We start from the raw sequence: 72,089 nt of genomic DNA, 5'->3' as shown, positions 1-72,089 counted from the left end.
AAATCACAAGTCTTTGGGATGCGGAAAGAAGCCAGAAAAAATGCACACTGTCATGGGGGGAGTGAGCAAACTCCACACAGACAGTACCTGAGGGCAAGATTGAACCCAGGTCTCTGACATGGTAATGCAGCAACTCCACACCCGTGCCACTGTTAAAGAATTATTACATGCCATTGTTAAAATATATTCTTTCTGTAATTTACTTTAAGTTGCCTGGGTGTTCATTGCCTTTATTTAAGGAATCAAGTAGAAAAACGATGACAATGCAACATGCTCTGAAAAACTGAGAAGAGCTATCGTAAACATTAATACAAATAAGAAAATAGTTACCATTCTGCATCACTCTTACCTTAGGGTCATCAGGCCACTGATTCAAACGATGCAATAGAATTTATTTTCAGCCTATATACACTACAATTCTGGCAGACATTCTGCTCTTTGAAGGATTTATCAAGGCGATAGCTGTTTACAGGGGTACATGTGTCACAGCAACCCTGTTTGAAGATGTTTTCAACTGGATCCTCTTTCAATTAACAGCCATAAGTAAAAACCAGATCATCTACTTCATAACAGGAAATAGATGGTTGGATGCCCAGTATTTTTTCAGACATTTCAAAATAAAGGCAAACATTATCAACACTAGGCTTGACTAAGATTATTCTATGGTTTGTATTTTTCAAAGTCGAAATTAAATAATAAAAAAGGAAAGGATAAATTATCAGGCAAAGAATTCTGATCTACTTTTCACTGCATGCTGCAGGCATTAAACTAATAGAGATAGCACAGTTGGTGGTTTTGTATCTCTGGTTTACATCTGGGTAAAAGAAGTAAAAGTCCAAGCTTGAATTGACTATCTAAAGTCTTGTAAAAGCCTGGTAGCACTTGTTAAAGAGGCCACATTGCATTTTAGTGATCTAATCTGGTGCATCTCTTCAGGCCAATTTATCTTTCTGAAGGTATGATCCTCAGAACTGTTTATTGTGCTTCAAGTGTGGTTTAATCAAAACTTTGTTGAGTTGTAATCTTTGAGTAAGAGTTCTCCAGAGGGTTGATTAGCACAAATAGGTTTTTATTCAAACTGGAGCACTTTACAGCATTAAAATAGACTACACTGATTACTATAAGTTAAACATCTTTCTCAATACAGTGGACATTTAAACAGATGAGCCAATTTTTAATGAAATATCTTAGAAATTTCAAGCAATTATGAAAAAATACTTGAGCTTTTCATCTTTCTTCTCATCTATCACTGGAACATCTGGATGTTCTGCTCAAGTACTTGTGGTACTACTTCAGCGAGAAGCTTCTGCTTCTTTTATTGCTGATTATTTGTGACATTTATTAGAAGTATGATGCTAATAGATGCTGTGTCTGTGCACAACTGCATCTCAATTAAATAAAAGCATGCACGGGAGCTGGCTTTAACATTGCAGAGAGAGAGAGAGAGAGAGAGAGAGAGAGAGGGGGGGGGAGAGAACAATGCACACGCACAGACAACACATCATTACATTCTGCCAAGAGGGGGTCATTGTTCTAAAAGAAATAGATCCATACATTACACTTCCTCCCCTTTTAGATTAATGCAACATAAAACTGTATATACACAAAACATTCAATTTCCTTTTCATAAACCCAAATTCCAAATAGGCATGCTTTCACAATAACAGACCATAACTAACTTCCCAGTTTTAAAGGTTCAGTCTTTTGGGAGGCACTCTATTTCCGACAGGATAGTGCCTCTGGACCCGGGGTGTGGCATCAGGTTTGGCAGGAGTCTTGTCAACGACAACGTTCTCGTCGTGCTTCTGAACCTGTGAAGTGGCATTGGGTTTGGTGGGTGTCTTGTCTAGGACAACGTTCTCAGTTTCTGATCTCACATTGCTGTCAGTGACATGATTATTATTGAGAGTTCAGTCAGCTGACTGTCTGGTTGGATGTAATCTGCTCAGGTGTGTTCTTAAGTTGAGCATCCAGTAGGTGGTCCACATGATATCTCCCTGTCTGATCTCCAACATCCACAACAACCAGGTGTCCAGCTGTCTTCTTAGTAATCACGCGCCAGGACTTCCTGTCTGTTCTTGAAGCTCTTTGCTGCTTCACTTGGCAACTGGCTGAACTGTGTATGATGTATGAGATCTTAGATTCCTGTTCATGAACAGCATTTCAGGTGTTTGATTTGTCATCGTATGAACAAGAGTTCCAATACACAAAAAGGAAATTGTCCACCTTGTGCTGTCGAGATATGTCCTCCTTGTCCATCACTTCAATGGACTTCTTGAAGGTTTGGATAAACCTTTCAGCTAACCCATTTGTTGCCGGGTGGTGAGAAGCTGACTTGAAATGTCTGATGCCATTTTTCTTCATGAACAGTTTGAATTCTTCTGATGTGTATTGTGGTCCTTTGTTACTTACAATATGTTCTGGTAAGCTGACACTGGCAAAGATAGCCCTCAAAGACAGTCCTTGCTGAGGTGGTTGACTTCATTGGTATGTCCTCCGGCCACTTTGAATGAACATCCACAGCAGTCAGGAACATGGAGTCCGTGAATGGCCCAGCAAGATCAATATGTACTCTTTGCCATGGTGATGACGACCACTCCCACAGGTGTAACAGTGCCTGTGGGGGTGTATTTTGGACTTTTTGTCATCCCAAACGGCTTTTGGCCAAGTTTTCAATCTTTTTATCTATTCCCAGCCACCACATGTATCTCCAGGCAATACTCCTCACCTTTACTGTACCCGGGTGTCCTTCATGTAGATTTTTTAACTCTCTGGTGTGCAGTTTAGAGGGAACCACAGCACATGATCCACACATCAGCAACCTTAGGCATACCGACAGTTGGTCTCGTCTCGCTGAGAACTGTGGAAACATAGGATTACCTTGCCTAGTGATTTCACAGACTTTAGACAATGTCAGGTGATTCCTTGTTTCCCTTTGTATTTCAGAATTTGTTACTGACAAATGGTCCACCAATGCAGTGTGGAACACCTCTGCTAGGTCACAATATGAAGACTTCTTTCTTCAGTTGCCAGTAGTGGAAGATGTCAAAGCCATCAGTGTTGCTGTGTTGTTTGCTTGAACTCTATGTCATAAGAGTGGGCTCCTAGGAATAGTGCCCAAAGTTGTGAACAGGTAGCAGTGAAATTCCTTTCCTGGGTTTGAAAATGGGCACAAGGGGCTGGTGATCTGTCACTAGTGTAAACTTTTGACTAGAGAGGTAGTGGTAGAACTTCTTTATTCCCCATAGTAGACTAAGGGCCTCTTGGTTGATCTGTGCATAATTGCATTCAGTGCACACCAGTGATCTTGAAGCAAATGTTCAGATCCATCTTTCATAACGTGTGACAAAACAGCTCCAGTGCCATAAGGGGATGCATTGCACATCAGTCTGATGGGCAGGAATGGGACATAACAGGTGAGCAGTTCATTGGACGTTATTAGTCTCGGTTTCTGGTGTCACGTTGCTGTCAGTGACATGATTGCTTAGTTTTGTGTTAAAGACTTTTCATTCAGTTGTGCTTTTTGTCTGCCTTGCACATTCTCTCTATCTGACCTTGTCTGTGATACTTTCTGCAGACTTTTTGTTTGAACCAACAGTCATTTGCATCATGGAAGAATTTACCACATCGATAAGATCTTTGACTTTTTGGACCATTCAGGGACATTTTGTGCATTTCACATTCTACCCTCCTTTCCTGCTGCATCCTTTGCTGCATTCTCTAATGATACTGCAATGATCCATGCCCGTTCTAAGGTTACTTCTCTTTTGGATAGTCGCCTTGTACTTTGACCATGCATGCCACATATAAGCCCGTCCTTTAATGCATCAGAAACTCCATCTCTAAAGTCCCAGTACTGGGAAAGTTTGCGCAGTTCTGCAATGTTTTCAGAAATGCTTTTTTTTTAATAGATATTTTTATTGAAGCAAAAAAAATCGTATTTTATAAACAGATACACATAAGAAAAGAAACAAACAAAAACAGACAAAATACTCCCTCCCACCACCACCCCCCGCCCCCCCCTCCACCCACAACCCTGGTATGGTAAAAATTTCTTCCTCATTTGCAATTGAAAAATAACAAAAATAAAATTCGATCAAGTAAGGTATGAGGTCCTAATATGTATTAATGAAGTACATATTACTACACTGTGGACACATGGCCAAGTGCTTAAGGCATTCGACTAGCGAGCTGCAGGTCGTGAGTTCGAGCCCCAGCTGAGGCAATATGTTGTGTCCTCGGGCAAGGCATTTAACCACACAGTGCTCTGCGGCGACACTGGTGCCAAGCTGTATTGGCCCTTGCCCTTCCCTTGGACAACATCGGTGTCATGGAGAGGGGAGACGTGCAGTATGGGCAACTGCCGGTCTTCCATACAACCTTCTAGGCGCAGATCCATGGTCTCGCAAGACTAACAGATGCCTTTATATTACTACACTAAGCAGATAGTAGAAGCACGGGAAGACGGGTAGCCATACTAATTCAGTAACCGAGGAGGTGTAATGATGGTAATAAGGCCAAAAAGGAGGCCCATATTATTTCATATGTTGCTGGTTTCCTCTTCACACTATACAAGATCTTTACAGGTTTACTACAGGATGTTAACTCATTTAACCACTGCCTGAGTGAGGGAAGAAATTCAGATTTCCAGTTTTGTAGGATACACTTTTTCCTGGCTGTAGCTGCGAGCAATATAAAGTATTTTTTATTGTAATTCACATTAAGACCTTGTATATCTCCCAAAATCCAGACCCTGGGATCAAATGAAATTTCGATTTTTATAATATCTGAGGTTATTCTAACAACCTATTTCCAAAAGTCTTCCAGATAAGAGCAATTCCAAAGCATATGAAGTAAGCCTCCGTCACAAGATTTACATCTCTGACAATTAGGAGAGGCGTTATGGTATATTTTGTGCAGTCTATGTGGAGTGTAGAGGTCCTGTTAAAAATATTAAACTGTATTTGTCTATGTTTAGTTGAAATTAATACAGTTTGAGACATTTGGAGGATATTACACCGATCAGTATCATTGTAATTGCATTCAAGATCTGATTCCCACTTATTTTTAATGTCACCCTTAGTATAGATTGGCAAGTTACTGTTTAAAATAATATAAATAGATGACATAAGACCCTTTGCAGTGTACAAGGCTTCACTAAGCAAGTGCTTTTCAAACGAGGTTTCTATTGGAATTTGTGGATAGTCTGTATAACTGTTATGGACCCAGTGTCTAATCTGAAAATATTTAAATAAATTATGATTTGGTAGATTAAATATACCAGACAATTGTTGAAAACTGGCAAAGTTATCTTCGCTATATAAATCTTCAGCTGTTTTTATACCACTACTAACCCAAATTTTTAGAATTCCGTCTGCAATCAGGTGGGGTATATTGGGGTTATTCCACAGAGGAGTTGTTCGAAGTAATGAGCTATTTATAGCAATAACTGCATGAGCTTCTTGCTATACTGCAAAAGAATTTAAAATTACAGGGTTCTTAGTAATATTTAAAAGTGCTTTCTTAGATGTTAGAAAAGGAAGAACTTTTAAGGGAACATTTTTTAATTGATGTTGTTCAATAGAAAGCCATCTAGTCTCATTGTTCTCAGAGTGCAACCAATACCTTTTGGATGGAATTGAGCTGCAAGGTAATAACATTTAAAATTACGAAGATTTAATCCTCCCTTGGCGTAAGGGGCCTGTAGGGTTGAGAGTTTGACTCTAGGGACTTTACCTTTCCATAAAAAGCTGGACATTGATTTGTTTAAATCATCAAATAGACTTTTGGGAATTTTAATTGGGACACATTGGAATAAATATAGACATTTGGGGAGTATATTCATTTTAATTAAGTTCACTCTTCCAATTAAAGATAATGGCAGCTCCCTCCATTTCTGTAGATCTAATTTAACCCCATTTAATAATTTAATGTAATTATCTTTAAGGATTTTGTCTGTGGATCTCCTAATTTCTATGCCTAAATATTTAAATCTATTCGAGCACCATTGCAAGGGTTTGACTAGGTTCTTAATGTTATTATCCTGTATATTAAAAGACATGACGTCACTTTTTGAAAGGTTTAATTTATATCCAGAAGCAGCACTGTATTGTTGGAAACATTGTAGAAGGGAGGGTAATGACTTTTCTGGATCAGGCAGGAAAACTAAGAGATCATCGGTGTAAAGGGCTAGTTTGTGTTCATTTGAGCCAAATTTAATGCCAATAATGGTGGGATTAGTATGAATAGCAATAGCCAGCGGCTCAATAGCTATTAAGAACAGCAGTGGAGCACTTGAACAACCTTGGCGGACTCCTCTGGATAGTGGGAAGGTACCCGACAGGACTCCATTAGTGAGAATTTGAGCTTTAGGACCAGCAAAAAATGTTTCAATGTATTGAATAAATCTCTCAGCAAGATTCATTGCTTTAAAAGTTTGCAAAAGGAAACCAGCTTCTATCCCGTCGAATGCCTTCTCTGCATCCATTGACATTATCAACATGGGATCATTTTGCATATGAGCCTTTTACATTATGTGGAAAAAGTCTCCGTACATTATCAGATCCATATCGATTTCTGACAAAACCTGTCTGATCAGCATTAATGATTTTAGGGATAATGTCATCTATTCTTAATGCAATTAATTTTGATAAAATCTTGTAATCTGAATTCAAAAGACTAAGGTGCTGATAAGAAGTACATTTTTGATGGTCCTTCTCAGGTTTTGGCAGTAATATTATCGTAGCCATTTCCAGAGAACTAGGCAAAGTTTTATTAATCAGTGCCTCCTTAAACATATTTGTTAAAGGGGTTGAAAGCTTATCCAAAGAGGCTTTGAAGTATTCAATTGGAAAGTCATCTGACCCTGGGGCTTTATTGTTCTGTAGAGACTTCATAGTGCCAAGAACCTCTTCTTCAGATATATCAGAATCGAGACAATCTTTATCCTTAAAGGATCTAACTTAGGCAGATTTAATAAGTTCAAGAAACGTGTTGCTTTAGTATTTTCTCTATCATGATCTGTCTTATATAATGCTTCATAAAACTTTCTGAATTCTTGATTTATGTCCTGTGGGTTAATGAGGGATCTGCCATCATCCGTAACAACAGATTGGATAAATCTATCGGTCTCTTTCTTTTTTATTTTCCAGGCAAGTAACTTACTAGTTTTATTTCCAAATTTGTAATAGTGGTACAGTAGTTAGTTCTGGCCATATCTACCTCAGCTTTACTTGTACATAAATTATTGTACTGAATCCGTTTTAAAATCAGTATATTAAGTATTTCTTCACTTATAGTAAAAGCGTCTTCACGTTCAAGATTTCTAATCTCTTCCTCTAGGGATACAAGAGTTTTCCTTTTCTCTCTTACCTTCTCTGTGCTACATGAAAGGATTTGTCCTCTCATATATGCTTTTAAAGCCTCCCATATGTTAGCGTAGGAAGAAGAATTTGAAATAGTTTCCATAAATAAATCAATGTGGCCGTTCATAAATCTGAGAAATTTGGGCTCATTAAGCATATATGTTTTAAATCTCCAACTATAAGATGATTACTGAGTAATATCCATCCTCCAAGTCATCTTCATTGGATTATGGTCAGAGAATATAGCTGGTAGGTAGGGGCATTCAATAACCCTAGATACCATACTTTGGGATATTAAAAACATATCAATTCTAGAATAGGAGCAGTGGACATTTGAAAAGAAGGAAAAGTCCTTTATATTTGGATTAAGTTGACGCCAAATATCACAAAACCCCAGATCCCTCCTGCCCTGATCCAGGACCGACGCTGCCCTTGAACGATTAAGGGATCTTGGTGTATATCGATCCATAGCTGGGTCTAAGACCAAATTAAAGTCCCCACCAACCAGACAGTGGTCTAATGCTGTCGTTAGTTTTAATACCAGATCATTTAAAAAAATGGGATCATCATGGTTGGGGCCATATACATTAATCAATGTGACCCTGTTCATATTTAGTTCACAATTAACTAAAAGAAGTCTACTGTTCCTGTCTTTTTCTGTTGATATTAATTTAAACCTCACGTTTTTATTGATGAGTATAGCTGCTCCTCTTGCTTTTGTGGTAAATGAAGAATAGTAAACATGTCCAACCCAATCCCTTTTTAACTTTATATGTTCCGTATCAGAAAGTTGAGTCTCTTGTATAAACATTATATCAATGGAATGTCTCTTTAAATATGTAAGAATTTTTTTCCTCTTAATTGGAGAATTAATCCCCCTTACATTCAAGGAGATTATTTTAAGTTGATTAGTCATGCCTTAAGGAAAAAAAATAATAGATACCTCAGAGCATAAAGATAGTGCAAGAACTGTAAGAATAAAAGTAACTAAGAAACAGAACCATACCATATCCCCGTATGAGACCCACCCGTTGATGCCCCCTAGACCAAACGTCCCCGGTGGGTAGGCTACTCTCTCTAAAAATGCAAGGGTTCTCAACAGTTACAGAAAAATATAATGAGCATTAAACCATATTAATTAAGAATTTTAGGTTCTACAGCCTCTAAACGAGTACAATCAAGGCCTAGCAGCATGCACATAATATCTGGCAAAGCAACTTGAACAGAACTCAGACTACAACATATCAAGATATTTAGTGAAAGGATCACTGCGAATCAAAAACATCTCAAGGCACAAGTGTGAGACGAAATGTCATCAAAAATTAAGGAGATGCACTTTCCACAATAGCCAGGTCGGAAAGTGTCCATATTGCGAAACTTACTCGTGACCTCATATCGGTCACAGCTGTACACCCAATAATCACTTAAGTGAAAGTCACTCCATGTATAGAGTGCTTAAGCATCACAGTAACCCGTCCATTGCGCATGGAGCGAGAGGACTATCAGTCATTATTGTCGATAACTTTCAAAAACTCCATTACTGCATCAGGAGTAACAAACCACTTGGTGACTCCCTTAAGCATAATCCGAAGTTTAGCTGGATAGTGCAGGGAATAATCAATGCCCCTTTCCCGTAGGGTCTTCTTAACTTCTTTGAAAGTGTCCTTAAGGCGTTGCAATCTAGGACTACAGTCGGGAAATATGTAAATCCTGTTATTTTCATAGTGAATCACTCTGTTTTACCTGGCCAGACACATAATCGTCTCCTTGTTCTTAAAACTGAGGAGTTTTGCGATTATAGGTCTCAGTCTCCGTGAGTCGTCACCACCGCTGGGGAATTTTCCCAGGCAGTGGGCTCTCTCTCAGGTGATGGGGGTACGAAAGTTTTCGACGCCAAAAATTTCTGGTGGGATTCGTTCCAAAAATCCAGCTGCGTTGCGACCTTCAGCTTTCTCAGGGAGATTCAGTATCCAAATATTGTTCCGCCTACTCCTGTTTTCCAGGTCTTCCACCTTGTCTTTCAACAATTGCACCACTTTCTCCAATTTCTCGACGTGCGTGGTGACTTCTATTATGTTGTTTTCATTGGCAGATACACGCCCCTCCATTTCCTTAACTTGGTCAGCTAGTGTTGATACCGCAGATTCTATTTTAATTAGCAAGGATTGGATGTTAATCATTTTAGTATCAATTTGTGTTGATAGTTCTTCCTTGCTTTCCCGAATGGCCATCATGACTGTCTCAGGGGAAAACTTCATCGTTGATGCAGCCAATTTCAATGAGTAACAGCATCAACCTGATGCTCATCAGCTTCCAAGTGCCATATCACTTGCAGTTTCACATCCATGCTAATGCTTTTCCTAGACATCTTAGATGTACTACCCTCACTGGTAGCTGCAGGCCATTTTTCAGACATTATGGGTGAAAAGTATGGAATCAGTTGGTGAGGGAACAAGAACGTTTACCCGTGCTGAAGAAGCAGGGCATGAATTGAATGTTTACTGCAATGACAGCCACTCTTGAGAAGTTTGAAGTATTGTTTAGAATGAACTTTTGTTATTTTTAAAATTTCAATAAGGAATTGAATAACTGCGTTGTAATGAATCAGTGCTATATGGGATCTGAGTGGACGTACTGACCTGTTGTCTGCGCATGTACTGTAGGTACAGCTCATGTGCATTGTTCTCTCTTTCTCTCTTTGCAATGTGAACACACCGGTTAAAACCATTTCCCGCATGTGTGTTTTTATTTAATCGATATATAGTTGTGCACAGACACAACAAGTTGATGATGAGTACCAACCTGAAAGTCAGAAATTTCACAAGCTGCACTGACAGTTACAGGACAAAACAGCCAGAGTTAAGTAGCGTGAGAAGGTCATCACGGACACTAACAAAGGTGTGAGCACGGCGTTGTACGCAGTGAAAGGCGCACTGAATTTAAAGTGAAAATAATGTGGCGATGGCTTCAGTTGGGAAAGTTGATGAATTTGATAGTGCTAATGAAGGCTGGGAGTCGTATTTCCAGCGGGTGGAACTGTATTGTAACAAGAACAATGTGGAGGAGCAAAATATCGCCACTACACTTTTGAGCTTAAGGGGCCCAAGAACGTACAGTCTCTTATGAAACTTAGTAACCCCTGCAAAACCAGCAAGCAAGATGTTTGATGAAATTATTACAATGTTACATAATCAACTGTTGGTAATAGCTGGGAGATTTAGATTTTATAAAAGGAAACAGTCAAAGGATAAAAGCATTTCTGAATAGAGGCATGCTAGCTTGAGCTCCCCAAGTGTGTCTCAATAGTTATCTTTATTTTGCTATGTTATTGTTAAAACCGCATTCCTAAAATTTCTAAAACAAATTTCACTTGCTAGTGGTGCATGGCAAGGTATGATCTTAGAAGTAAAAAGGATATTTTATTGTCAACTGAAGGAATAACCAGACCCTTGTATTTTATTAAGATGGCGGCCAACTCTGGAACAATGATCAGAACAATGACAAAAAATGCAGACAAGATAAAAGATTCTGCAAGTATGACCTCAAAGTTATCATCAAGGAAGGTAAATCGTTCAAGGAGCCATTTGCTTGAAAACATGGAAAATATGAGGGGTGACAGATAAGTTTGTGGCCTAAGGTAGAAGGAGTCAATTTTAGAAAATCTAGCACATTTATTTTTCAACAAAATCCCCTCCTACATTTACACATGTAGTCCAGCGGTCGTGGATCATACAGATCCCTTTGTAGAAGTTGGCATCTTGGACCTCCAGAAGTGGTCCACAGCAGGGGTGATTGATAAATTCATGGCCTAAGGTAGAAGGAGGTGAGTTATACAGCTCTCGTTACAAGCACGTGTAGTACAACTCTTTGACTGATTATGCAGAAAGTTTGAAGTTAATAACTCATCTCCTTCTACCTTAGGCCACAAACTTATCAATCACCCCTGCAGTGGTCCACTTTCTGGAGGTCCAAAACGCCGACTTCTACAAAGAAGCGATCTGTATGCTCCACAACCGCTGGACTAAGTGTGTAAATGTAGGAGGGGACTATGTTGAAAAATAAATGTGCCAGGTTTTCTAAACAACACACATAAAAGTTGCTGGTGAACGCAGCAGGCCAGGCAGCATCTCTAGGAAGAGGTGCAATCGACATTTCAGGCCGAGACCCTTCGTCAGGACTAACTGAAGGAAGAGTGAGTAAGGGATTTGAAAGTTGGAGGGGGAGGGGGAGATCCAAAATGATAGGAGAAGACAGGAGGGGGAGGGATAGAGCCGAGAGCTGGACAGGTGATAGGCAAAAGGGGATACGAGAGGATCATGGGACAGGAGGTCCAGGAAGAAAGACAAGGGGGGGGACCCAGAGGATGGGCAAGGGGTATATTCAGAGGGACAGAGGGAGAAAAAGGAGCGTGAGAGAAAGAATGTGTGTATAAAAATAAGTAACAGATGGGGTAACAAATGACCTTCAGGAGGAATACTGACGAATTGGACAATAAGCAAAAAGCATAATTGCAATGGGGTAGAATCAAAGACAGGGAAGAGCAGGGCCGTCAACAGGTTAATTAGAATTCACCCTTACATACCGTTCTTATTCTATACCTTCAGAGTATGGTCCAGGTCAATTTTGACCCGGCCCAAGAATCCCCTCATAACGAGTGTCTATACCAAATTTTGAACCACAGATCTATTTAGAATGTATAAATAGCCTATCTGACATTAATAAATGGGTGATTAATCCTTAATTAATGTTTCAGAGATCTAAAATCTATTTCAATAGATACGGGTCAAATTTGACCCGGAACAACCTCAATGTACATTAATCCTTAATTAATGTTTTAGAAATCTAATATCCATTTCAATAGATACGGGTCAAATCTGACCCGGAACAGCCTCGATGTACAAAAATTTGTAGCACCTGTACAAAAGTATAAAATTTTTAAATATTTTCATTTTTGCGCATTTTGGGTCACTTTAAGAAAAGTCATCAAATTTTGGCAAAAAAAACCTGGCATTTAGGGTGTTTTTACTGCTGTCAAATGTCAAAACGGGTCAAATTTGACCCGAACAGTATGTAAAGGTTAATATAGGGTTGGGAATATACAGTAGCTCAGGCAGTATGTGGAGAAAGAGAGCTAAAGTTTCATATCACTGATGCAGAACAAGTTGAAAAATGGACATGTTTTAAGGTGCAGGGAAGGGGAAGAGGTGGAAAGGGAATGCTTGTGAGAGGATGAAGGCTTAGAAAGACTGAATAATACAAATATTGCTGATATGAGTTAGTTAGGAGCTGACTTTACTGGAAGAGGTATAAATGAAGCGAAGTAATTGAGAACAGAGGAAAGAGAGAAAAAAATACAATGACAGAATAGTGACTAACAATGTAGCAATGGAAATTTAAATAAAAGGAAATTCTGGAAATAACCAGTAGGTGTGACAACATTTATGAAGACGGAACAACTGGGATAACATTACAGGTTGATAAATTCACATAAAAACTGGAAATTTTGACAATTGCAACTGGAAATACTGGTTAGAAATGAGTGAATTCTTTGTAAAGTTTTGTAGCCTGCAACGTGCTTAGATGTGATGCTGTAACTCATATTAGAAAAAACACACAAACCTAAAGACAGAAGAGGAGATTGGAAATGGGATGGAGAATGAAAGTAATAGCTGCCTAGCAGCTTAAGGTCACACTTGTTGTTCGAACGGAGTTGTTGTACAAATGTTTGTACAATATGATGGGTCGAACTGTGTATCTGTTCTCCGGTGAAAAGGAGACAACATTGTGAACACTGGATGCTTTTATTCTAAAATGGAAGAAGTAGAATTGAATTATTGCTTAATCTGGAACAAGCGTTAAGATAGCTGAAAGGTGGGAAAGGGTAAGGTGAATAGCCAGGAGGGGACTGGAGTTAGTAGAGATGGAACAGAGGCAGAGGCAGCAGCCCCTTTGGATTGCTGAAAGAGAAGGGGATAGGAAGATGTGTCTGCTTGTGGCATTGTGTAGAAGTTGCTGGGAGGTGCAGAAAATGAACCATTAAATTTTGTATGGAAAATACCATCAACAGGACTTCTGAGATATCTTCCCTTTCCCTTAACCATAGATTACCCTCCATGGTAGGGTTCTGTCAGAATCAGAATCAGGGTTAATATCACTGGCATATGTTGTGAAATTTGTTGTTATGCAGCAGCAATACATTCCTACACATAATAAAAACTGTAAATTATATTAAATATATATTATACTTCTTAATGCAATTTAATGCATATCCCTTTACTCTTTGAACATTCATGTACTTATCTAAGAACTTTGTTAGATGACTTTATCATACCTGCCTTCACCATCGCCCCTAGTAACAGATTCCAGATGCCACCAGTCTGTGTAAAAAAACTTGCATCACATATCTCCTTTGAACTTACTCCCTCACTTTAACTGCATGCCTTTTAGCATTAGATATAACAACCTTAGAGGAAAGATACTGGCTGTCCCCCCTAACTATGCCTTTCATAATCTTATAAGCTTCTACCTGGTCTTCCTTCGGGGTCCCCTGCTCCTGAGACAACACACAAGTTTGCCGTACAGAATTCTCAGTAATTCTCTTTATCTTCAATATGATGTCATAACCCGACACATTTTCCTCCTCCTTCCCTTTTATTATTCTATGGTGTTTTTACATTTCCAATGAGACCAAATGTGAGCTCGAGAAGCAGTATCACATCTTCCGTCATATCACATTGCTGGTCACAAGACTTGGTACCGAATTTAGCAATTTCAGATTGCCAGAATTGCAAGTCCTTGTGTGAAAATATCAGTAGGTAATGTTATATCAGTTATTCTCTCTCAATTATATCCCCAGTCTGTTCTTTAACCTCCACCAACACCCACTCCCCTTTTCACACAATAACGCTATGCAACCATACAAGTTATAATACCTGCTCTTTGCTCAGCATCCAGGGTCCTCCATACCCTTTTCGGCTGAATTAACAACCTACATGCTTTTTTTTCCCAAGTTCAATGTTCACCAGGTGGGATCTTCAGCAGCGTAAAAATCCGATTCAGATTAGGTGACCATTTTGCACAACTTTTCCATTCCGCTGAAAGGCTGATGTTGAATGTCTAATTACCTGTCACTTTGATTCTCCATCGTATTTAAAGATGAAAGATCAAATTTAATTTACCATATGCACATTGAAACATGCAGTGAAATACATCATTTGTGTCAAATCAAATCAGCGAGACTTGTACTGGGCAGCCTGCAAGTGCTGTTATGGTTCTGGTGCCAACACAGCTCACTAGCTCACTGACCCGAACCGTACAGCTTTGGGATGTCGGAGGAATTTCACACAGTCATGGGGAAAACATACAAACTCCTTACAGACAGCGAATTGAATCTCAGTTGCTGATTGCTGTAAAACAATGTGCTAACCACTCTACCACGGTGCCTCTCTGTCCTTGGGCCCCTTCACTCTCCCGTTAAGACCCATCATGAGGTTGAGGTACAGCATCTCATTCTGGATACATTATATTCCTCAGTACTCAATAATGAATTCAGTGATTTCAGAAAACCAACCTTTCCAGTTTGCGTCAGAACTTCACACTTTCCATCCATCTGTAATGTGACTCAGATGTATTTTTATTCTCCACAGATGCTGCTATTTCCATCAGCACACACAAAACGCTGAAGGACACAACAGGTTAGGCACCATCTGTGGAGTGAAGTAACAGTTGATGCTTTGGGAATGATTTCTACCATTCTCTTTCGATTTCAGATCTGCAACAACTATCGCTTTCTAAACCTCAAAGTTCCAGGGTCATTCTTTTTTTTTTCTTCTCCCCTTCCATTCTCATCCATCCTCTCATACATCTCCTCCACAGAGATGAGGTGCAGCTAACATCCTTCAATATCCCTCTCTCAATTGCATCAACGAAGGATGCATCATTCGGTCTTTCTTGCACTCCAGTCTATCACAGACATTCCTTCTGTTTCTTTCATCTCCCGTGCTTCTCTGCAACTTAACATGATTTTAAAACCTTTTTTTTTATTTTATGGAAGATAATTAATCTTAAGCACTTGGTCTATTTCTCTTTCCTCAGCATGACCTGCTGAATATTTCAAGTATATTTCTATTCCATACTTTGGCAGATTTCATAATTTTAGGTGTGTGGCTTTCATCAGAGTTGTTTCCAGTAATGCTAACGTGTCTTTTTTTTCCTGCACAGATGCTGACGTTCCCAGCATCTTCTGTTTGTGATTCAGAGTTTGGTGATTTTAAAATAGCACACATACATTTTTCCCTGTCAGTTCCATCCTGAACTATTTCCAGTTATAGTCAAGATCATCTTCTGTTTGCTTCCTAAAAGTGCACCTAGTTTACTTGCAGAAACAGAATTAAATGCAGTCAAAAAATTAGAGTATTGAAAAACAAGTATGTTCATTACTAAATATATATTTTAAGATTTTCACTGATTGCACTGGTTTTAAGAGCAAATTAATGAATTTATGTGTGCAATTTTGCCTATCAATATATTTTGAGAGATTCAAGAAGCAACAATAAAATAAACTTATCCCACCCACATAAACTCCAATTAGTCACCATTACCACACTCATTAATTGTTTATATCTTTGGGGCTTTAAGCAGGCTTCTCAAGGTAATGAGTAATCCAGATGCAATGTACTGGAAATGCTAGAAATCTGAAATAGAACAATTCATAGGAAGTACTCAACAGGTCAAGCAGCATCTGTGGAGGAAGAAACAAAGTTTCTGTTTTGATCAGCACTTGGAAAGGTTAGGACTGCTAAAATAGAAGTTCTAATACAGGAGAGATAAAATCAGGTTTAAAATGCAACAAAATAGCACAGGAGAGAGAAAGACATAAAGGAAAGATAACCAATCTTCATTCTATCACAGACCTTTTTTCTATTCCCTCCTTTCCTTCAAAACATTTGCCTGAACTACTTACTTCTAGTTAATAATTTAAAAAAAAGGATTTTTTGATGTAATTTCCTTACAATTTACTAAGAAATTGATGATTGTTGACCAACATAACAAGTAAATGGTTCCATATGGTTTAATTCTTGGGTAACTGTTATTCGGCAGTAGGGAAAATTGGATTAAATATATTCTAAACAGGTAACAATGGCTCATGAATTTTCTGACTTCATTACTATGCATTTATTCAAAAAACTCTCTTAACCTTCCATTTTGAGAAAGCTGCCCTTTCATTTTCAGATGGGAGCATAAATAATACAATTATATTCGATTTCAGAGTTATAAATTGTACATATTTGCTCCTGCCTACAAAAGTCTTATGGGGGGAAACAGAATTCACCCAGAGGCAATTTGGATTCAAAACATGTAAATTAATGCAATGGTTCTGGAAGTTAATACATAAAAAAATCTCCATATACAGAGAATGAAGTGTATAAAGTGACAAGAAGGCTTGGAATCAAATTTATACATCAACTCATGTTTTTTTTAGCAGTCCCACCACAAGTTTTATTCACGTTTCTGTATATTACTTCAATGACATTTGTTCCCAGAACTATGTCTCCAACTTCGTTCTTTTAGTTCTATTATAGCAATTTGGAGAAAATTGTTAGTGACTTAAATTATCATTGTAAAAATGTAATAATTTAACTCACGTAAATTCTTAGCTCGTTAAGATATATCTGAAGTGAGCTTTTAAGTTTCTGGACAGCAGCTGGGACCCAGATAACCATAACAAGTGATGAATTAATAAACACTGACATGTTTAAGATTCAAGTCAACTGTCCTACGAAGTAATCATGTATTTCTTTCCAGACACTGCTGATTCTACATTAATTATATGAAAACCAGTAACTCTTGCAATGGCCAAAGGGTGGTAATTTACTGATTAAAAATACAAAAATTTTCATATAATTTCTCAATGGAAGCTTTAAAAATGATAGTGATTGAAACCAATGAAGCTGTCATTGTAGTTTTCTTTTAAAGATTAGCTTTATTTGTCAGATGTGCTGTACATCAAAACATACTATACTGTGCAAAAGTCTTAGGCAGGCTAGATTTTTTTATATGGTTGCAGATGGCATGGCCATCGAACAACCTAACAGCTGATTTTCTTATAAAACTGCAAGACAGCGTTCCTAAAAGAACTGATGCAGACTTTTAAGGCAAAGGATGGTCACACCAAGTATTGACTTGATATCGTTTTTATTGTTTACTGCTCTTTATAGTAATTTTTTTGATACTTAGAAACTTTCCATTTCATTTTTTTGAAAGAATTTTCATCTGACAGAATTAGAAACATAGAAACATAGAAATCTACAGCACATTCCAGGCCCTTTGGCCTACAATTTTGTGCCGACCAAGTAGCCTATTCTAGAAACTGCCTAGAATTTCCCTACCACATAGCCCTCTATTTTTCCAAGCTCCATGTACCTATCTAAGAGTCTCTAAAAAGACCCTATTGTATACATCTCTACCATGTTAGCTGGCAGCGCATTCCACGCATCCACCACTCTCTGTGCGACAAACTTACCTCTGACATCCCCCTTGTACCTACTTCCAAGCACCTTAAAACTATGTCCCCTCGTGTCGGCCATTTCAGCTCTGGGAGAAAGCCTTTGGCTACCCACACGATCAATGCCTCTCATTATATTACATTCCTTTATAGGTGCCTAAGACTTTTGCACAGTGCTGTACAGTGAAATGTGTAATTTGTGTCAATATCCAACACAGCCTAAAGATGTGCTTGGGGACAGTCCGCAGGTATCACCATGCTTCCAGCACCAATACAGCATAACCACAGCTTACTAACTCTAACTCCTATGTATTTTGGAATGTGGGAGGAAACTGAAGCACCTGGAGGAAACCCACATGGTCACAGGGAGTTTCTGTGGTTTTAAATTGATAGAATTAGGCCATTTGGTCCTTTCAGTTTACTGTACTATTATCCCTCTCAACTCTATTCTCCTGCTTTCTTCCCTTTAACCTTTGACACCCATACTATTCAAGAATTTATCAACCTCTGCTTTAAACAGACATACCTCCACAAACATCTGTGGAAGAGAATTCCATGGATTCACCACCCACTGGCTAAAGAAATTCCTGATCATGATTCCTCATCTGTGTTCTAAAGGGACATCCTTCTATTGTGAGGCTGTGTCCTTTGGTCCTAGCCTCCCCAACTAATGGAAACATCCTCTCCATGCCCACTCTATGTAGGCCTTTCAATATTCGATGAGTTTTAATGAGATCCCTCCATTCTTCTTAACTCCAGCAAGTACAGGCTGAGCGCCATCAAACACTCCTCACACATTAGACGTTTTATATCATCTAGACTGAAACGTTATCACTTAGCCTCAAAAGAATGGGTTAGGAATTGCGACAGGAAAATTCAACGAAACATACTTTGATTGATTTCATCAAAAGAGTTCAACTTGGGCAGCTGCTGTGTGTTTTGTAGGTCTAACCGGGACAACATGCCCTTCAGGGAAGAGAACGTTACAGCCATACATGAAACTCCAATGCCACTAGTTCTATTTGGGCTATATTTTTATTTGTTTGTTTGTTTGTTTGTTTAGAGGGAACAGGAATGAACAATAAATGACACATTGATGGTATTGCCCACTTTATTCATTAACCCCTTATTTCATTAAACCTAAAATGAGAAACTTTCTAAAAGTGAATCAAATTTCTGCCCTGACACCTTCAGATCTATGCAGTTTTGTTCCAAAATGGTGCACCAATTGACTTACTTGCAATACTGAGGAGTATACTTTAGTAATTTCCCGACTTCAGTGATTAAAAAAAAGTCTCAGTGACCTTGAGCTTTTCCAGAGGAGAATGAAATCTGCTGGAAGCATCCATGTTATGCAAATCCATGGTTGTGTTTCAAGACCATTGATGTGTTAGAAACCTCCCTGGGGATCTTTTTATTTTTGCAGCAAGGAAGACTGAAGACCAAACAATGAAAATGGAATTAAAATTCTGTGTGAGGATAATGGTAAGATGGTTCTGTGCATGGCCCCTTCTCAACATTCCTTCCTGAAGATGTGAAGGCTGCTGATATTTGATGCTTCTGTGATTTCTATAATCCCTTGGCACTTCAGAGAGTTCAACTGACGTGCCCTACTTTTGAACTGTGTGGAGCATTCTATATAGATGCAGGTGGTTATAATTTCACAGCTACTTTATCATGCTATTTGCTAAATTCCATTACTTTTAATTCACAGAAAGGAATGTGTTAACCGTTACTCCCTCTTTACTAATTTTCAGCCTTGAGAGAGACAGTTCCTTCCAGGTACAGCTGTGTGACATCAGCAGTTAGATGTGTTTCACTAAAACATTGGCAGGATGTGGGTAAACCTGGCCTGCACAGAATTTCATACCCATTCCTAATGTCACGGTGTTGGTCTGGAGTAATAGATAGAACACATGAGGTAACACAAACAAAATGCTAGCGGAACTTAACAGGTCAGACAGCATCTGTAGAAAGCAATAAACAATTGACGTTTCAGGCCTTCTTAAGGACTCAACAGAATAATGATGATGGGTTACCTTGCCTCAAATCGTGCATGAAACAGATTGATTTTATTGTAGTTACTTATCTCTCTGGCCAATGTTCCTGATGCTACCCTTTTAAAAATTAATTAATCAAAGTTTTCAACCTGCCTCTGTAATCAGAATCAGGTTTATATGTGATGTGAAATTTGTTAACTTAGCAGCTGCAGTTCAATGCAATACATAATCTAGCAGAGAGAGAGAGAAAAAAATAAAACATAATAATTAATGAACAAGTAAATCAATTACGTATATTGAATAGATTATTTAAAAATGTGCATAAACAGAAATGCTGTATATTAAAAAAAAATGAGGTAGTGTCCAAAGCTTCAAAGTCCATTTAGGAATCAGATGGCAGAGGGGAAGAAGCTGTTCCTGAATTGCTGAGTGTGTGCCTTCAGGCTTCTGTACCTCCTACCTGCTGGTAACAGTGAGAAAAGGGCATGCCCTGGGTACTGGAGGTCTTTAATAATGGACGCTGTCTTTCCAAGACATGGTTTGAACATGTACAAAGCTCATTAGTATAGCTCTTTTGATAGTTCATCCAGTAATTTTGTTACTAAATCAGTATATAATCTATTTCTGTGGGAGTTTTGTACTGAAAGAAAATAAGTCAAACCTGAGAAATTGGAAGTACCCCGCACCTTTCTTCTTTGGTAAGTATTTGTCTCTGGTCTCATTTAATTAAGTAGTTCTTGTTCAATCATAGCATTTTATAAACACCTCCTTCTTCAAATAATGGTGCAGGACATCTTATTTCAGTAACTATTACATAAGCAAGAAACATGATCATAAATACTTTTAAAAGAGGTCCATCAGGACAAAAGAAATAGAAGCAAGAGTAGCTAATTTAGCCTTTTGTGCATGCTCCACTGTTCACTAACATCATGCCTCCTATGTTACCCTGATGCTGCTTTCCTACAGAGAGGATCCCAGTCACTGGCTTGCTGGGTGCACGGGTAAGTTCAATTGTACCAGCACTCACTATGTAGTAAAAGGAATGTGGCTGTGGTAGGTTTTCCCTTCCTAATCAGAGCTACGGTGGGACTTGCAATGGAGCATTTGAGACGTGGTATGGTGTAAATGGTGTACTCAGTGGATTAGTCTTCAGGCACAGACAGAAAGGAGATGGGTGGCTATCAGCAAGGGCAATAAGTGCAGGCAAGAATATTCTGTGGCCGTTCCCCTCTCAAGCAGGAAAAGCTTGTTGGATACTGTTGGGGAGGGGAGGCTGGGAGAAGCCACCTCTTGGAGGAAATCCACAGAAGAAGGCAGGTCTATGGCAGTACAGTTAGTTCTGATGCAGAGCAGGGGAGGGAAAAGTGCAGGCAAGCAGTTGAAATAGTGAATTTGAAGCATGGGAAACAGGCAGGAACGTGGTTGGTTGTGGGCAAGGTTCCAGAATGGTGTGTTGCCTCACTGGTACCAGGGACAGAATCAGCACAGAATTGGGACACAACATTCTGAAAAGGGTGGGAGAAGGACAGGAGGTTTTAGTAACAATGGCATTTGTAACATAAATAAAAGTGCAAAGTCAGTTGAAGGAGTTTGACAGAAAGTTAAATAACAGGACACCTAGGGTCACGGTCTCAGGATCATAACTTGCATGAAATTGTAGAGGTGTGGCTTAGTAAGTTTTCATATGACACAAAGTTTGGTAGAGTTGTGGTCAGTGAAGAAGTTTGTCAAAGGATACAGCGGGTTATACATAGATCATTACAGATATGGGTAGAAATTGGCAGATGGGGTTTAATCTGGGTAAGCATGAGGCATTGTACTTTGGAAGGACATATGTAAGGGGAAAGTATACAATTAATGACCGGACTCTTAACAGTGTTGTTATGCTGTGGGATCTTATAGTTCATGTCTATAGCCCCCTGAAAGTGACTGTACAACTAGGTAGGGTTGTAAAGAAGGTGCATGTCATCCTCACCTTTGTTAGTTGCATCATTGAGTGTAAGTGTCAGGATATCATGCTGAAGCTATAGAAATCTTTGGCTAGCCTGCACTTGGAATATCTTGTGCAATTCTGAATGCCCCATTATAGGCCTTATGTGGAGGCTTTGGAAAGGGTACAGAAGATTCTGCCTGATTGGAGGGTATGAGCTGTTGGGAGAGGATGGACAAAGTTGGGTTGTTTTCTCTGGAATGTCGGAGGCTGACAGGAGACCTGATAGAAATTTATGGAACAATGAATGGCATTGACAGGGTAGGCAGACAGAAATGTTTTCTTTGGGTTGAAGTGTCAAATATTTGAGGACATACATTAAAAGTGAGACAGGGCATGATTAAAGGAAATGAGTGTGTGGCATGTTATTACAAGGAGAGAGGTAGGTGCTGGAGTGGACTCTTGCCATTAGTGGTGAAAAAAAGATACAATAGTGGCATTTAAGGGGCTTTCAGATAGACACACCTTAATGGATAGCATTTATGACAGTTTAAAACCAGGGGATGAAAAAGGATAGTCATCATGGCTTTTTGCAGGGAAATCCTCCCTCATATGATTGAGTATTTTAAGGAAGTAACTAAGAAAATTATTGTAGGCCAGGCAACAGATGCGATGTAGATGGGCTTTGGTAAAGCTTTGCTGTGTGGTAGGCTACTTTAGAAGGTTGAAGCACTTGGCATTAAAGGTGAGCTGACTAATTTCTTTTCTGATTAGTAGTCTGCGACCAGTCATGTTCCACGGATCAGTGTTGTTTGTAAAATAGATTAACAGCTTGGAGGTATGATTGGTAATTATGGACATGCCACCAATGTTGGTTGTGTTGACATATCAAAGTAAGTTATCTACTGCTGTAGCAGGGTATAGATCAGGTGGAAAGGTGGGTGGAGCACAGAAAGGTGGAATGTACTCTTGACAAGTGTGAGGTAAATTGGTAAATCGGTTTATTATTATAATTGCCACATAAACCAATCTACTGTGAAAGCTTGTCTTGCACATTGTCCATATAGGTCACTTCATTTCACGGTGCATTGAGGTGGTCCAAGAGAAAAACTGAGTGCAGAACGAAGTGTTACAGTTGCAGAGAAAGTGCAGTAGACAGCTAGATAATAAAGTGCAAAGCCATAACAAGGAAGTCGAGAGTCCATTTAACCATATTAAGGATTGTTCCATCATCTTATAATAGCAGGATAGAAGCTGTCTTTAAGCCTGGTGGTACATGCTTTCAACCTTTTGTAGCTTCTGCCTGATGGGTGGGGTGGGGTGGGAGAAGAAGAGAGGATGTCTAGGGTGGGCGGGGTCTTTGATGGTGCTGGTGGCTTTACTGATGGTGGTGACATACTCATCTAAGTTGGCTGCTATGTCTTTGAACATTGGCCCATCTACCATCTCAAAGTAGTCATGTAGAAGCTCATCTATTTCTTTAGACCAACACTGCATGACTTCTAGTACTGGATACTCCTGCTTCGGCTTCTGTTTGTGTGGAGAGTTTGACCAGAATGTTGAAAGATTGGAAGAATTTAGTCTGGGGAGAAATTGGATAGGCTGGGCTCTTCTGTCAGGAAAGAAGGAGGTTGAATGTTGACCTAACAGAAGTATCAAAAATTATAGGGAAGCAGGAATAGGGCATATAGAAGCTTCTTTCCAGGCAAAGGCATCAAGAAAGAGATGAGACATGTTTAAGCTGAGAAAAAGGAGTTTTAAAAGGGATTTGTGGAGAAAGTTTTTTATACAGAGTTATTGATATCTGGAATTGCTGTTAGAAGTGGTGATAGAATCTGATGCATCCTTTACCTTTCAGAGACATTTAGAGAAGAAGTTTAATAGGAAAGGCACAGATGGATACAGGCCTAATGTGGGAAAATGGGATTTGTGTAGATTGGCAATAAGGTCAGTATGGACATGGTTGGCTCAAAGATTCGTTTCTGTGCTGTACAAACCTATAACTCTTTGAGACTGAAACCAACTGGAGCATTTCTAGTGCTTTCCTGCTGAGGGATTGAGCAAGAGTGGAACTTGGGGTTTCATATTTTGAATGGCCAAGCTGTTAACCAAATGCGAATCAAAAATAATCTGACTTGACAACTTTCTGCAAGAGTGAGTTGTCAAACACTTTTTTTTGTCACTTTTATTCCCCTGACCTCTTTGCTCTTCAACTCCCACACTGTTCCAGTGAAACTCAGCATAGACTCAAGGAACAGCACTCACCTTACACTATCACCCCATTAAAATCCTCCCACCCTTCTAGAAACCTAACTTTTTCTTCTCTCTTCCTCTCCTTCACTCTTTACAATTAATACCTTAAAGGCATCCGTTAGTCTTGCGAGACCATGGATCTGCGCCTGGAGAGTCCTCACTCTCCAGGGTGCAGGCCTGGGCAAGGCTGTATGGAAGACCAGCAGTTGCCGATGCTGCAAGTCTCCCCTCTCCACGCCACCAATGTTGTCCAAAGGAAGGGCATTAGGACCCATACAGCTTGGCACCAGTGACATCGCAGAGCAATGTGTGATTTAAGTGCCTTGCTCAAGGATACAACACGTTGCCCGGCTGGGACTCGAACTCATGACCTTCAGGTCGCTAGTCCAATGCCTTAACCACTTGGCCACGTGCACACACTCAGTTTAATACCTGCTAATCTTTAAATGTATGCCTGTTTTGATGAAGGGTCACCAATCTGAAACCCTGATTTGTTTCCCTTCCCTGACCTGCTGAATATTTTCAACAACTTCTGCTTTTCTTTCAGATTTTTAACATCCATGCCTTCTCATTTTTCTTCAAATAAGTCAACATGTAATGAAAAAATGTGAATCACAAAATGTGGTTGGGAAGTTGGTTGTAGCAGATCAATTAGCTATATATCGTAAAGATAAACATAGGAGATGCAGCATTTAATAGGCCACACCGGTCATCTAATCCTTGCTAATGTTTATGCCCCATCTTTCTTCTATTTGTTCTTAATATAATCTGTATTTTTTTCTTACTTAGTTGCACTGTAAGTGAATCTCTCTTATTTTTTTTTACAAGTCCCTCTGTAAATACATTCTGCATTCTCGTATTCCTAGTGTAAGAAAGTTCCTTGTAAAATAAAACCTGAAAGTGCATGAAACTCAGGCAACACCTATGGAAGGAGAAACAGAGATAATACTTCAGGTCAATAATCTTTCATCAGGGATTTCTACTGAACTTCCATTTGGATTTCTCAGTGATTTCTCCTGTTTTAGAAAATAGAACATTGAATGCTGCAACACAGTAAAGAGCCTTTGGGCCATGATGTTATGCCACCTTTTAACGTACTCCAAGGTCAAACCATTCCTTCCCTCTTATATGACCATCCATTTTTTTCGATCACCCATGTGCCTATCTAAGAGCTTCTTAATTGTCTCTAAGTACCCCACCATGCTCTGTGTTTAAGCTTCAGGTGAATCAACTTTCTCTGGACTCAGTCATGACAACAGGTATGCCAGTTTTTGTTGGGAAGCAAGCCTCCTTTCCCCAGATGATGTAACCCTTTACCTGAAAAATTTCCTGTCCGAAGATCAGCTGAAAAAAATCTAGCAGTTGAAAACATGGTGGCAGATGCAAAGGTAATCAGTCAATGGACTTCTCTTCCACCTTTTCCAGCCATCCCCAATATTTCACTCCGCATATCTAACTGTCTTCAGATGCATCTATCTCTTCCTCACATATTGATGCAATCATGAAGAAGGCACACTAGCAGCTATACGTCAATATGAATCTGAGGAGATTTGCGATGTCACCAAAGATCCAGCAAATACGACAGATGTACTGTGGAGAGAATTCTAGCTGGTTGCACCACTGCCTGGTTTAAGAGGTTCCAATGCACAGGATCGGAAGAGACTGCAGAGGGTCGTAGACTCAGCCATCTCCATCGTGGTCATAAGACCCTTCGCCATCAAGGACATCTACAAAAGGTGGTTCCTCAGGTAGACACCAACCATCATTAAGGACCCTCATCATCAGGGACATGCCCTCTTCTTGTTGCTACCATCAAGGAGGAGGTACAGGAGCCTGAAGATGCACACTCAACATTGTAGGAACAGCTTCCTCCACCATCAGATTTTTCACAGTCCATGAGCTCATGAATACCACCACACTGTTCCTCTTTCACATTATTTATGTATGATATTTTATTAATCTATTTACTTTATTTCTATATATACAGAGAATAAAGTGTAAAAAGTTACAAGAAGGCTCAGGATCAAATTGAATTTATACATGAACTGAAGACAATTTTTAGCAGTCCCACCATAAGCTTTATACACATTTTTGCATATTCCTTTAATGGCATTGGGCCTCAGAACTTATTCTAGCATATCTATAATAAACTGTGCTGAGATATTCATGACAGATCTTAACAATATTTGGCAGGAAAAACATCATTTTTTTTGCAAGCGGAACATTCTTTTCTATGTTATAATATTGGAATTACTGAATAAATATTTAAATTTATAGTTCTCTCTGTAAAGTCTTCTCTGATTCTTATTTATTCAAACTTTCACCCTGATTAATTCCATTTAGACTTGTTGCATTACAATAAAGGATGTTTTCATCAGCTACAAAATATTTTGCTAGCTGAGCAGCTGCATAGACATCAATTGAATTAGAACTTCCTATGCTAATATGTTTCGAATCAACAAGCTTGTTTGCAAGCGCATGGAGCTTTAGTTGGATAAAAGCATCTTCAAAGTAGCATGCTGTTCCTGAAAGAGGCACGATTTGTTAATAAGAGCAAATGTGTGAAGCAGGGCAAAGCTGCCTATTGCTCAATCATCCAGTTTTATAAAACAGTTTGATACAAAATACCGTGACTCATTCGGCAAAAGGAATGGTTCAAACATATTTATGTCAACTGATTTCGAAGGATTGTGATCTAAAATGAACGCATATTCCTGGTTCAATGCACAGACACTCCCACCTGAAGTACATTCCCAGTTGAAGTGTACCAGTCACTTGACGTTGCTGTTGTTCCAATTTATTGATAATGATTTGATGCTCCAGCCAACTGCTAATAGAACAATTAGGAGACAGAAATTGATAATCACAAGCTACTAAATCCATCCATTGAAACAGTAAAGAATTAGTGTATCAAGAAGTCTTATTTTCTTAGTAGAAATGCAATTAACTGAGCCTTGGACCAATTGTAGCATTCTTGGATTAGAAAGTTGTTTAATGTCAGCACTTGAATGCGTAATCCAGTCAGATGCTTCAGTGCAGTATTGACGAATGCGGTCTATGGATAGTCTTCCAGGGGGAGGTTAAACTGAACCTAGTTTTGATGTTCAGGTGCATGCACAGTTGAAGTCAGAAGTTTACATATACCTTAGCCAAATACATTTAAACTCAGTTTTTTTACAATTCCTGACATTTAATCCTAGAAATCATTCCCTGTCTTAGATCAGTTAGGATCACTACTTTATCTCAAGAATGTGAAATGTCAGAATAATGGTAGAGAGAACGATTTATTTCAGCTTTTACTTCTTTCATTACTTTCCCAGTGGGTCAGAAGTTTACATACACTTTGATGGTATTTGGTAGCATTGCCTTTAAATTGTTTAACTTGGGTCAAACGTTTTGGATAGCCTTCCACAAGCTTCTCACAGTGGGTTGCCGGAATTTTGTTCCATTCCTCCAGACAGAACAGGTGTAACTGAGTCAGGTTTGTAGGCCTCCTTGCTTGTACACACTTTTTTAGTCTGCCCACAAATTTTCTATTGGACTGAGGTCAGAAAATAATGTCAAGTCTGGTTCATCCTTGGGAGCAATTTCCAAACGCCCGAAGGTACCACGTTCATCTGTACAAACAATAGTATGCAAGTATAAACACCATGGGACCACGCAGCCATCATACCGCTCAGGAAGGAGAAGCATTTTGCCTCCTAGAGATGAACGTACTTTGGTGCAAGAAGTGCAAATCAATCCCAGAACAACAGCAAAGGACCTTGTGAAGATGCCGGAGGAGATAGATAGACAAATATCTATATCCACAGTAAAACAAGTCCTATATTGACATAACCTGAAAGGCTGCTCAGCAAGGAAGAAGCCACTGCTCCAAAACCGCCATAAAAGAGCCAGACTACAGTTTGCAAGTGCACATGGGGACAAAGATCTTACTTTTTGGAGAAGTGTCCTCAGGTCTGATGAAACAAAAATTGAACTGTTTGGCCATAATGACCATCATTATGTTTGGAGCAAAAAGGGTGAGGCTTGCAAGTCGAAGAACACCATTCCAACCGTGAAGCATGGGGGTGGCAGCATCATGTTGTGGGGGTGCTTTGCCGCAGGAGGGACTGGTGCATTTCACAAAATAGATGGCATCATGAGGAAGGAAAATTATGTGGATATATTGAAGCAACATCTCAAGACCTCAGCCAGGAAGTTAAAGCTCGGTCGCAAATGGGTCTTCCAAATGGACAATGACCCCAAACATACCTCCAAAGTTGTGGCAAAGTTGCTTAAGGACAACAAAGTCAAGGTATTGGAGTGGCCATCGCAAAGCCCTGACCTCAATCCAATAGAAAATTTGTGGGCACTATCTTGCCTAGTGATTTCATAAACTTTATACTTATACTTTATTGTCGCCAAACAATTGATACTAGAATGTACAATCATCATAGCAATATTTGATTCTGCGCTTCCCGCTCCCTGGATTACAAATCGATAGTAAATATTAAAAATTTAAATTATAAATCATAAATAGAAAATAGTAAAATGGAAAGTAAGGTAGTGCAATAAAACCGAGATGCAGGTCCGGGTATTTGGAGGTACGGCCCAGATCCGGGTCAGGATCCGTCCAGCAGTCTTATCACAGTTGGAAAGAAGCTGTTCCCAAATCTGGCCATACGAGTCTTCAAGCTCCTGAACCTTCTCCCGGAGGGAAGAGGGATGAAAAGTGTGTAGGCTGGGTGGATCGTGTCCTTGATTATCCTGGCAGCACTGCTCCGACAGCGTGCAGTGTAAAGTGAGTCCAAGGATGGAAGATTGGTTTGTGTGATGTGCTGCACCGTGTTCACGATCTTCTGCAGCTTCTTTCGGTCTTGGACAGGACACTTCCATACCAGGTTGTGATGCACCCTAGAAGAATGCTTTCTATGGTGCATCTATAAAAATTACTTGCTATCTTCATAGCATGGCCACTTTTTATAATTGAAATTCTGTAATTGTAACCTTGCAACTATCAAAGCATAAAAGGCTGTATTCATCGTGGTGCATATGCTGTTGGAGCTGGCCACTGAGTCTGTGGAAGGATGGAAATGTCTCTGCTCCCTCAGGAGGCTAAAGAAATCTGGCGTGTCCCCATCGAGTCTTGCCAATTTTTATTCCTTCACCAAAGAAAGCATTCTGCCTGGATGTATAATAGCTTGGTCTGGCAACTGCTCTGCACAGAAACTGCAGAGAGTTGTGGATTCACTTAGCATATCACAGGAACCAATTGCCCTCTTTGGACTCGATCTATACTTCCTACTGCTTCAGTAAAGTAGCCAGCATAATCAAAATTCCCACCCATCCTGAATGGTCTCATCTCTAACAATGATGAGACCTGCTATCAAGGGGAGGTAGACCGTCCTGCAGCATGGTGTGATTGTAACAACTTGGAGCCGGGTGTTACCAAGAGAGTGGAAATGAGGATTGACTTCTCCAACAACTCCCTACCTGCCTCTTCCCCCCTCCGCCCATGGAAATTAATGATCAGTCTGTGTCTGTGGTTGAGTCATTCAAATTCCTTATTACCAATATCATTCATCACTAGGAAAGCCCAGTAGAGTTTGTTCTTTCTATGCCACCTTAGCATCTCAGGGCACATCCTGTTGAATTTTCAGCCATCATTGACAGCATTGTGACCACCTCGATTATCATTTGGTTTCCCACCACCTCTTCCCTCTCCAAGTCCAGGTGAGTGGTCCAGTAGGTGGAGAAGATCATTGGCTGTCAGCTACTGACATTAAAAGACCTGCTTATCACCAGAGCGAAAATAAAAGCTGAAAAAATTACTGCTGACTCCACCCACCCTAGCAGTCATCTGTTTTCCAAATTGCCAATGGGAGACGCTGCAAGTCCATCGCCACCAGAACTACATGTCACCTCCGAAGCTTCTTTCATGCAGCTATCCAGCTTCTCAACAAAACTCACTCAGGAGTAATACCCTGACTGTCCCTGCACAACATCTGTTATATGGTCCTTCCTGCTCTCCTTGCTCTGTTGGTAATTATTTAGTCTGTTCATGTGCTCACTTTTATTTAAATTTGATTATTGGCTTTTGCACTAATTGTTGATTGCTCATGGCTGTTTGCATTACTGTCTTGTAAATTGTTGGTTGTTATTACGTGATCTGTTATGGTATTGTCCTGTGTTTTATGCTTGGCAGTGAACCACAATCAATTCCGGTATGTTTCACATACTGGCAATAAAGTGATTCTGGTTCTGAAATCTGATGGCAGAAGGGAATATGTTTTTCCTGAAAAGGTGACTGTGCATCTTCAGGTTCCTGTACCTGTGGTAGTAACGAGAAGAGGGCATGTTTCTGATGGTGAAGTTCCTTCGCCTCTTGCAGATGTCATTGATGGCGGGGAGGTATGGAACTGGGTGCGTCTATAACCTTCTGAAGCCCTTTTCGATCCTCTGCATTAGATTGAACAGGGATCTGCTGGGCAATTTTTTTGGACAGAGTGTGGTGGGTATATGGAACAAGCTGCCAGAGGAAGTGGGGTAGGTGGGACAAATTACAGTATTTAAAAGAAGTTTAGACAGGTACATGGATAAGAAAGTTCTCAAGGGATATTGGCCAAATGCAGGCAAATGGGAAAAGCTCAGGTAAGCAACTTGATCAGCATGAACAAATTTGATTGAAGGGCTTGTTTCTGTGCTACATAACTCAATAGCTCTGCAACTCAATGAGTCATGAGGACTCGTGTAAAATTGATGCATGTGAATAGATTAGCGAGGTACCTTCTGCTAATGATGGCATCTGTGTTTTTTTTATTGTAGCTGAGACACTTTCTGCATAGGGTTCATTGTTAGTAGAATGGGTAATACATACATGCCTCTGTCAGTTATCAATGGTAGGAATACAAAGAAATTGGGCATGATTTCCCTTTCAGAAGAGCATAGCATGCACTTTGTAGCGGCACAGGCAGTTCAAAGTAAATTTTATTATGGTACATATATATGACACCAGATACAACCCTGGAATTCATTTTCCTGTGGGCGTACTCAGCAAATCTATAGAATAGCAACTATAACAGGATCGATGAAAGATCAACCAGAGTGCAGAAGACAAAAAAATGTGCAAACGCAAATATAAGTAAATAACAATAAGTACTAAGAACAATAGATAATGAGATAAAGTGTCCTTAAAGTAAGATCATTGGTAGTGAGAACATCTCAATGGATGGGCAAGTGAATGCAGTTATCCCCTATGTTAAAGAGCCTGATGGTTGAGGGTAGGAATTGTTCTTGAACCTGCTGGTGCAAGTCCTGAGGCTCTTGTATCTTCCAGCCGATGGCAGCAATGAGAAGAGAGCATGATCTGGGTGGTGGTGACTTTTGATGATGGATGCTGCTTTCCTACGATACTGTTTCATGTAGACAATGGTATAACAATATGCATTATCTTTTCATTAAAATATGCATGCATTTACAAAACCTTGCTTTAATATCCTTGCACTAGGTACAGAGAAGCCTGTATTTGTCTGTATGGCATATTTAAAACCAATGATATCTGTGTTCTTGGTTCATGCAATCAGAGTTGGTTCTTTGTCATTCATTGTCTCTTTGCCAGTTAGGAAAGCTTTCTACACTATTTGAACCATGTTTACGTAACTAAGAATGATATTTGAATATTGACTCGAAGGACAGATTCTATTTTACTTCTGCAACTTGGAGATAAATCTTTTTCAATTAAAATATTGCGGTAGTTTATATAAAAGATAGCCGGCTGGTGGCGTAGTGGCATCAGCGCCGGACTTCAGAAAGAAAGCTCCCGAGTTCGAATCCAGCCGGCCCCCTTGCAGCCATCCGTGCTGGGTTGGGCGTCGAGCTAGCAACTCGGCCTCATAAAAATAAGAAAGCCTGCTAAAAAAACACCGTCATGACAGTGTCCCAATGACTCCACTTGGAGTTAAGGGCTTTCTTCTTTACATAAAAGATAAGGAAATAATTAGGGTTGATGTAGATTAAACAAATGAAAAATTGTACTCCTTCCTCCCCTCCTCACAGTCTCTTGCTCTGGTTTCTCATCTTTTTTCCAGTCCTGATGAAGGATCTTGGCCCAAAGCGTCGTCAGTTTGTTCTTTCCTATAGATGCTGAGTTCCTCCAGCATTTTGTGTGCATTGTTTAGATTTCCAGCATCTGCAGATTTTCTCATGTAAGTTAAAAATTGGAGACAGTTTCTCAATAATGAGCATTGTAAACAATAATCAGAGCTTTGGTACAAATAAAATGCTACTTTCTGCTGTCACTTAAATTTCCCAGCCACTTATTAATGAAATAAAAGACTTTCAGCGTAATTTATGTTATTAAAATGAGATTTTCAATGGGGCATTTCAACATCAATGTTGTTAAGCAACAGACATTTTGCTACATGTCATAGAATTGATTTATGTTTATCACATGAGAAAGAAAAGCATCATAATGTTTTGTTTATTCTTTTATAGTGAATTCAGCAGCTGCTATGTAAGAGATAGGATTCAATGGTCCTTGGGTGAAGGAAATTAATCAATTTGGAGGAAAACAGCAATTTGGAAATGAGTGTTTACTAATGGCAGCCTGGGATCTGTTCTGGTGCTCTAAATAGCTTGGATCTGCAATTCTATTCGATGCCGCTTTTTATATTTAGTCACACAATGTCGGTGTTGCTGGCAAGAACAAGATTTGATTTTCATCCCTAATTGTCCTTGAACTCAGTATCTTTCCAGGGCACCTCAGCCTGTCAGAATGAATCACTGCAGTGAGCCAGAGTCATATAGGCCGGAACATGTAAGAATGGCAGATTGCCTTTCTGAAGGACGCTGCTAGAGCTGATTTGTTTCAGCAACAATCCATTTGTTTCATGGCAAATGCTATTATTGCCATCATAGTTTTAAATTCCAGATTTAACAAATTTAAGGAAAGAAATTACATTCGTGGTGGTGAAAAAGGCATATGGTTGTTGGCCTTCACCAGCTGAGTCAGAGAATATAAGAGCATGGAGTAACTTTATTAATCTTTGGATTATCGTGTGCAGTCTTTGTTGCCAAACTATAAGAGAATGAGAACATAGCAGAGAGTGAAGCAAAGTTTAGCAGGATGTTGCCTGGGATCGAATATTTTAGTTAGACTGAGTTGTTTTCCTCAAAGGGGTGAGGCTGATAGGGAGATCTGGAAGAGGTGTAGAAAGGTATGAGGGTCATTGGAAGGGTGATAGATTGATCACCCTATCTATCGCTATATTATTATTATTAACATTACGATAGATAGGGTGGATAGGGTGATAGATATGGAGTAAGAAACATTGCTCCAGGTTTAAGGTGAAGAGGAAGAGGATGATCTGAAATCCAGCAAAAGTTTGCAATTGGGAAAGCACTGCCTGAGAAGGTGTTGGAGACACATACTCTTGCAACGCGTTGGAAGAATTTGGACAAGTACCTGGGTCAACAGGGCACAAAAGGTTGTGGACTAGTACTGGTAAATAAATTACCATAGAAGAGTACTTGATGGTTGGCATAAATCTAAGGGCTGAAGGGCCTGTTTCTGTGTTGCAGAAATCTGTGATTATTTGAAGTGCCTACATTTTTGAATTTGAACCTTTCCCTCATTATGGGTCATTAAGCTGACCTCTTTGTAAAGTTACAAACAGTACTGACAGGTGTCAAATATGATGGAATTTAGATAATTACAGCATTAAGGTAAAAATGTCAATGGAGCATAAAGCTACCCTCTAATTATATACTTAGTGCTAAGATGCTGAAGGATGTCAAGGAACCAAAGAAACTTGGGAGTTCATATCTGGTAAAGTAGGAATGCACAATGATGAGATATCTCACTCTAACAGAACAGGAACCATGGCTGTATCACATCCTGCTTTAACTCAAAACAATGACATTCTTATGGCTTCAAGATCAATGAAAGTACAGCTATAAATGATTGTTGACTAATTCTTATGTTATATACTTGCATTAAGAGGTGACAATGGATTCCCTTGATGCAATTTGACTTTGTGAATAGAATAACCTATAATGAAGAGGATTTGCTTCAAACATTTGGGGCCGGTGAAAACATTTCATTGTCTCTGATTTGGCTCTTGGCAAATTACATTTCTATCATTTCATTGTCCTTGTTTTTCGGTAACTTTGTCACTCTCTAAAATACTGCTAAATAGTTAGAAATCAGCGTACTTCATGAAATAATGTCTTACAGTGTCAGGGAACAATCTTATTGCAGTTTCCTTCCATAAGGATAGATAGACGGAATAAAAGTGTATCAATGAAACACAGAGCAATCAGAATATAATTCTTAAAATGGCACCTAACCAATGTTGTGTAAGCCGCACTTATACTTTCCAACTTTTCAAAGGAAAGGAAAACAGAAACAGGCATTCTCCCCCTGTGAGCTTTGCTTGGCATAAAGCCTTCCGGTTATGTAAGTCACCACATGGTCGTATTTTTTTCGACTATTCACTTTGTGCCACCTCTCACAACTGAGAGCAACTCTGTTCCCCTACGTATTTCATTCTATCCTTTCCTCTCTCGCACATGCATCAACTCCTCATTCTTCAGCTTCCTGCATTAGCATTGACTTCCGATAAACTTACCAACTCGGAGACCCAAAAGACTGCAGAGGCTGGCATCTGGAGCAACAAATTATCTATTGGAAAATTCAGCTAGAGGGTTTATCAGCGCTTCAATCCTGATGCAGGGTTTCTAAACAGAACAGCAACTATTCCTCTCTATCCCCCCCACCCCACAAATTGCTGCTTGATTGGCTGAGTTCCTCCAGTAGATTGTTTGTTTAACCTACGAACCACATGCCTTTGAGATATGGGAGGAAACCAGGGGACTCGGGGGAAATGCACATGGTCACAGGATGAACGTGCAAACTCCACTCAGACAGCATCCAAGGTCAGGATCAAAGCCTGGTTTATCAGAGCTGTGAAGCAGCAGTGCTAACTGCTGCACCACAGTACCTTTGCCGTCCTTCCAAATCAAGTCCTAAGTGGCGTTTGCTGAGCCACCATGGCCTCACAGGATGAGTAGCGAATCTTCAAGCAAGCCACTTTCACGACCATTGCAAACTGGACTCTGGCAATGGTGCCAGAGGAGTGGAAAATTGCAAATGCCACTCCACTCATTAAGAAAGGAGGAAGGCAGCAGAAAGGAAATTAAAGACCAGTTAGCTTGAGCTCAGTGGTTTCAAAGATGTTGGAATCAATTATTAAGGATGAAGTTATGAAGTACTTGGTGACACAGGACAAGATAGAACAAAGTCAGTATGGCGTTCTTAAGGGAAAAATCCTGCCTGTCGACCTCTTGGAATTCATTGAGGAGATTACATGTAGGATAGATAAAAGGGATGAAGTGGATGTTACATTTTGGACTTTCAGAAGGTCTTTGTCAAGGAGCCACACATGGGGCTGCTTACCAAGTTAAGAGTCCGTGGTGTTACAGGAAAGTTACTGGCATGGTTAGAGATTTGGCTGATTGGAAGGAAGTAGTGAATGGGAATAAAAGGATCCTTTTCTGGTCGGGTGCTTGTGACTAGTGTGCTCCGCAGGGGTTGGTGTTGGGACCACTTCTTTTGATGCTGTATATCAATGATTTAGATGATGGATTCGATGGCTTTGTTGCCACATTTGCAGATGATACGAAAATTGGTAGGGGGCTAAGGTAGTGTTGAGGAAACAGGTAGGCTGCTGAAGGACTTAGACAGATTAGGAAAATGGGCAAGGGAGTGGCAAATGAAATACAGTGTTGGAATTTGCATAGTGATGCAATTTGGTAGAAGAAATAAAACAGCAGACTATTTTCTATATGGGGAGAAAATCCAAAAATGTGAGATGCAAAGGGACTTGGGAGTCCTTGTGTAGAACACCCTAAAGGTTAACTTGCAGGTTGAGTTGGTGGTGAGGAAGGTAAATGCAATGTTAGTATTCATTTCAAAAGGTCTAGAATACAGGAGCAGGGATGTGATGCTGAGGCTTTATAAGACACTGGTGAGGCCTCACCTTGAGTATTGTGAACAGTTTTGGGCTCCTCGTCTAAGAAAAGATGTGCTGGGATTGGAGATGGTTCAGAGGAAGTTCACAAGGATGATTCTGGGAATTAAAGGGTTATCATATGAGGAATGTTTAATAGCTCTGGGCCTGTACTCGCTGGAATTAAGAAGGATGAGGAGGGGGATCTCATTGAAACCTTACTAATGTTGAAAGGCCTAGACATGGTAGATTATGAAAGGATGCTTCCCATGGTGGGAGAGTCTAGGACAAGAGGTCACCGCTTCAGGATAGAGAGATGCTCATTATGGAGAAATTTCTTTGGCCATGGGGTGGTGAATTTGTGGAATTTATTACCGCAGGTAGCTTTGGAGGCTAGGTCATTGGGTGTATTTAAGGCAGAGCTTCATAGGTTCTTAAACACAAAATACTCTGCAGATGCTGGAGTCAAAGCAACACTCACAACAGGCTGGAGGAACTCAGCAGGTCGGGCAGCATCCGTGGAAATGATCAGTCAACGTTTCGGGCCGAGACCCTTCATCAGGACTGAGGAGGGAAGGGGCAGAGGCCCTATAAAGAAGGCGGGGGGAGGGTGGGAAGGAGAAGACTGGTAGGTTCCAGGTGAAAAACCAGTAAGGGGAAACATAAAGGGGTGGGGGAGGGAAAGCAGGGAGGGGATAGGCAGGAAAGGTGAAGAAAGCATAGGTTCTTGATTGGACATGGCATCAAAGGTTTCAGGGAGCAGGCTGAGGAGTGTGGCTGAGGTGGGGGAGAAATTGAATGGTGGAGCAGACCCGATGGGCCCAATGGCCTAACTCTGCTTCTATGTCTTACAGCCTTATATCTGTTTCTCTTATTCAGAATGCCCTCTACTGTAATAACCTTTTGAGATCTGGGCTATGCTGTGGGGAGATTCCCCTCTGCCATATGCCATGTGAAGTGTTTATCCAATCTGTGCTTCATTCTCACTCCAACTCCATTGCTGGCAGGACCTTGGCACTCTCTCGTGGCAGTGTGCTCTTCTTCCCTTGACTGCCTCCACCTGACCTTCTACACCTGCTTCGTGCTTTTGGATCTGTCAGCCTCTCCCTTGTTGAGAACAGACAGAAGTTCCTGGATGATGATAATTCATTGTGATGTTGCCAATCGCATTGGATTCATGCCGCTAATTAGTAAGCTGCTTTAAAATGTGTGGATTAGTCTAAATTAGACAGCGTGAACTTTTGCAGAATAGATTCTTGTAGATGTTTGATGAAATATCTCTCAGAAGCTTTGTTGCAAAAATGTAGATATGCAGTATAAGGGCACATGTGTCTTGGACTAAAGTTGTCACTGGAAAAAAAGAAACTAACTTTGGGCTATAATGCCCTGTTTAGAAAGGAGATGATAATGGTGAGTCTTTTTAAAACATTTATATTAGACTATGTGCACTTTATATAGGAATTCTAAAAAAAATTTCTATGGTTCTTAACAATATGAAGTTTGAAAGAATGATGACAGACTTTGAACAGACAGACAGAACAACTGATGGTCGAGACAAAGTAATATACAGAAACATAAGATGACATGTTTTGGAATGAAAAGCGAGGAATGGGAATGTAGTGTTACAGAGAGCAGATAAGTCAGGATAGAGCACTGAAATATCTCATGAATCAGAACCAGAATCAAAGTTTGTTATTACTGACATATGACATGAAATGTGTTGCTTTGCCGCAGGAGTACAGTAAAATACATTAAAAATTGCTAGAATTTATATTTTTTATGTCTTTCAGTAAAAAAGCAGCTGCTCTCCAGAGAAAGAGATATAATTCTTTGTGTTTTTATGGAATTAGATTAGTACTGAATTTCCTCTAAAGCTTGATTGCCTTGACTAAATCTGATGAGAACATGACAATGCATATTACATATGAGTTAATGACTGAGACTTCTGGACCTAGTTCTCTATTTTTGCTCCTTCCTTTGGATGCAATTCATGCCAAGGAACTTTATAAAGGCTTGTGGCTTCAATGTATCCATTTTCCATCATTAGAGTCAAAGGTCAAGGACATTCTTTATCTTTGCTTTTTACTTCTCAGTTTTTATTGAAGGACTTGTTCATTAAGTGAAGGAGCCACATTCGTTATTATCAATACCTCACCTTTACAATTGAAGGAGATTGCCATAAACTCTCCTGATAAATGTCAAATAATTTACTGGGTCTCTTCTGTGCAACTTCTCATTTTCCATCTAAACACACTCTGTTTATACGTTCAACTGCTCCACTCATGTAGAATGAAATCAAAACACAAGCTGCAACAATGCCTGATTGGTCATTTCTTGCTCCCTTATTCATCCACCTCAGGCCTACCACTAACCAGCAGCCCTGCAGTGGACCTCATGGACAATCTGTATTTCTGCTTTTCTGTGATAACGAGTTTCATGACATGTACCAGTAATAATAAATCTGATTCTTATTCATGAGCTATTTCTATCCCCTATCCTGGTTTATCTGCTGTCTGTAACACTTCCTCAATCTATATTCATATTCTTTACTTTCTATTCTATAATATGTCAAATTACACCCAGTGGCCATTTTATTAGGTACCTCGTAGGTCACTGAGTGTACATTTGTGGTCTTCTACCACTGTAGCCCATATCCACTTCAAGGTTTGTCATATTGTGCATTCAGAGATGTTCTTCTGCACACCGCTGTTGTAACACGTGGTTATTTTGAGTTACTGTCACCTTCCTGTCAGCTTAAACCAGTCTGGAGATTTTCCTTTGACTTCTCTCATTAACAAAGGGATTTCATCCTCAGAAGTATTGCTCACAAGGTGTTTTTTCTTGTTGTTTTTCACACAGTTCTCTGTAAACTCTAAGATCTATTGTGTGTGAAAATTCCAGGAGATCAGAATATCAAACTATTCTGTCTGACATCAACAATCATTCAAGTTCAGTCACTTAAGTCACATCTCTTCCACATTCTGAACAGCTGATCCTCTTGGCTATGTCCACATGCTTTTAGTTGCTGCCACATGATTGGCTGATTAGATATTTGCATTAACGAGCATGTGTACAGGTGTACCTAATAAAATGGCCACTGAGTGTGTGTTACTCTATATTAATTTGTTTCTACCACCTGTTAGGTTTGTTTTTCAATCATGGTACATTATCACAAAATGAGACACATATGATAAATGTTTTATTAAAGTTGTATGCAAAGCCATCATGCACACAAACCCCCAAATTCATATAAGGGTTTCCAATTAAAATATCCTGGCTAATTAACCACAAAATAAGGAAAAAATCAAGCAAATGCATGCAAATTATCATCACTTATGTAATGTTCCTCAGTCTGGTGATATAATCACTTTTGTTCTGCTTTTAAAAGAAATTGAAATGGTATTCATCTTCTGTGTTTTCTTTGATAAAAGAGGATAGGGCTTCATGTAAAAGTAATAGGTGGTGAAAATCAGCCTCTAATGCATAACCTTAATGAGCTGCTTTCATAGAAGAATGCGCTGAAGACGACAGTGGTGTGACCTAATTTATTTTGCAATGTGTTGGCATTGACAACTGTCCTTGGTTGAGGAATTTAATATTTAAAGCAATGTTGAAGTATTTAGATGGTTCTCATAGAAATGACCTTCCAAATTGCTCATCCAAGAGGGATAGATGTTTTCACATTTCTTCCAGCAAACTTGTTACGCTTTTTTAAAATTGTGTAGAATTGTGTTAACTGTCAAACAGGTTGGATGGAGACCAGGAATAGATCAGTCAGCATTTTGTTGAGTAAAGGAACTGTATGACCTACGTCTGTCCTAATTGTGATTTTTTTCTAAACAATGCAACAATGCAAGAGAGGTCAGAAAGGGAGTGAGAAGGAAAATTGCAGTAGCAAGTTATTGAAGGTTCCAGATTTGACTTCCTGACTGTGAGGTGCTATTACACATTCTAGTATGGTAAAGATTCCATTTAAACATATTTTGCTATTGTTGTTGCTTAACAGATTAGGCTGGAAGTATCCTGAAAGTCAGGCAGCATCAATGAAGCAAAAAGGAATTAGCATTTCATTTAAGACAGCAGTTATTTTGACTTTGCAGAGCAAACATTTTAACACTTACTTCAAACTTTAAATTATTTTGTAGTTTTTTTTTCCCAGAGACACACCATCTGATAAATGCTCTCTTTACTGATTAATAAATCCATGGACACACATTCACATCCCACAATGGCCACAGTAAAATCTGAACTTAGCTAATATAAAATACACAGCAATTATCTTCCAGGTCAAATCTGAGAGCAAGGATTGAGTCGAAAGTGAGTTGGTGTTTTAACTTTAGAAGATGCTGGAGTTTCAGAGGACTTGAGGGACAAGTGAGGCTAAAGTTGCACCTTTACATTGGACTGATGTTTAATTCTGTTCATGTTGACTTTCGAAGATGTTAATTTGGATGTACAACTTGACAGGAAATATGAGCATATGTTCCATTGAGCCTGGTTCCCTGAGTGGAGGACCTTCGTGGGAAGCAATTCTTCCCAACAAGGATCCTCTGCGTTTGGAAGGAACTGACTAGTGATGGTTGCCACATGCTGCTGTCCACTGCATCACCCACAACCTGACAATAATGCAGACACAGCCCTTCCCGTCTGCTACAGAGCAGAAGCAGAGGCAAAAAGAGAAGGGTGCGATGTTGGTTACAACAAATAATTGACACATTCTCCATTTCCTATTCCCTTTCTGTGCCCATGTTGTCTTCCCTTTTGTTTAAGCGATTCTTGTCTGAACCGAGCAAATAATCCTGTGCAGGAATTACATTAGGCCACTAGGGGGAGGCGGTGTGCACAGCTTTGTCAATCTGTCAATTCTGGCCACCTCCCAGATCAAATATAATCAAATCACTGATTAATGCTGAATGGAAGCCAAAATACTTGTAACATTTTGTCAAAAAGACACTTTAATGAGAATATTGTGGCTACTGATCAGCATTCATTCGACAACAAAAAGAGACAGAAATGCAGATATACATTGGGAGAGCAAAGATTTCAATTTACAGTTTTCATCCAGCATCTCACCCAGAAGCACACAGCTAAGTCAAGGATTACTCCAACTTCAGGAACTCAGTCCAAATGTTTTTGATTTATTGGGGTAAGGCACGCACTGCAAAACTGGTGCAAGCTCCTGTAAAAAATACATGGTGCACGATTAACATTAGAATAAGGTGATAATTTAAAATGGACAAAGGAAATATTGGTCAGGCATCACCAATGTAGACACTTTGATGTTATTGCCTACAAAGACAAGAAACAAATATATCACCTCCTATTACCTCTCAGCTTCTTACTTCATTCCAATTCTAACTCTCCCTCTCCTGCCTATCAGAATCAGGTTTAACATCACAGGCATGTGTCATGAAAATTGTTAACTTAGCAGCAGCAGCAGCAATACAATATATAATGAACACATAAAAATTAAATAAGTGAATTACAGCATGTATATATGTGTATATTAAATAGTTAAATTAAAAACGGTAATGCAAAAAGAGAAATAATAAAAAAATGTGAGGTAGTGTTCATGGGTTCAATGTCTATTTAGAAATCAGATGGCAGAGGGGAAGAAGCTGTTCCTGAATCATTGAGTGTGTGCCTTCATGCATTTGTACCTCATTCCTGGTGGTAATAATGAGAAGACTGCATATCCTGGGTCCTTAAACATGGATGCCACCTTCCTGAGGTTGTCTTGGATACTACAGTGGTTAGTATCCATGATGGAGATGACTAATTTTACAACTTTCTGTAGCTTCTTTCACTCTTGTACAGTAGCCCCCCTCCCAACCCATACCAGACGGCGATGCAGCCTGTCAGAATGCTCCCCAGGGTACATCTGTAGAAGTTTTCAAGTGCTTTAGGTGACAAACTAACCCTCCTCAAACTCCTAACACCCGCTTCTCCTAGATCTATCACCTGCCAGCTCTTGCTCCTGACCTTTCCCTCCACCTTTTTCTAGTGGCCATCTCTCCTTCTTTCCAGCCCTGATGAAGGATCTTGATCTGAAACATCAATTGCCCATTTTCCTTTCATAGATGCTGCCTGACCTGCTGTGTTCCTCCAGCATTTTGTATGTTGCTCCAGATTTCCACTATCTAATGTCCCTTGTGTCTCCAACAAAATAATAAAGCATTTTTTATTACAGGCAGAGCATTTAACAGTCATGCCTAGAGGTTCAAAGGATCAAAAGTCAAACCACATCATAGTCTTAAAGTTACAGTCATTTTCATTTAAGCTAACTGCTTTGAAATGAAATCATTTGAGAAACTGGTAATGACCTACATCAACACCAGCCTCCCAGACAGTCAAGATTCCTTGTAATTTGCATGCAGGAAAACTAAATCTAGAGAATAGAAGATATCATCTCCCTTGAACTATATTCAGTTCTGAATCATCTCGACAATTAGAATGCATATGTCAGGATGTTATTTATTGATTACAACTCAGCCTTCAATATCAGAATACCTAATAAACTCATGTCTAAACTCTTCAGACTTGGCCTTCAGGCCCAAATCTGCAATTGGCTCCTTGATTTTCTGAGTGGCAGACCTCAGTTGATTACAATTGGTCACAGCACCCCAGGGTTCTATGCTTAGTCCCTGCTCTGGGGAACGTCGACTCAGACCATGAGAGGCCTGCGTCGGGCATTTTCATGCCTTACAAAGCACAGATTGGAAGTCGGTGTAGGGTGCCACTCCTTGCACAGACACTAGAGCAATGTGTGGTTAAGTCCCTTGCTCAAGGACACAAGCACGCTGCCACAGCTGAGGCTCGAACTAGCGACCTTCAGATCACTAGACGAGCGCCTTAACCACTTGGCCACCTGCCCAACACCACGTGCTCTACTCTTCGTAAACCAGGACTGTGCGGCTAGATACAGTCCTAACTCGATCTTTAAACTCACCAGTGTTATAGACCTGAACAACAATGTTCAAACTTCAAAGTAAATCATTATCCAAGAATGTATACCATATAAAACCTTGAGATTCATTTTCTTGTCAGCACCCTCCAGAAAATAAAGAAATATAATAGAATCCAGGACAAACAAAGGCCAACCAACATCCAACGTGCAAAAAGAGGACCAATTATGCAAATAATAAAAAAATAAACAAACAGTACTGAGAACATGAACTGCAGAGACCCCAAAACCAAGTCCACAGGCTGCAGAGTCAGTTCAGCACAGGGGCCAATGAAGAAAATCCATGGCAATAACTGTTCCTGAACCTGGTGGTGTGGGACCCAAACATCCTGCACCATCTGGCCAATCGTAATAGCACAAAGGGGAGGTGGATGGGAAGTGGAGAGAGTGAGTAGATTCACATTCCTGGATGTCAAGATCTCTGAGGACCTAACCTGGTCCCAACATATCAATGCAGCTATAAAGAAGGCAAGACAGTGACTGTACTTCATTAGGAGTTTGAAGAAATTTGGTATGTGTGGTAAACCATATATATATATATGTTGTAACTGGGTTACCTGTCTGGACACGCCCTTCTGCTGACTGCTCCTGTGGCTCCTCCCACAGACCCCTGAATAAAGGCAATTGTGCCACTGCTCTTCCCTCAGTCCAGGACAGATACTCAGCATGGATGTTGCTCCATTTACTGTTAATAAAAGCCTTTCAGTATTTACTGTACTTCCAGTCTTTTGGAGTAATTGATAGTGCATCAGTATGCCAACAAAAACACTCAAAAACTTCTATAGATGTACTGTGGAGAGTAGTATGTCAGGCTGCATCACTGTCTGGTATGGAGGGGGTTGGGGCTACTTCACAGGACCGAAAGAAGCTGCAGAGAGTCGAAAATTTAGTCGGCTCCACCTTGGGTACTAGCCTACAAAGTATCTAGGACATCTTCAAGGCGCGGTGTCTCAGAAAGGCAGTGTCTATTACTAAGGACCCCCAGCACCCAGGGCATGCCCTCTTCTCATTGTTACCATCAGGTAGGATGTTCAGAAGCTTGAAGGCACTCACGGAGCAATTCAGGAACAGCTTCTTCCCCTCTGCCATCCGATTGCTAATTAGACATTGAATCCGTGAACACTACCTCACTTTTTCAATATATATTATTTCTGTTTTTGCATGCTTTTTAATCTCTAATATACATATACTGAAATTGATGGATTGATTAATTGATTTACTTATTTTCCTTCTATATTATGTATTGCATTGTACTGCTACTGCTAAGTTAACAAATTTCACGACACATGCCGGTGATAATAAACTTAATTCTGATTCTGAATGCAGACAGAACAGGCTCAGGTGAGTGACCTTGGCTGGTGTGGAATAGTGGGTCTGAACATCAGTTTGTTTTCTGCTCTTTGGGCCTTAGCACATTGGCTTGAAGACCACCCTTGTGCTTTTACTTACAATGATGCACAAACTTCACTCGCTTCAAGCTGCCTAAAAGCTTTCCTAAAAGTCAAATTTGCTGAATCCTTCAGGAGATCATAAAATCATTGTGATGAGATCGAGTACAGGAAAGAGATCATGAACCGTGTGTCATAGTGTCAGAACAACAAGCTAGTCCTTAACATCAGCAAGACAAAAGAGCCAGTTGTTGATTGCTAGACGCAACCTTGTCCTCATTAATGGAGCTGCTGCAGAGACGGTCAACAGCTTCGCGTGTATAGACATCCATATCATTAGCAAATGCATCTGGTCCCTCCATACTGGTGCAGTGATCAAAAAAGTACATACTTTCTAAGACATGTAAGAAGGTTTGGCTTGTCTACAAGGATTCTATTGACTTTTTACAGATGGGATATAGTATGAAAAATACCCTGTCAGGTTGCATCTCAGCCTGATATGGCATCTGTTTTGCTGTGGATCAACAGAGACTGCACAGAGTGTAACACTGCCCAGTCCATTACAAGCTCATCACTTCCTCCATTCAGTCCATCGTCATGGTGTTTTCCTTCAGGAGGCCTAATAGTATCATCAAGGATGCCTGGCAACTCTTTTCTCTTTTTTTATCTTCTGGGAGAAGATACAGGATCTTGAAAGCCTGTCTAACCAGACTCAAGAACAGCTTCTTTACCGTTGTTATAAAAACTCTGAACCAATCTCCTCTTTCATATTCCTTTCCTGGAGGTACTGCCATGTTCTCAGACTCTTGATTCTATCTCTCTCAGTGTTGTTACTTTACAATCAGAATCAAATTTATGATCACTGACATAAGTTGTTTTGCGGTATCAGAATAGTGCAAGGGATACAATACAAATCACTGTAAGTTACTAAATTAAATCAAAGGTGAAAAAGATGAAAAACAAGGTAATGTTCATGGACCATCCAAAATCTGATGGTGAAGGGAAGAATCTGTTCTTAAAATGTTCAGTATTGATCTTCAGATTCCTGTTCTTCTCTGAGAAGAGGGAGTTTCCCAGATGGTGAGCACCCTTAATGAGAGTGGTGCCTTCTTGAGGCCCTGCCTTTTAAAGATGCTCTTGTCAGTGGGAAGGGTTGTGCCGGTAATGGAGTTGGCTGAGCCTGTAGCCTTCTTCAGCTTCTTGTGATCCTGTGGCTCGGAGGCTCCATGCCTGGATGTGATGCAACCAGTCAGAATGCTATAGATTTGTAAGAACCCTTGGTGACATATCGAACTTCCTCCAATTCTTAGTGAAGAAGTACTGACTCCCTTGATGTTGCATCAATGTCTTGGGCCCAGGACAGCTGCTCCAAGATTTATATTTGCTCTACTTTGGATTGCACTACGATCTTTGCATCATTCAGCTTCCTGCACCCACTGTTCTGTTTATTATTATCATGTAGACTAATTCTTCCGTGAGTTTCATGCGAAAAATGCATTTTATTGCCCCCTGGTGAATATGACAACAGACTAATCTCTATCTGAATCCGCTTCATCAATAACAAAAATCAACAAACCCATTAGCTATAGATAATAAATTGTACCCTCAAGTACCTACATACAGATAATTAAACATTAGATTACACTGTCATAGATAAATACAGTAGAGCCCCATTCTTTATTACCTCGGATTTGATACTGCTTTGCTCCCCAATCAAGTTGCAACACCCCAGACTCATCAATCTGGTCCTTTGGTGTGGATCCTCAAGTCAAGCACTGTACTGCAGCCAAAGAACAACACTTCCTCCACCATGTAAGTCATGATAATAAACCTGATTCAGATTCTGAATAGAACCACCAACAAAATATACCTTGTCGAAGGAAATCACAATTCAACTCAGAACAGAATCGGAGTCTGAGTCCAATCAGAATCAGAAACAGCAACGATATACCATGCTCTTCTTAAAGGTAGACTTCTGTTCATATATACTATCATTCTGAGGCATGGTGCAGCATGAATTTACAATGCTACTATCAACAGTTAATGCACCACACTAGATCATTCCAGGTAGGATTGTTAAGGTGAAACCCCTTACAGTTTCACAATAAGGTCTGCAGACTGGATGAGGTAGGATGGGTCAGGTGGTCTTCATCCCTTATAATTATTCTGTGAATTTTCCAACCCTTCTCAAATAAGCAATGGAAAAGTCTTGTACCTTCACTAATGGAGTGGATTAGAAGCTGTTTCTGCAGGAGGATAAATAACATTAGTGTTGAACCTGTTCACAGGTGACAGAGAGAAATAAACTGTTTAATGGCCTCAGCTTTGAAACACATCAAAAAGCACCTCACAAAACTGAAAGAAATACACTATCATTGGGTTTTTTCCCCCAGCTGATCATGCAGGTCTAATTATAGCCCTCATTGTCACAATACATATTTACTTATGGCTAGAGCCAACAGAATTAATTTTTGAAGCACCATGGAACAAGATAAATGGAACGTTCAGCCTTATCCATTGTGATAATCATAAAAGGGTTCAATTTAACTCTTCCTTTCCTCAGACCCAATGATGCACAATATCCTTTGATCTCTACAGCAAAATACTTATTGCGGAATTTCTAATGTAATGAATGCAATTGAGTTTTCCGGCCCAGAAACACAGTTAAGCATGAATTGCAACTCTGAGAAAATGAACCAAACTCAGCAAATTTCAGCCTGGAGCTTCCATGGTCTCTGATTTAATCTGAATTCGTTATGAATAAACAACTATGTTGAATGTGACAAAGCATAATGAAGGCCTGCGTCATGGACTGCCTGCTCTCCGATCTTTGGGAAGATAAGATTGTTGATACACATTGGCTAAAGATCCATTCTAGTTGCATGTTTGTGCACATGAGCTTGTGTGTCATGTGCACCACTGTTTATTTGAAGAGCAAATGCAGTTGCTTCGCTCTTTGTAATCATAACCAAACGCAAATTTCAAGTTTCTGCAGTTAATTAAGATAATAATAAAGTGGGTGACTAATGATTGTAAGCAGTAACTATGGAGGCAATAATATCGAGCACAAAATAGATAATTGCTGCTAGATTTATAAATGCAACTATTACCAATAGGCAGTGCATTACCCATTTTCATTTTGTTTACTTTAGAAATGGATTTAAAAGATGTTTTATTTAATACTTGTTTTAGAAGCTCTCTTACTAAATATTCCTCCTTTTTAACAAGTCTTGCTTCCCCATTTCTGCATAGCCAGGTGTGTGTCATGTACACAAGTCTTTGTAGCACCATCAAAATACACCTGCCAAAACCATACATATTCAAGTATGCTGCACCGACTGATCTGGATGGTAGCACTTCATTCATAGACCTCTGTCTGCTTGTTTCAGCGGCTGTTAGAATTTAACTGTTCTACTGCTGTGTTGTTGTATTGCTTCTTGGCCTGCGGCTGTGAGAGCAACCCCACCCATGTACTATCTTTCACTAAACTGAAATGTATTCGATTTCCTGTTGCGTCAACGTACACCAGTCACTGCACTGGTTACGCATAGGTTTCAAGAGTTACATTTGTGAACTCACATTGACTATTTATTAAATTGGGTGGGGTTATCTTTGGCCAGGGCTTTTGCATTTCCTGTCTGCTATGTATGTATTTGCTCCCAAAGAGTTGAATAGCAAAACATTTGATTTTGTCTTTGGGATAATCCAGATTTGAACTCCTCTAGCACTTATCACAACCTTAGTCAGACATTGCAAAATCCTTAATATTCCAATCAATGTGGATTGTGTAGGATAACTATATCGTTTAAAATTTATTGTCATTAGTATTATGTCAACAAATGAGGTTAATGTATAACACCCTTACCTTCAGATTTATCATCAGTCTTAAAATGTTTAGTATTGATATTGTTTAGTATTTAGTATAGGTGGAGGAGTGGGTAGTGTTGAGGAAACAGAGAGTCTCTAGAGAGACTTAGATAGTTTACGGAAATGGGCAAAGAAGTGGCAAATGAAATACAATGTTGGAAAGTACATAGTCATGCATTTGGTGGAAGAAATAAATGGGTAGACTATTATTTAGATGGGGAGAGAATTCAAAATGCAGAAATGCAAAGAGACCTGGGAGTCCTTGTCCAAGATACCCTAAAGATTAACCTGCAGGTTGAGTCAGTTGTGAAGAAAGCGAATGCAATGTTGGCATTCATTTCTAGAGGTATGCAATATAAGAGCTGGGATGTGATGTTGAGGCTCTATAAGGCACTCGTGAGACCATACTTGGAGTATTGTGTGCAGTTTTCGGCTCCTTATCTTAGAAAGGATATACTGACATTGGAGAGGGTTCAGAGAAGATTCACGAGAATGATTCCAGGAATGAAAGGGTTACCATATGAGGAACGTCTGGCAGCTCTTGGACTGTATTCCCTGGAGTTCAGGAGAATGAGGGGGGATCTCATAGAAACATTCCAAATGTCAAAAGGCCTGAACAGATTAGATATGGCAAAGTTATTTCCCATGGTAGGGGATTCTAGGACAAGAGGGCATGACTTCAGGATTGAAGGACGTCCTTTTAGAACTGAGATGTGGAGGAATTACTTTAATCAGAGGGTGGTAAGTCTGTGGAATTTGTTGCCACAGTGGCTGTGGAGGCCAAGTTATTGGGTGTATTTAAGGCAGAGATAGATAGGTTCTTGATTAGCCAGGGCATCAGAGGGTATGGGGTGAAAGCAGGGGAGTGGGGATTACTGGATGAAGTAGATCAGCCCATGATTGAACGGTGGAGCAGACTCGATGGGCTGAATGGCCTACTTCTGCTCCTATATCTTATGGTCTTATGGTCTTATGCTCTAATAATCAAACTGTCACATGCCCAGCTCCACTTCAATTTTAGTTCAACTGTTTTGATAAAGCTGTGAAATATTTGAATATGTAAATTGTTCTATTGCTTATTTTGCTCACTGTTCCTTTCTCAATGTGTTTATTTCCCTGTTGATATTCCTCTCATCTGTAAAACTCTGTTCCACAGCTCACTGGATATGGCCTCATTCAAGGTAACTCTACTTTCTTCCCAACTGTGTTTTTCCCTCACAGTTCCCAACAATTAAATACTTTTCTTAAAAGTCTCTGCCATCTCTGCATGTGCTTCCGTTTCACTCTCACAATTTTGATATATTTCCAATTAAATGTGGTATGTATGTATGTTATAAACACAAGAGATTTTGCAGATGCAGGAAATCCAGAGTAACACAACACAACATGCGAGGAGATCAGCAGGTAAGGCAGCAGCTGTGGAAATGAACAAACAATCAGTGTTTCGGATTGAGACCCTTCATTGGGACTGGAAAGGAAGGGGGAAGATTGCCAAATAAAAAGATGGGGTGAAGGAAAAGAGGACAAGCTGGAAGGTGATAGGTGAAGCCAGGTAGGTGGGACAGGGGATGAAGTAAGAAGCTGGGAGGTGATTGGTGGAAAAGGCAAAGGGCTGGAGAAGAAGAGGAATGGACCATGGGAGAAAGGGAAGAAGGACTGACAACAGGGGAAGATGATAGGCAGGTGAGGAGAAGAGGTAAGATGCCAGAATGGGAAATAGAAAAAAATTACTAGAAGTAGAGACCCATGTTCATTCCATCAGGTTGGAGGCTACCTGGACAGAGTACGAGGTGCTGCTCCTCCACCTTGTGAATGGCCACATTTATGTAGATTACTGGACAGTAAGTTAGATTTCAACAAAATCTCTAGATTCTGTCATGAGTAGTATCTCCTCAACCTAAAAGCAAAACGTTGGTATCTAGTTTCTATGCCTTCAGCCATCCCTCTTTTCTGCCGTCACTATTATTAGTGCCAAGAACTTTAATGTTTACAATGCTTAATAATACTATGACTAGTTAAACAAATTAACCCAGCCACCTAAACAACCAAATATGCCAGAGTGTAATTCAATGTCTGTGACTTACAAAACCCTGTAAACATGATAGATCTCATAAATTATCCAAATCCATGTGCGTTTTGAAAGAATAATTTTTTACATGTTAAAATTAGGCATCAGAAACTGAGATCAGTTGCAAACTATTGACTGGAGTTAATGACACTGCCACACTGACATACTTTTTATGACAACAATATTTAATTATTGTTCTCTTTTGTCCTCTTACGGTACATTAAAGCACCACTGAATCGTAAGCCACCAATGTTACATTTTGCATCATTGCTTCCTTTTAACAAAATTGCTGACACACTTTCTCTACAATAACTCGTATAGTCTCTGCTCCTTATCCTTACTAAAAGCTCTTAATTATATCCATTACTCATCACTCACATATGAATATCATCATGCCGCTGAGAACCATGTGTTATTTTGTGTATTATCCACGTGTTCTGCCCTCTTCAAAGACAAGATAAAAGCAGCAACATTCACTGAAGAGCCAGACTCATGAAAAAAAATCACAGTCAGTGAACGCAGTCAATAAAAAGTGGGTTAGGTAATAATAACAACAACAATTGAAGTTTCAGTTAGTTTTCTCTGCAGCTATTTATTAAATGTATATTGACACTTCAATATTCAGTACTGCAGTTGCCTCAGTGCAGATGTGACCTAGTTAAATGAATATACCCCCCCCCCGATGGCAAAAACTGAAGAGACCTTATCCACCCTCACGTTGGCACATTTACGCTTTAAAAACATGTTTCAACCAGTTAACTAGTGGTACAGAAGTGCATTTTAAAATGAGATAAATTGTCGTTACATATGTTTCACACCCATCCCTCGTCGTTATTTCCAAATACAATCTCTTCCTGTGATCTTTATAAAATTTACACATTAACTGCACTGATAGTGAAATTAATGCCCAGCATTATTTCCTACAATGGGTTGGGCTCGTTGCATTGTTTCTACACAATTATTCCTGTAAAGAGCTCGTAATCCAATTCTATTTTCTCAGAGCTGTGCTTAAGTTTGTGCTTAAGCATCTGGAGTGGAATTTGCAACCATCTGACTCAGAGATGAGACACAGGTGCCAATCAAAGGCAAAATGTTTAGAAGCAAAACACGCAAAGTACTGCAGGAAATCAGCAGGCCAGGTAGGATCTATGGAGAAGAATTAAGGGAGGAGGTGAATGATTGCTGTAGTCAATAGGATCCTACCACTAAACACATCTTTACCTGCCACCATAAATCTCCACTTTCTGCGGGGATCTCCATGACTCCCCTGCCCATTCATCCCTCCCCACTGGTCTCCCTCCTGGCACTTAATGCTGCAAGTGGAACATTTGCTCTACCTGCCCATTCACCTCCTCCCTCAGCACCATTCGGTGCCCAAAACAGTCCTTCCAGATGAGGCATCACTCCACCCGCAAGTCAAGTACCTTCGCTTCGTTCGCAACAGGAAGGATTTCCCAATAGCCAAAAATTTTAATTCTTCTCCCCATTCTCGTGATGACAGTTTGGTCCATGATCTTCTCTACTACCACAATGAGTCAAACTTTATATTCTGACTGGGTAACCTCCTACCTGACTGCAGGAACATTGATTTCTCCAGCATCAAGTAATTTCTACCTCTTCCTCTCTTCTCCTTTTCCATTCCCCATTCTAATTCTCCGTTTACCCCTTCTTTCTTCTCCCCTGCCTATCAACCCTTTCTGGATCCCCTCACCTTTCCCTTTCTCCCATGATCCGCTCTCCTCTCCTATCAGACTCCTTCTTCTTCAGCCTTTACCTTTTCCACAAATTACCTCCCAGCTTCTCACTTTATTCCGACCCATCTACCTTCCCACTCATCTGGCCTCACTTTTCACTTTCCAACTTGTACTCCTTCGCCTCCCCCCGCTTTCTTGTTCTGGATTCTTCCTCCTTTCTTTCCAGTCGTGATGAAAGGTCTCATCACAAAACATCAGCTCCTTAATCCTCTACAGAGATGCTGCCTGACCTGTTGGGTTTCTCCAGCTTTTTATGTGTGTTGCTCTGGACTTCCAGCATCTGCAGAATCTCTTGTATTTACATTTAGAAGTAAATGGCCTTCTCCTGTGTACCAGAATTGTAAAATCATGTGCATGCAAATAAAGAGGTTTACAATGTTGTTAGACCTCCTGTGGCTGAAGCATGATATTGACCTTTGGATCATTGGCCTCCATATCACTCCAAACTTCCCTTTCACAATCAAGGCATATACATTCCATTTAACCTTTTTTGATGAAAGCATTAAACATTAAAATGTGTATTATTAAAATATAGCAACTCAAAGGAGATCAAAGGCAGAAAGCTGTGAATATAGAAACATAGAAACATAGAAAATAGGTGCAGGAGTAGGCCATTCGGCCCTTCGAGCCTGCACCGCCATTTATTATGATCATGGCTGATCATCCAACTCAGAACCCCGCCCCAGCCTTCCCTCCATACCCCCTGATCCCTGTAGCCACAAGGGCCATATCTAACTCCCTCTTAAACATAGCCAATGAACTGGCCTCAACAGTTTCCTGTGGCAGAGAATTCCACAGATTCACCACTCTCTGTGTGAAGAAGTTTTTCCTACTCTCAGTCCTAAAAGGCTTCCCCTCTATCCTCAAACTGTGACCCCTCGTTCTGGACTTCCCCAACATCGGGAACAATCTTCCTGCATCTAGCCTGTCCAATCCCTTTAGGATCTTATACGTTTCAATCAGATCCCCCCTCAATCTTCTAAATTCCAACGAGTACAAGCCCAGTTCATCCAATCTTTCTTCATATGAAAGTCCTGCCATCCCAGGAATCAATCTGGTGAACCTTCTTTGTACTCCCTCTATGGCAAAGATGTCTTTCCTCAGATTAGGGGACCAAAACTGCACACAATACTCCAGGAATATGGAGTTCTTCAGTTTCCAGTTGTTTATGGAAAAATAGTTTGACATACATCCTGGGGAAAACAGCTTCATTTTTTTCTTGAAGGTTGAAATTACATTTATGCTCCTGCATTACAGAGGAGTTTTATGTTCCTAGTATATTATCCATATTAATTTTGCAATACAAGCCCTTGACAAAAATTATCAAAATATGATTTTTTCTTTCCCATTTTGTGCTTAATTAGTTATTATTTTCTCACATATATTCTGTAATAACATATCTCAGATATTTTGCTGTGGTTTGTGAATTCCATAAGGGTGAATTTCCATTACCTGAACTGCTGTCATGTACAATACATTGTTTCTTGCCTCATTTTTATCATGTGGACATGGCTGGTATTTCAGTGAAGAACTGAGGGCTGCTATGCCAATAGAAGGTGTGGTCTTTCAGAGGAGACCTTAAACTGATGCCATGCTTTTTTTTTCTCAGCAGGGTTTCAGTCTGTCAGTCAGTGGGTGCCGTCCCGAATCTGGGGTTGGCAGCTGTGCACCTCCATCTTCTTTGATCTTGCGCTCTTTTTATGGCCTCAGCATAACTCAACCCAGTCCATTGCCTCACATTATCGTACCAAGTGGTTCGCTGCCTTCCTCTCTCCCTCTTTCCTTCTATCATCCCTTCCAATAACAATCTCTGCAGTCCACCACCTCTTAACAAGTGCCCAGCATATTCCAGCTTCCTTTTCTGCACATTCTTCAGCAACTCCTTTTCTCTCCCCTCACTCTCTTCAACACTTCCATATTACTGACCTTCATCACCCATCTAAGCCCAGCAGGGTTTAGAAGATCCTAAAACACTGTATTGAAAAGGAGTAAGAGTGGCTGAGGGGCCGATATTGGCCAATATTTACACCTTGCTCAATATTCAATATTACCCCGGAGAAAAAAATCCTTGAGGGATTATTGAGCAAGACACACAAAATGCTGGAGGAACTCAGCAGATCAGGCACCATCTATGGAAATTAATAGATAAATGATTCCCAATGGGGCAGTTACATGTCCTAAGGGGGCATTAGGGGAAATAGAAGTTGTTGGGGGCCATTTAAAATTCTCGGGGGGTGGTGGTAAGCGGCACCCTAACTTGAGGCACAAAACCTGACCGACCATATTAACTTGCAGCCAGCATCAACATCCAATAGGCATTCCCAGTTTATTTTATATTTTACTTAAATTTAGCCCCGTTAATAATGGATAAATATCTGAGCCACTATCTCTTTGAGACTGAAGGTGGTGAAGCCTTGAATTCTAATCCTACTTAGAAACAAACTACAGAAAGTGCATCAATATAATGTTATATACCTGGGGTATGGATTTATTCTGTTCCCATTAGGTCAGCGACACTCAGTGTGTCGTATTTGTAATACTGCACTGTCTAAGGAACCGATGAAATCATCAAGATTGCAAGAACACTCCTGTAACAGTCACCCTGAAAAGGCTAATTATGTCACAATGGGGGGGCATTGGGAGCAAGGGTGGACCCAAATGCAAGACACATGTTGTGAGGTTAATAAACTTGAGTTTATTGATTGATACCAGGACAGCAAAGCAGAAGCAGGAATAGCGAACTGGACAAGGACTGAGGACTATGACTAGGCTGGGACCAAGGATCTGGGCTAGGACTCAGAATCGGATCCCAGAACTAGAGGAGACATGAAGAGGCTAGGGTATGGACTCCGAGCCAGAGACTGGGCAAGGATCCAGTACCTGGGTCTTGCCTCGGGCTCGGACCCCAGAACCAGGCATGGATATGACATGGGCTAGGGAGAGGAGGAACATGGGAAAACAGAGCCTCGGTCTCGGGAGAGCAGGTACATGGAACATGAACACATACGCAGAACACAGAGTCGGGACCCCTCCTTGGGTACAGGACATAGGGCCGGGACTCACACACAGAACAGAGAGCCGAGACCCCTCCTGGAGTACAGGACAGGACATAGAACCGGGACTCACGACCCCCCGTGGGGTAACGGCAAGACGGCCTGACTTACCCCACGGAGGCGAGGACAAGACAAGACAAGACATGACCCCCCGCGGGGCAATGGCAAGACAGCCTGACTTACCCCACGGAGGCGAGGACAAGACAAGACAAGACAAGACCAACATGAAAGAACACCAGACAGTACCTAGCTAGCTCCGGCGATAGAACTAGACTGAAGTGCAGGCGAGGGCTGCAGACGAGGGCTAGAGGCGAGAGGGGCAGAGAAGGGATTCAGTCGGGGGGTAGGACAGGAATCACAGACCGCCAAAGCCAGGACTTGACTCGGAACTTGGAAGCCGCCAGGGCCAAGACTCGACTCAGAACTTGGATGCCGCCAGGACCAGGACTCGACTCGGAACTTGGAAGTCGCCAGGGCCAGGACTTGACTCGGAACTTGGAAGCCACCAGGGCCAAGACTCAACTAGGAACTTGGATGCCACCAGGGCCAGGACTCGACTCGACTTGGAACTTGGATGCCACCAGGGACGGGACTTGGCTCAGTACTTGAATGCCCCCGGAGCTAGGACTTGACTTGGAGCCTCCGGGTAGCTGCAAGCTCTCGACTCGGCCCGGGAACAGTAGACAGCGGTTCTTGATTCCCTCCGGCGGGTTAACTGACAGACCCACCTGGGTGAGGAAACTGCAGGCTCGCTTTGGCAAGGTAACCTGACAGGGTTGCTCCGGTGAGGAAAGGCGAATAACTGGCACTCGCTTCAGGCGGAGACTAGGCTTGTTCCGGCCAGAGGACATTGGCACGCCGTACCTTTGGTGACTTTGCAGACACTCCCGCGCTGAACGGCTGAAAGCCGGAGACTATAAACTACTGGTTCAGCTGAGAGTTAATTGCCTCCAATCACCAAGGCCGAGGGACACGTGAAAACAGGGAATCAAAGGGAAACAAGGAGTCAACAGCCCGGATAGTAACATAAACAAAGTAAATTTAAAGGGACCCTGATCCGGACCATGACAAATTATGGTATTACTCAGTTCCAGAAGATGAAAGAAGCATTTGAAAAGTGTTGCACACTTGAGTCATTTGCCAAGAAAGCTAAAAATGACCCGGATAGTGGTCTCATTGCTACTTATAACATTTCCAAAATGATAGCAAAGTGTGGAAAATCTCATACAATTGGTGAAAGATTATTAATGCCAGCAGTATCAGAAGTGGTCACCGCTGTTCTCAAAATATTTTAAAATCAATTCCTCTGAGTAATAACTCTGTAGCTTGTAGTACTGATGAAATGAACGAAGACATTGAGACAAGGTATTGCTAATGGCATATGTACGGTTTATCAAAAATGGAAAGGTTTATGAAGAGATTTTCTTTTGTAAAAAGTTAAAAACAAATATCAACAGAGGATCAATCTACAACGAGCTCAAAATATACATTGAGGATAAAAATATTTTAATTAGGAGCATGATTTCTTGTGCAACAGATGGAGCACCATATATAACAGGTCACCATGCTGGTTTAGTGGCACTTAGGAAAAAAGAATTTCAGTCTCCTGGGTGTCAAGATCTCTGAGGATCCAACCTAGTCCCAGCATATCGATACAACTATAGAGAAGGCAAGACGGTGGCTATATTTCATTAGGAGTTTGAAGAGATTTGGTTTGTCAACTCATATATTTGTACCGTGGAGAACATTCTGACAGTCTGCATCATTGTCTGTTACCGGGGGAGCGGGGGGAGCGGGGAAGGGGCTACTGCACAGGACTGAAATAAGCTACAGAAATTCATAAAATTAGTCAGCTCCATCTTAGGTACTAGCCTCCATAGTATCAAAGACATCAGAAAAGTGATGTCCATTATTAAGGACTCACATCACCAAGAGCATGCCCTCTTTTCATTGTTAACATCAGGAAGGAGCTACAGAAGCCAGAAGGCACACGCTCAGTGATTCAGGAACAGCATTTCCCCCCTCTGCCATCCGATTCCTAAATGGACATTGAGCCCATGAACTATCACTTTTTAAATATAAATTATTTCTGTTTTTGCACTATTTTTAATCTATTCAACATATATATATAACGATAATATAGAAAGAAAAAAAGTAAATCAATTACAGTATGTACATATATATATGTGTGTGTGTACATACTGTAATTGATTTACTTTTTTTCTTTCTATACTATCGTTGAACTGCTGCTGCTAAGTTAACAAATTTCACAGCACATGCTGATGATAATAAACCTGATTCTGAATATTGGGAGAAGAATGTTCTCACAGTTTCCCTGCATGGGAAGTATGGCACTGTCTTTCACAGACGATGATTTGCAAGAGTACTGCTTACACCTGAAGTTACTGAAGAAGGGTTTTCAGAATTGATTCAAGGATTTGAATGATCTGGAAATTCTGAACTGCGTAATTAAACCATTTCTTTGCAAGGTAGAAGAATAGGAAGAGAGCTTGTAAGAAGAACGTATCAAAATTCAGAATGATGAAGAAGAAACAATGCTTTTCAAAAAGTCAGCTTTTGTGGTATGTGGTTACACTGAAATACAAAGTTTTCTGGTCTTTGGAGAAGAGCTAAACTGCTCTTCATTGCATTTCCATCCTCCTATCTTGTTGAAAAAGGTTTCAGTGCAGTGAACCACATACTCACAAAAAAAAAGAGACCACTAGGACATTGTTATGCATGGGGACTTAAGGCTTTTGCTGTCACAATTTGAACCAGATATTTCAACTTTTGCTAAAAACCATTAAGCTTAAGGATCACATTGATATCAAAGCTGCTGTACAGCACAAAGGTACTGTGTAAGCTGTAGCTGTTTGCATGCGACAGCGGCCACACCCCGGGCAACGGCTTCGACAAGCCGGCTAAACCAGGTGAGGGTAGCCGACGGGTCTCAAACCCTCGATGAGACAGGGAGTTTGTCTATCCCAGCATGTGAAGACAGACTCCGGCGGCTTGAGCGGATGAGACCAATAGAAGGTCCAACGGTCAAGAAGGCAGTCTCTGCAGGTGTCGTGGAACGTGTAGAGCAGGACAAGACACAGAAGACGTCCTGGTCATCCACTGCGCCTAGTCCCATCTCCAGCCATCTCAACATTGTCTTGCCACTGGATCCAGATGGGAATTGGGAAGAGAGAGTGAGGCTGACGCTGCGCAACTCTCCTTCACCTAAATCCAAATCATGCGCTAGTCTCGACACCATCAAAAGTGTCAAGGTCCTCATCGACGTCGACGATGGACGAACAACTGTGTAAGCTAGACAAATAAAAATTTAAAGCAGAATCACTTTTCTCATGTTAGCATATGGCAGACGTGTTTTTACACTGGCTGGGGGGTGCCAGAAAGTATATTGTGCCTAAGAGGGGCGTTGGCAGGTATGAAAGTGCTTTAGGGGGGCATTGGGCTAGAAACAGTTGGGAAACACTGGAATAGGTAGTTGACGTTTTGGGCCGAGACTCTTCTTCAGGGCTGAGAAGGGAGGGGAAAGATGCCGCAATAAAAATGTGGGAGGAGGGGAAAGAGGCTGGCAGGAAGGTGATAGGCGAAGCCAGGTGGGTGAGGCAGATGAAGGGTTGGAGAAGAAGGAATCTGATAGGAAAGGAAAGTGGATTATAGGAGAAAGGGAAGGAAGATGGGATCCGGGGGGAAGTAACAGACAGGTGAGAAGAAGTGAAAGGTCAGAGTGGGGAATAAAGGAGAGGGAGAGAATTTGTTTACTGGAAGGAGAAGTCAATACTGATGCTATCATGTTTGAGGGTACCCAATTGGAAGGGTGGCCTCATCTTGGCACAAGAGGAGGCCTTGGACTGAGTTGCCAGAATGGGAATGGGAATTGGAATTAAAATGTTTGGCCATCAGGAAGTCCGGCTTGTGTCGGACGGTGCAAAGGTGCTCACCGAAGCAGTCCCCCAATTTACGATGGGCAGGAGGAGAGCGAGCAGCGCGCCGCACGTGCGCAGCCCTCTGGTGAAAAATGATATCGTATCCGTTAAATAGGGGCTGTGGACAATTCTGATTTGATGGAGATGGACATGAAAGCACAGAGGAACATCTAGAAAAATTTCTGAAACGCTCGTTCGCTGCTGTCGTTACTGCGCGCTCGGGAATCTTTCGGAGGGGAGGCCTCAAAATCCCCGGCTTTGCCTGCTGTTGGCGACCAAGATGGAGGTTGAATCGTTCGGATAGAGATGGCGCTCAGTACTTGGTGTTGGAGGGCTGATCAGAGCTCGAAGTTTTCAGATGACTCAGAGTCGGACCGTGGTCGGGTATGGCAGGGAGAGTTTTTCTTCCTTCTCCCGTCTGCGTGAGATGTGGGACATTTGAGAGACTTTGAACTTTTACTGTGCTCATGGACTTCTTCATCAAGTTTTGGTATTGTTGCACTGTTGTAACTATATGTTATAATTATGTGGTTTTATTAGTTTTTTACAGCCTTGGTCTGTCCTGTGTTTTGTGATATCACACCGGAGGAAATATTGTATCATTTCTTAATGCATGCATTACTAAATGACAATAAAAGAGGACTGTGTGTCTTCATAATCTAATCTAATGTAGAGGAGGTTGCAGCAGGAGCACTGAACACAGTAGGGGGATTATTTATTTTTCTGTTTCTGGGCATTGCATCCACCATTGTTCTTGTACCTAAGAAGACCAAGGTAACATGTCTGAAAGACTGGTGGCCTGTCGCAATCACCTCAATAATAAGCAAATGCTTTGAGAGCCTGGTCAAGGACTACATCTGCAGCTTGCTACCACCCATACTGGACCCCCTACAGTTCACCTACCGACACAACCGATCGACAGATGACACAATAGCCACAGCTCTACACATCTGGAGAAGAAGGATGCTTATGTGAGAAATCTGCTCTTGGACTACAATTCAGCATTTAACACCATAATTCCCTCCAAGCTCGACAAGAAGCTCAGAGACCTCAGCCTTCACCCTGCCTTGTGTAGCTGGATCCTGGACTTCCTGTCAGGTCGCCAGCAGGTGGTAAGAGTGGGCTCCCTCATCTCTGCCCCTCTGAACCTCAACACTGGTGCCCCTCAGAGTTGTGTCCTAAGCCCCCTCCTTTACTCTCTGTATACCCATGTCTGTGTCACCACCCACAGCTCCAAACAGCTAATTAAATTTGCTGATGACACTACACTGATTGGCCTAATCTCAAATAATAATTAGTCAGCCTACAGAGAAATCATCACCCTGTCACAGTGGTGTCAGGAAAACAACTTCTCCCTCAATGTGGCAAGGACAAAGGAGCTGGTTGTGGACTTCAGGAGGGATGGAAACAGGCTAACCCCTATTGATATCAATGGATCTGGGGCTGAGAGTGTGAACAGCTTTAAGTTTCTTGGCATAGACATCACAGAGGATTTCACGTGGTCTGTAAATATCGGCCGTGTGGTGAAAAAGGCACAACAGTGCCACTTTCACCTCAGACAGTTGAAGAAGTTTGGTATGGACTCCCATATCCTATGAACTTTCTACAGCGGCACAATTGAGAGCATTCTGACTTGTTGCATCACTGCCTGGGTATGGGAACTGTACCTCCCTCAATCGCAGGACTCTGCAGAGAGTGGTGCGGACAGCCCAGCGCATCTGTAGTTGTGAACTTCCCACTAATCAGGACATTTACAAAGACAGGTGTGTAAAAAGAGCCCAAAGGATTATTGAGGACCTGAGTCACCCCAACCACAACCTGTTCCAGTTGCTGCCATCCGGGAAATGGTACCGCAGCATAAAAGCCAGGACCAACAGGCTCTGGGACAACTTCTTCCACCAGGCCATCAGACTGATTAATTCATCCTGGCACACCTGTGTTTCCATGTTATATTGACCGTCCTGTTGTACATACTATTTATTATAAATTACTATAAATTGCACTTTGCACATTTAGACAGAGACATAACGTAAGGAATTTTACTCCTCATGTATATGAAGGATGTAAGTAATAAAGTCAAGACAATTCAATTCAATTCTTTAAGCAACTCAACGGATAAACAGTTTATTTACTACCTTTCATTAGAGACTGCATGTCAATAGTACTTCATAGGCTGTCTTCAAAGAGGCGTGAAAAGTTCTTTGTTTGCATTGTCTGTGTAGTTTAATGAGTAAGGGTGTTGTGATCTTAGTTCTGGATTGGAATCAAATGGGATTGAGTCTGTTTTGAATCTGTCAATGAAGATCACAGCTTGTATAGCATCATGGAACAGATGGAGGAAAGTGATGAATATTTTAGCACAGCCAAATTTGAGACGCATCCTACATCATTCACTCTTGTTGACAAAGTCAAAGACTGTTGTAAGGTCAAAGAAGTGGTACTGCTCCCTCCACTTTTCCTAGATTTGTCACACAATGAAGATAATCTTGGTTGTGCCTCAAACTGGACAAAATCTGCAAAGTGTTTCCAGAAGGAGATCCTCTGCAGCTGAGAGGAGCCCATTGAGAAGAATTCTGACAATGATTTTCCCTGTCAGACACGGCAGGGAATATCCTCTCTCTTTACTATGGTTGGGCTCACCTCAATCGTTAAGATCTACACAAACACAGGGATTCTAGCATGATGCCCACTTTCCAGACAAGTGACACAATGAATCCATGCCAAGATATTTCTCCGCCAAGTTTTGGTACATCAGCAGAGATGTTGCTTTCCCTTATGGACATTGTTTATCAGCAGATATGGGGCCTTTCAACTTCTTGCTGAAAAAAGGTGCTTCAACTTACCAACGTGCAGTTAAAGTTCAAAATTCAAAAGCTCAAAGTAAATTTATTATCGAAGTACATATATGTTGCTATATACAACTCTGAGTTTCAATAACCCTTCAAAATCCACGGCAAATGTTTTTTCCTTGCTACCCTTGCTTCACTCTTAACACACGACACATTCGGCACTGGTTGCATTGACGTTAACATGAAATTTCGGCACCTCAGCTTCTTCGACAGCGAAATCTGGACCCAAAGTGGATCACTGGGTGCCGTGTTCTAGGCCCAGAGCGATTCACTGCGACAGGGCCCGGGTCCTAGTGCCTTGTGCAATCCACTGTTCGGACAATTTACGTGCCAGTCCAGATAGACTGTGCGCTCCTCGCTCCGCGACTCTACACTAAGGACGCAAGACTGCCCCTGGCTACCGTGCTTTGTGTCTGCGAACTTTGCGGTGATTTGCTCCACTAATATGATGAAATGAATACTCCAGCTGCTCTGGAGACTCGGATCTAAGTACTCAAATTGGTTCAGGTTGCCACTCTTGTTGATCGCTTGTGTTGTTAGCATGATCTGATTTTTTTCTCTTTCTCTCTGTACATTGGGAGTTGGTCTTTATTTTTTTTTAATTAGGTTCTTTCGGGTTCCTTGCTTTGCAGCAGCCTGTAAGCAAACAAATCTCAAGGTTGTATAATTTATAGAATTTTTGATAATAAATGTATTCTGAGTTTGACTTTGACTTGGAAGAAAGGAGTAATCTAAATAATTGGCCTGTTGTTTGAATAGAAAAATATATTGATCTAAATACAACATGTACTGAATCATAGAACAATCATTAGGTAAAGTCAGGATTGCAATGAATTTAATAAGCTGTAATATAAAATTGCAACATTAAAATTGAGGTGCTTGTGAATGTCCAAAAATTTTAGCCTTCTGAGCAATTTTATAAGCAGTAGTACATGTCTGATTATGTATTATTATGCCTTCACTATGGAAATGGAGCTCATTATCAGATTATCAGAGCCTCAAAATGGGTTGCGGGAGAAAAACAGTTACAGTTTGGTCAACCGTTACCACCGATACAAGCCTATATGGACGTTATAACGATACTGACGATAACTGTCCCCTGCACCAAGAGACTTCTGGAAAAGCTTCATCAAAACATCACATGGGCGAGCATGAAGACCAAGCCCAGAAAGTGCAGAAGCATCTCCATCGTCAAAGGTCAAGTCACGGATCGAAGATTTCATATTGTCGGAACACCTGTCGCAACTGTTTCAGAAATGCCAGTGAAGAGCTTGGGTCAATGGTATGATGCTAAGCTCAAGGACACCCAGCAGTTTAAACAACTCAAAAAGGATACCATCATGTACATAGCTCGCATCAACAGGACCTGGCTGCCAGGAAAACTCAAGCTGTGGTGCTTCCAGTTCAGCATACTCCCAAGACTCATGTGGCCTTTAACAGTGTATGAAATCCCCATCAACAAAGTGGACAAGCTCGAAAGAGTGATCAGCACACATGTGAAACAGTGGCTTGGACTTCCACCATGCTTAAGTCCTGTTGGACTGTACGGGAACGGCAAATTAGAATTACCAGTTGCAAGTCTTGTGGAAGAATTCAAATGCACCACAGCAAGATTGGTCATGACCCTCAGTGAATCTGAAGATACTGTTACTCGAACAGTGGTCCCCCCCCACCCCCCAAATGGCAACGGGGAGGAAATGGACCCCATCTGAAGCCATTCAGAGTGCTAAGTCTGCTCTTCGCATCAGAGATGTGGCTAGCCAAGTCCAACTTGGCAGAGCCAGGCTCGGGCTCGTCCCAAAGGCTCCTCAATGGCACAAGGCAACATCAGTGCAGAAGAGACAGCTCGTGGTGGAGGAAGTGTGAAGACAGGAGGAGGCAGTGAGAAATGCCAGGGCGTCTCAATGGCCAAGCAGGGCCAATGGACTTATTGGGAGAGCCTGGAAAAGAGAAAACTCAGATGGCGTGACATCTGGGAGATGGAGGGATCTCGGCTAAGTTTTGTCATCAGAGCCACTTATGACCTCCTACCCACACCCCAGAACCTGAACCAGTGGTGGGGTGTAGACACTGCTTGCTCTCTTTGTCAAGCACCTGCGTCACTAAGGCACATTTTAACAGGATGCATCACAAGACTCACCCAGGGGCGGTACACTTGGCGGCATAACCAAGTTCTCAGGCAGCTGGCATCAATCTTGGAACAGAGGCGAATCACCACAAATGCTCTCCCACAAATATCGGCAAGAAATGTTCACATCACATGATTTGTACCAGCAGACCAACCTCCAGAGCGCCATATAACATCAAAAGAGGTAAGCATTCTGCAGGTTGCTTGGGATTGGAAAATGGAAAAAGAGCCTGTGTTTCCCCCAGACATTGCGGCTACAACACTCTGGCCAGACACAGTCCTGTGGACCACAACAGCCAAGCTAGCATATGTTGTGGAATTGACAGTACCATGGGAAGATGGTGTTGAAAAAGCTTATGAGAGGAGAAAGACCAAGTACTCTGAACTCCGCAACTGAAGCTGCCCAGAATGGCTGGAAGACCAAGATTTTCTCTGTAGAAGTGGGATGCACGGGATTCGTTGCTACATCTACGACCAGTCTATTGAGGAAGATGGGGGTGAGGGGTCATTCCCTCCAACAAACAACCAAGTCCTTGTCAAATGCAGCAGAAGAAAGCAGCAATTGGATTTGGATTAAAAGGAAAGACAACAAATGGGCTGCAAGATGAAGACAGAAGGGTATGGAACTGAGGGGGTGTATCTGGGACACCAGGTAGCACCATTGAGCCCTCTGGAGATGTCGTGGGCTTATCAACGAAACATCAAAGAAGGAGGGTGCCCACCCTAATGAGATACCTACCCTCCCTCCTTGTCACCACTCCAAGCCCACTGCCAACATCGAGAGTGCTGACTTATCGTAGGGATTGAAACATCGAGTCCTATTAGCTCTACTAAGAGCTCAGAAATACTTGCAGAGGTAGATATCTAATTTACATTATACTAACAAATCTGCAGAAATAGATGTCTTTGCAATGTTCCTTCTTAATAAATTGCTCATTATGAGAAAAATAAAGACATTTCATTCCACACACATTCGAGGTGATGTTGTGAGTACTGATATCTTGCTATTAACTGTTTTCATAATCTACTTATTAATTACAGCCTTATTTTCATGTAAAACTAGTCACATTGAAATATGTTTAATGTAAGGAGTACCAATTAGGAAATAATTATCTCATTCAAGGACAATAACTTTTTTTTGAATCTTAAGTTGCTAATCATTCCTCTAAATGCATTAGGTTTTTGTGGAATCATGCTAATTAATTTTTGTGTAGATAATGCACTCAGTGGTAATGCATTTCTGTTTAATGAAGTTGCAAGTGATCTTGTTTTGAACTAACCTATCAAGTACATTCTATTGTGTATTTAATATTTCAGTAGTATTTGAGTAATATTGTAAATATGTTGTTTGATTAAGCATTCTTGTTTGTTTAAATGATTTATTATGGGCTATATGTAAAAATAAGTGAGTATGTCATGATGCCCCTGCATCATATGTACATACTTTGCTTAAAGTAAAAACTCAATTAAGACTTGTATTTTCAGCTCTCTTGTTTCCCTTTCAATTAGCTTTTATGTTTTGGAGTTACAAAACATAACAGCTTCAACAAAGAAGTTTTAAATGAACCTGAGATGACTACCCCCTTGTAGAAGCACAACGAGATCTTCAAGTTTTAAAAAAGCACAGTGAGAAATAGTTGAGTAAATAAAAATACCATAGCACGTGTTTCTTTTGAAGGACAGACATGGTCGAGTTTAAAAAAAGGCATAAGACAGAAAAATTCATGGATTCATATACAGTGAGTACTGGGTGATAATAATCATAAACAAAAAAGAAAGTTCAAATGGCTGGCTACATCAAAAAGATTGAGATGTTTGATTATATGACCGATAACTGGCTCATGTATTCAAACAGACTGAGTAGTATTTTAAAGCAAATGAAATATCCAATGAGAAGTGGGTGCCAATTTTCCTGACTGCATTGTGTTTAAAGACACACAGTTTACTTCAAAGTTTGACTGTTCCAACCAAACCAGCTGATATGAGCTGTGCTAGTGTCCTGAAAGTAATGCAAGAACAATTAGAACCAAAATCATTATTGATTTCCAAACATTTTAGGTTTGATAAACAGAATGAAAAGGAAGGGGAGTCCATTTCGATGTATATGGCTGAATTGAAGAGATTGTCTGAGCATTGTCAGTTCAGTAATGGGATTAATGACACAGTAAGAGATCACATGATTTGTGGAATTTTACAAGAAATTATTCAGAATGATTCCTAACTGATGCACAACTTGCAAGTAAAAGAGGAGTGGAAATAGCTGTATCAATGGAAACAGCAACCAGAGACACAATTAAGTTGCAGTCAGGAATGAAAGTGAACATGACCGAAATTGCAACATCTAAGCAGAAACCTGTCTGGCCTAATTAATTGTGCTACCATAATGGCAGGGTCTCACATACACCAAACCAATGCAGGTTTAAAGAGGAAACTTGCAGAAAATATACCAATATGGGACACATACAAAGAGCATGTCAAGCACAGAAAAATATGTGGACTGCACAGGAAAGAGAAAAAGATAAAAAGTCAAGTTGCAGTTTCAAAAAGAGCACTAATCTGCTTGTTGTGAATAAAAAAAATCAGAGAATAATGAAAACAACAGGAATTCTGCAGATGCTGGAAATTCAAGCGACATACATCAAAGTTGCTGGTGAACGCAGCAGGCCAAGCAGCATCTATAGGAAGAGGCGCAGTCGACGTTTCAGGCCTTCGTCAGGACTTACGAAGGGTCTCGGCCTGAAACGTCGACTGCGCCTCTTCCTATAGATGCTGCTTGGCCTGCTGCGTTCACCAGCAACTTTGATGTATGTTGCTGAGAATAATGAAAGTGACTACAGGAATGAGTAGCTTTGAGATTTACTATGTGAAAACTAACAATAGACAAGCAAAATGATGTACACCAGAAGTGAACTGGAAATTAATTAAAATGGAATTGGGCACTGGTTCAGCTGTTTCAGTCATTCCACAAAATAAGTTTGAATGGCATTTCAAAGATACTGAACTGAAGCCAACTAATAAGTTATACTGGAGAAGAAATAACTCCTGTGGAAATGACATTTGTAAGTGAAATACATCAACACCAAGCTACATTTGTCTTGTATGTGGTAAAAACAGGAGGGCCAGCATTGTGGGGGCATGATTGGCTGAGACAACTACAACTTGATTGGAGATCCATCCACCATTTGCATGGCACATCCCCTGAAAAGAGTTAACTGGAAGTGAATTAAGAATGGTACTGGAAGATGCCACAGCAGTGTTCAAGGATGACATTGGAAAACTCAAACATATCAAGGGTAAAATTGAATTAAATGAAAATGCCACGCCCAAGTTTTGCAAAGCTCGACCAGTTCCTTATACCATCCATGATGAAATAAACAGTGGGCTAGATCTCATGGAGGCTTAAGGAATTCTTTACAAGATTACGTGAAGCCCATGGACAACACTAGTGGTCCCAGTAGCCAAGAAGAATGGATCTGTCAGGATTTTTGGTGACTTTAAGGTCATCATCAACCCAGTACTGAAAGTAGATCAATACCATCAGACCATAAGATATAGGAGCAGAATTAGGCCATTTGGCCCATCAAGTCTGATCTACCATTTGATCATGACTGATCTGTTTTTCCTCTCAGCCCCAATCTTCTACCTTATCCACATTTCCTTCATGCCCTGACCAATCAAGTATTTATCAATCTCTACCATAAATATACATAAAGACTTGGCCTCCACAGCCTCCTGTGGCAATAAATTTACCAATCTCTGGCTAAAGAAATGTCTCTTCATCTCTGTTCTAAAGGGACACCCCTCTATTCTGAGGCTGTGTCATATGGTCCTAGACTCTCCCACTATAGGAAACATCTTTTCCACATCCACTCTATCAAGGCATTTTAACATTTGATAGGTTTTAATTAGGTCACGCCTCATTCCTCTGAATTCCAGTGAATATAGTCCCAGAGCCATCAAACGCTCTTCATATGACAAACCGTGCAATCCTGGAATAATTTAGTGAATCTCCTTTCAACACACTTCAGTTTCAGCACATCCTTTCCAAGGTAAGGGGTCCAAAACTGTTCACAAAACTCTAAGTGAGGCCTCACTAGTGCGTCATAAAGTTTCAACATTAGATCCTTGCTTTTGTATTCTAGCCCTCTTGAAATGAATGCAAATATTGCCTTTGCCTTCCTCATCACAGACTCAACCTGCAAATTAACCTTTAGGGAAATCTGCACAAGGGCTCCAAGTCCTTCTTGAATTTTCTCTTCATTTAAAAAATAGTCTACTCTTTATTTCTTCTACGAAAGTGCATGACCATACATTTCCTGACACTGTATTCCATCTGCTTCTTCTTTGCCTACTCTCCTAATCTGCTAAGTTCTTCTGTGGCCTCTCTACTTTCTCAAAACTACCTGTCCATCCACCTATCTTTGTATTATCCACAAACTTTAACACAATGTTATCAATTTCGCCATCCAAGTCATTGACATATAACATAAAAATTCCATATTTTCCTTCGGAATTTTTTTTAGTTGCCTTCTGTTGGTTTTTAAAAGCTTCTCAATCCTCTAACTTCCACTAATTTTTGCTCTATTATATACTCTCTCTTTGGCTTTTATGTTGGTTTTGAATTCTCTTGTTAGCCATGGTTGTGTCATCTTGTCTTTAGAATGCATCTTCCTCTTTGGGATGCATATATCCTGTGTCATCTGAATTGCTTCCAGAAATTCCAGCCATCACTTCTCTGCTGTCATCCCTGCCCGTGTTCTTCTCCAATCAATTCTGGCCAACTCATCTTTTATGCTTCAATAATTTTGTTAATTCCACTGTATTACTGATACATCTGATTTTAGCTTCTCCTCAATTTTCAGGGTGAATTTGGTCGTATTATGATCACCTGCCCCTAAGGGTTCTTTTACCTTAAGCTCGCTAATCAATTCTGGCTCATTGCACAACACCCAATCCAGAATAGCTGATCCCCTAGTAGGCTCAACCACGAGCTGCACTAAAAAGCCATCTCATAGGCATACTAGAAATTCCCTGTTTTGGGATCGAGCACCAATATCCAAACTATCAGCAAATTGAAATACCCCACGGCTGTTGTAACCTTGCCTTTTTGGCATACATTTTCTATCTCCCATTGAAATTTGTAAACCACATCCTTACTGCTGTTTGGGGGTCTGTATGTAACTCCCACCGGGATCCTTTTTTCTACGATTCAATATCTTCTGATCTTTCTAATGATTTGATCTATTTTTTTTAACCAACAGAGCCACACCACCCCCTCTATGCCTGTCATAGAGAAGCACAGCATAGAAACAGGCTCCTTTTGTCCTTTCAACACAACTTGTATCCTTGGACATTGATCTCCCAGCTATAATCTTATTTCAGCCATGATTCAGACATGCCTACAATATCATACAAGCCAATCTGTAATTGTGCCACAAGCTCATCTGCCTTATTCCATTTACTGCATTCACTTAATATAACCACCTTTAGTCCTGTATTCACCCTTTTTGATTTTCTGCCTCTGACATTGCGACTCATCCTGTTGACCGTAATTTTGCCCTATCATCAGCCTCTCCCTGCTTGGAGTCTCACTACACATTACCTTTGTTTGTAAACCAACTACATCATCCTCAGCCCTATCACTCCAGTTCCCAACCCCCTGCCAAATTAGTTTAAACCCTCCCGAACAACTCCAGCAAACCTGCCTGACAGGATATTGAACCCCCTCGGGTTCAGGAGTAATCCTTTAGTAGAGGCCGTGACCTCCCCAGAAGAGATCCCAATGATCCTCAAATCTGAAGCCCTGTCCTGTGCAGCAGTTCCTCAGCCACGCCTTTGGCTGCCAAGTCATTCTATTCTTACGCTCACTGGCACATGACACAGGCAGCAATCCAGAAACTACTAACCTGGACGTCCTGTTTTTCAGGTTTCGATCTAGCTTCCTAACATCTCTCCTCTGGACCTCCTCACCTTGTCTACCTATGTCATCAGCGCCAATATGCACCAAGACTTCTGGCTGCTCACACTCGCCCTTGAGAATGTCATGGACCTCATCCGAGACATCCCTGACCCTGGCATCAGGGAGGCAACATACCATTCGAGTGTATCTATCGTGCCCACAGAATTTCATCTCTTTTCCTTTGACACTGCTGTCCTCTTCACGCCCCGTCTCAAAGTTTCTTTCAAGCGTGTGCACGCGTCCCTGAATCTTCTCAAAGGCAGCAAAGCTCTGGATCACTCAGGCTGTCTCCAGACTATAAATCACAGGCCCTAACAGTCCCAGAAACACAGTTAAGGGGAAAAAACAGGCGAATAAGAAATAAAACAGATATTTTCGTTTGCTGTCTGGAAGATGTTGACTGAGGGAGTGTTGTCGCTGGCGCCATCCTCACTGTCAGATCCAGGTGTTCATGGTTTTCGGTATTGAATTGCTGCCACATGATTGGCTGATTAGATATGTGCATTAATGAGTCAGGGTACGTATATGCCTAATAAAGTGGCCACTTTATTTTTATAGTACCAAGGACACTACCAAGCTTTTTATTTTTCGATAAACCATTTCCTGAAAGGGAGGGTTAAATATGTACATATGTAATTATGTTGCATATTTTAATGACTTGACTTATTCAGTGACGTGCTGCACGCCCATATTTATCTCTTGACGCTGACCCATATTTTTGAGGCAGAACTTATGAGGTCATTTCTTACTTCAAGGATATGAACACAAAAATCATCTCGAGTCAGCACTAAAGAATGCCCTTCTGAAGCGTGGTTACATGAAGCTCCTGTAGCTCTCTCTATGAATTTATAATATTCTTTGTCACTTTTTGAAAAGGAACAGAGAGCTGCCCACATTCCCTCGCTCAATATTCTTATCCCTCTAGAATCAACACTAAAATTATAATCTTCATTATCAGTTTATTGGTCAAAGGAGTTCCTATGACCAATAAACTGACAATTTGAATGTCATATTTTATATGTAACAGGAGTAACTGCACTTTTAACATATACTAAGTGGCCATTTTATTAGGTACATGTGTACACCTGATCATTAATACAGATATCTACTCAGCCAATCATATGGCAGCAATTCAAAGCATACAGCTTGGTCAAAATGTTCAGTTGTTGTTCAGACCAAACATCAGTATGGAGAAGTGTTATCTAAGTGATTTTGACCATGGAATGATTGTTGGTGCCAGATGGGGTGGTTTGAGTATCTCAGGAGCTACTGACTCCTGGGATTTTCAAGCACAACAGTTTCCAGAGTTTACAGAGAATGGTGCAAAAAAAAAAAACAAAAAAAAAATCCACTGTGCAGCAGTTCTGTGGGTGAAAATGCCTTGTTCATGAAAGAAGGTAGAGGAGAATGGCCAGATTGGTTCAAGCAGACAGTAACTCAGATAAACACAGTACAGCAGTGGTGTGCAGAAGAACATTTCTGAATGCACAACACATTGTACCTTGAAGTGGATAGGCAACTGCAGCAGAAGACAGCAAACCGGCAGTCAGTGGCTGCTTTATTATGTGCAGGAAGTACCTAATAAAGTGGCCACTGAACGTACTCTAAAGTTGACTGCTGGGATTGGGGGGAATTGGAAGGACTGCTCCAGTTCCAGCAGAATCACAAAAGCAGCCTCCCATTGGTCAACTCTCATAGTCTCTATGTGCTTGAGGTGATAGAAGACATAGCTCTGAGTAGGAGGATTTCGGGCCCCGAGTCTCCCTCCAAGGTTTGAGTACTGGTCTGAGCAGGGTTCAAATGCCACAACACTGCAGCTTTCACTTCCTTTATTAAATTTTCCAATTTGTTATATTGTTTGATCTTAGTTTACAGATTATTCATTTATTTTTAAATTAATTAAAGCTATTTTTAACGAAATAGCTTTATTTGACTTTATTTGAAATTATTTTTCTTGGACTTGCAGATGAATTAGCAATGAAAATACATTATCATTGCGTCTGCGTGAGACGATGAGGCTATCGGGACTTTGAGACTTTTTTTTTACCGTGCCCATGGTCTGCTCGTTATCAAATTACGG

Source organism: Mobula hypostoma, chromosome 22, assembly GCF_963921235.1.
Source record: "Mobula hypostoma chromosome 22, sMobHyp1.1, whole genome shotgun sequence".
NCBI classification, from domain to species: domain Eukaryota; kingdom Metazoa; phylum Chordata; class Chondrichthyes; order Myliobatiformes; family Myliobatidae; genus Mobula; species Mobula hypostoma.
The sequence above is the reverse complement of the archived record's forward strand: the minus strand, read 5'-3'. Positions refer to the sequence as shown.